Genomic DNA, 72,089 nt, shown 5'->3' on the forward strand with positions numbered 1-72,089 from the left:
TGTAAGAGGTGACCCTAATGCCAGTACTCTCTTAATTCAGATTCAGTTTTGGGATGAAACAAGGCACTCATAAGTCATTGAACAGCTGATAAAAAGGAAGTTTACTTTCCCCTAATATGGTACAGTTGTACAACAGAGATACAGGGGGTTTATTTTCTGTTTTGGTATGTCTAACAGAAATGGGTGTAGTCAGAAGGTCATCAGAGTACTGTGACTTAGCTGGTCTCAGGATCCCCTCAAGTCTGAGAGGTCAAGATTCTAGGTATCTGGAATTTTTAGGCCCTTAGGTAATCAGGAGTTGTTGTTTGTACTTCATTCTTCAAGAGGACCATGACATCAGGGAGTTGATGCCATGACATAGCAAGTGAATTGGATTTAAGTGAGGGAGGGCTGTGCAAAGTCACCAGCCTCACTTTCTCCGCCAGAGCCATCTGGGTCCAGTGTCCAGATATACATCAGGATGACTGGAGATGGCCTTCAGGAGAGAAGTAAGAGTGATTTGGACCCATATCATGATGAGGGAAACATTACAGACAACAGAATTGCAGGAGGGATGGACAGATTCAGTAGCCAAGGACAATAACAGTTGCAGAGTGATAGCAGAGACCAGCAAGAGATTTCTTTCTAACGGTACACAAAAAGATGGGGTGAAGGTGGAAGGCAAGCATAGGTAACACTGAAGAGACCAGTCTGGGCCTTTATGGATAAACAGAAATATGGAACTGAACAAATTGATGGAGTTAAAAGACTTATGGCATCTTCTAAGTGGGACTTTAAAAGAATATATAAATTTCACAGTACCACATGGAGCTTTTACAAAAATTGACCATGTATTAGGGCACAAAGATATTGTGAACAATTGTGAAAAGGAAGAACTGGTTAATATAGCCTTTATAAACCATAATGCAATAAAAGTAGTCATTGGTTCAAGAACCAAAACAAGAGACACACACCCTAATAGAAATTTAATAGTGAAATCTGAAATATCGAGTTAGTAAAAAAATAAATTATAGAAACAATTGATAATTAGGTGAAAGAAAATGATAATGATGAAATAACATATCATAACTTTTGGGATGTGGCTAAAGAAATCTTTAGAGGAAAAATCCTTTCTTTATAAACAAGTAAAATATAAAAAGAAAATTAATGAATTGACTATGCATTTTTAAAAATTGGAAAACCAATAAATAAATAAAAGTTAAAATAAGCACAAAAGGAGATATTAAAATTAGATAACAAATAGACAGATTGGACACACAAAACCATAGATATGATAAAATAAACTAAAAGCCAGTTTTTAAAAAAGACTAATAAAATTGAAAAGCCATTATCTAATCTGATTAAAAAGAAGAGGGCAGAAAAGTAATTAAATAAAATAGCAAATAACCAAGGAAGAATCACAACAAAACCAGAAGCAATAAAAATAATAATCGGAAGATAGTACGTGCAATTTTATATTAACAGAACTGAAAACACAAAAGAAATAGAGAATTACCTTCAAAAATATAAAATACCTAAACCATGAAAAGGAGAAAAAGAGATCTTAAATAGAAATAGAAAAGCAAAAAGATCTAGCTATAAAGGAACTACCAAAGAAAAAACTTTGGTCCTGACAGATTCAGAAGAGAATTCTACTAAACTTTAAAAAACAGGTACAATCCATATTTTTCAATTATTATTTTAATAATATTTTATTTTTTCTAATTACATGTAAAGACAATTTTTAATATTCATTTTTTAAAAATTGAGTTCCAATTTTTTTCCCTTCTTCCCTTCCTTCCTCTACCTTAAGATGGTAAGCAATTTGAAATAAGTTATATATGTGCAATCATGTAAAACATATTTCTATATTAATCATGTTGTGAAAGAGGAAACAGATCATAAGGGAAAAAAATAAAGTGAAAATAACATGCTTCAATCTGCTTTCAGAGTTCATCAGTTCTTTCTCTGGAAGTGGATAGCATTTTTCTTTAGTCCTTTGGAATTGTCTTGGATCATTGTATTGCTGAAAATGACTAAGTCATTCATAATTGATCATCATAGAATGTTGCTGTTACTGTGCCCAATGTTCTCCTGGCCCTGCTCACTTTACTCGCACAAGTTCATGTAAGTCTTTCCAGGCTCATCATTTCTTACAGCACAATAGTATTCTATTACATTCATATGCCACAACTTGTTCAGTCATTCCCCAATTGATGGGCATCCCTTTAATTTCAAATTCTTTGCCACCACAAAAAGAGCTGCTATAAATATCTTTGTACAAATAGGTCCTTTCTCCCTTCTTAAAAAATCTCTTTGAGTTACAGACCTAGAAGTCGTATTGCTGGATCAAAGAGTATGCATAGTTTGATTGCTCTTTGGGTATAGTTTCAAATTTCTCTCCAGAATGGTTGGATCAGTTCACAATTCCAACATTAGTGTCACAATTTTCCCACATCCTCTCCAATATTTATCATTTTTCTTCTCTGCCATATCAGTCAATCTGGTAGGTGTGAGGTAGTGCCTCAGAATTGTTTTAATTTGCATTTCTTTAATCAATAGTGATTAAGAGCATTTTTTCATATAACTATAGATAGTTTTGTCTGAAAACTGCCTGTTCCTCTACTTTGACAATTTATCAATTGGGGAATGACTTGTATCTTGTAAATTTGACTCAATTTTCTATATATTTGAGAAATGAAGCCTTTATCAGAGACACTTGGTGTAAAAGTTGTTTCCCAGCTTTCTATAAGCCAGAAATCAAAAGAAGTCAAAAAATGAGATCCATGGGCTATGCAGGAAAGTACCTCTGAGCTTATAAGTAGTGTATAATAGAGAACAAGGAATTGTAGGGAGTAGTAAAGTCAAAATAAAATATGTACAGAAAAACAACATGGAGCACAGTGCTCAGAGCTTCCATAATGATAATCAAAAGATCAGCTCAAGGCAGTATTATTTCATGGCAAGCAGAAGATTTGATACACTCATTCAATCCCCATACATCCTTCAAATGAAGGATACTAAAAGGATACTAAACTCAGATAAAAATGTATGAGAGAAAGATGAAAAATATGGCATTGGTGTACAGGTAAGACAATGAAACTACAAATGTAGATTTGAATGTTTGGATCATAGAAGTTATCCTTTCAATCATCACTTTGAACAACCTCTACTAAAGAATGAGAAAAACAGAGAGCTAAACACAAAGTCTTTAGAAACACCTGCATTTAGAGGATAAGTTAAGTCAGAAAGCATTTATTAAATACTTTCTATGTGCCAGTCACTGTGCAAAATGCTAGAAAAAAGGGGCGAGAAAAGAGCCAAGAAACTAGAGAAACAGTTTGAGAGGTAGAAAGCAACCAGGATAGTCTAGTCTTACACAAGTAAAGGAAGGAGTGTTATGAGAGTGGATGATCAACAGTGTCAAATATAAGGAGATTGAGGAAGGTGAAGAATGAAACAATGGAATAATATAATAGATGCCTCAAATAAAGAAGTCTTACTTCTTTGACAGTAGTGTCCAGCATCAGGGAAGTGATAACCCTCATTAGTGTACATTTGGAGTTTTGTGTTTAGTATTAGGTGCCACATTTAGAAAGAACTGGTAAAGTGGAACATGTTGCAAGACAGAGTGACTGGGATAGTCAGGAGACTAGAAACATTGACATTTGAGAATGTTTTAGGAGCTAAAAATGTTTAGACTTGGGGGAATAATGAAAATATTTAAAGGGCTATCACATGGAGGAGGAATAAGAATTTTTTATTTTGGCTTTAAAGAACAGAACTAGAACAAATGGGTAGAAGTTGCAGTTAGGTTTTGGATAGATATAAAAAACCTTCCTAACAGTTAATTGAATGGGCTTCCTAAAGAGGTGAGTTCTCCATCACCTGAAGATTTCAAGAGGTAGCTAGAAAACCACTTATCTGAGATGCTATAGAGGGGGGTCTTATTTAATTACAGGTTGGACTAGATGACTTAAGGTCCCTTATACTTTGAAATTCTGTGATTCATGGATGTGAGACATAGTGAGGGGATAGAATCAGTAGGAGTTTGAAATTGATTGGATGTGGAGATGGGGAAGAGGAGAAAAATCAAAGTGGACTTGGGTTAACAACCTTGGTGAATGGGTAAGTACATAGTAGTATTAACAACAGAAACAGGGGATTTGGAAAAACATGTAAGTTTCATGAATAAAAGAACAAGGAAAAGAATCTGCAAACAGGAAAAGATTGAATGTTTCAGAGAAAAATAGAAAAATTAAAAGATGAAGGTATTAGAGGAAGAAGAAAGGGAAGAGATCTGGATTATGAGGGGAGGGTTGAGAGATTGTCATTCCTTTGAGGATGAAGAGAAATATGAGAGGAGAGAGAACTGGAGAAAATCTGAGTGGGGATAGTTGCGAAAGCTGCCTTCAAATATTTGAAGGACTCTTAGAGAGAGCAGACTTGTTTTGCTTCCTTTCAGAGGGTAGAAATAGGACAAATGGGTAAAGGTTGTAGGCAGACATTTTATTTAATTTATTTAAAGAATTTTAAAGAATTTCCAGAAATGAAAGTTTACATCACAAAATTGTTAAGTCCCTTCTTTCTGGAAAGGTTCAAGCAGAGACTTGGATGCAGGAATGTTGTAGAAAGAATTCCTGCATCAGTTCAGAGATTAGAACAGATGATATCTGAGGTCTCTTTCAACCATAAGAGCCAATGCTATGCTCAGCGAGCTCATGTCACATGAACTAAGTCTTTTCCAAAGCCCTGGACATTTTTGAGGTCAGTCATTTTACCACTATTTCTAGGATTCAACCTGACAATAACTGTTACAATGATTCCTGTCTCCCTTACACTCAGGTAGCTGGACAGAGGTCTCTTAGAATTTCTCTATCAACCATGGTTCTTCTCCTTGCTTCAACTGTGAAATCACATCTGGTTTGGAAATTTGAAACCTTGTTCATGGGGAAAGACACAGGACTTAGGTGTTTTTGCTCAGCATAAATAATCATCCCAGGATTCAGGCCCAAACCTTTGTTCTTCAGGACTTCTGAAGGGAAAAAACCCTAAATGCACATAGTATTATGCACAGCAAAATGAAGTTACACATTTCCAACTTTATATGGAATGCAGACCTTTCATCTGGGAAGAATGAAAGTTTGTGTATCCCCAAAAGATTAAACATTAATGAGAGGAAACAGTGCAATGGAAAGAGCCCTGGACTTGGAGTCCCAGCTCTACTATCTGCTAGTAGTGTATTTAATCTTTGGCATGTCACCATCTTTCTGAGGTTTAATATATTAATTTGAAACATGGAGATAATAAAATCACATTTATATAGTGTTTTGAAGTTAGTAGTGCAAGTAACATTATGCCCATTTTGCAGATAAAGAGACTGAAGCTCAGAGAAGTCTGAAAGTTGGGATAATCAATCAATCATGATCCTAATTTTACAGATGAGGAAACTGAGGACCAGAACAGTATTAAAGCTAGGAACAACATTATGCTATGTACCTTAGGATTGTTGCAAGGAAAGCATTTTATAAACCTTTAAGTGCCATAATTGTGATTTTCATTCTTAATAAAATATAAATTGTTATAAAATGAGCTATAATTATTATCCCTGAACCCTAAGCCCAAATTCATCTTAGTACTTCAGAATATCCCCCTTCCCCATCCCCACAGACAAACCCCTTTGAACAACGAAGGAGACAAAGACACATCACTAGGTAGATTCTGGATCACAAGGGAAGCTTCCCTTACTTAAAGAGGCCAGGTTCCTAGAGTTCTTCTGCATCACATCTCTGTACAAGTACTTTTGAACAGGGCCCAGTGTCACCACTTCTCCTGGGTGAAGTTCACAGACACATCTTTGAACGTTAATGATTCCTGCAATGCCAAAAACAGTGTGGTTCCACCTGGGAAGAATCCAGTGTTGGCAGCATCAGTGAAGGTGAACAGGTTTTATATGAAGTAGTTCTGGTGGTCCTCAGAATCCTAAGTGTTTCAAGTACTGGCTAATTACTTTTTACCTAACAATTTCCTAGATTTCATGGGAAGAACAAAGGAAGCATGAGACATTTTTCAAGCCTTAGTTTTTCCTAGACAAGGAAATTTATACTCATGAAACTATTAGAGAACAATACAAAGCAATAAATATCGACCAGGTTTTATATTTTGTAGTATATACAGTAAGGACACAAGAATTTAAAAAGCTTAGGAAAGTTAGGTAAGACTTTTCAGAAGAATCACAGAAACTTAGAATTGGAAGGGATTTTAGAAGTCATTTATATCCTCTAAAACACCTTCTACAGCCTCTGAATGAACATGATCAGTGAACTTACTCCCTCATAAGAAAACTTTTAACAGCTATAATCATAAGAAAGTTCTTCATACTTATTGAGCTGAAATCTGTCTCTCTTTAAGTTTTACGCATTGGTTCCAGTTCTGATCTCTAGAGAGTGACAAAGAATATGTCTCATCTATTTTTTCATATAGGAATTCTTCAAATAGTTGAAGATACCAAATATACCAACATTGTTGGATTTTTTCCTTCCGAACTAGCCTGTTCATTGTTCCCCAAACTCAACTTCCCATTCCCTACCTCTACAACTTTGCACAAACTGTACCCCATTCCAGAAATGCATACTCTTTTTAGCTTCACATTATAGCATTGTTAGCTTCCTTCAAGGTTCAGCTCAGGTTTCATAGCCTATGCTATGTTTCTTGTTACAAGTGCTCTCTTTCTTTAAATTGAATTCTAGTAACTCATCATTTATTCATTTAACAAACACTTATTAAGTCCCACAAATGGCCAAGAATGCATCTCTATAGTTGTGTCCCTGCAGTGGAGTAAAGCTTCTTGAAGATAGCGATTATTTAGATTTTATCATTGCATCCTTAACATCGCGCACAGTGCCTTGAATATAGTTGTTGTTAAATTGTTTTTGGTTGTGTCCAACTCTTTGATACCTTTTGAGGTTTTTGTGGCAAAGATACTGGAGTGGTTTGCCATTTGCTTCTCCAGCTCATTTTACAGATGAGGAAACTGAGGTAAACAAAGTTAAGTGACTTGCCCAGGGTTATACAGCTAGTTAAGTATCTGAAGCTAGATTTGAACTCAGGTTTTCTGGCTCCCAGCTTAGCACACTACCCACTGCATCACCTACTTGACTTTGAATATAGTAGGTACTTAATATTTATTGAATCCTCTGATTTCATTACAGTTGTCATTCCTTATAGTATACCAATATTCCATTATACCAATATACCACAATTTATTTAGTTATTCCCCATCTACAGGGCACATATTTTGTTTCTAACTTTTGGCTCTTACAAATAGTGCTGTTACAAAGATTGTTACACGTAAGTTTATTTTCCTTGTTGTAATTAACCTTCATCTTGTAACTCTTCTTGCATAATCCCAAATTACTTTCCAAAATAATAGCAATAATTCATAGTTTCGCTAGTGGTGAATTAGCATGCCTGTCCCCACATATTATTATAACTTTTACCAATTTTTGAAAATTAAATAGATGCAAAGTGATACCTGTTTTAATTTATTTGATTATTAGTGATCTTGAAAAAAAAAACTTCAGATAATTATTGACAATTTGTAGGTTTTTTTTTTTTTTGGGGCGAGGTAATTGGGATTAAGTGATTTGCCCACAGTCACACAACTAGTAAGTGTTACGTGTCTGAGGCCAGATTTGAACTCAGGTCCTATTCACTCCAGGGCTGGTGCTCTATCCACTGCACCACCTAGCTGCCCCCTAATTTGTAGTTCTTTAAAAATGTAATTCCTTTAATTTCTCAAAGTATGGCTTGCTTACTTAAAATCTATTATTACTTGCTTACTGTAAAATTTCTTTATTGATCTTTTTGTTTCTCTACCACCACAATAGCCATTATATCTTTTATTTCTCTCCATTCCCCATTCCAGAATCATCCTTTAAAATGAAACATAAAAAAGTAAAATCAGTTCTGCAAAACACAGTAATCATGATGTTATGTATGATGTTTCACACCCATGGTCCTCTATCTCTGCAAAGAACGAAGGCAAGTACATTTTCATACATCTTTGGGGCTAAACTTGATATTTTTAATTTCACTGCATTCAATTTCAAATTCTAATTCTTCAAATTCTTGTTGTATTTCCATTTATATTAAGGTAGTCATATTTTCCTGGTTCGGTTGACTTCATTTTGTATGAAGGTCATATAGAGCTTCCTCTACTTTATGTTCATTATTTTTTATAGTACAATAACATTCATAAAACTACAATTTATTTAGTCATTCCACAACAGATGGACACCTAGTTTCCAGTTCTTTACTGCTAAAAAAAAAAATTCCCTCAGTATTTTGGGTATGGTAAACCTTTATTTTTTTTTATTTTTTTGTGGGACAATTGGGGTTAAGTGGCTTGCCCAGAGTCACACAACTAGGGAATGTTATGCGTCTGAGGCCAGATTTGAACTTAGGTACTCCTGACTTCAGGGCTGGTGCTCTATGTACTGCACCGCATAGCTGCTCCATGAACCTTTATTTTTATCACCGACCTTCCTTGGAAGAAAGGGAACAGGCATTTATGAAGTACCTACAATGTCCCAAGAATTGTGCTAAGTGCTTTACAAGTAGTGATTTGTTGATTCTCTCAACAACCCTGTAAGGTAGGTGCTATTATTATCCCCGTTTTACAATTAAAGAAACTGAGACGACAGAGGTTCAGTGACTTGTCCAAGGTAACAGAACTAGTGGGGAAGGGAATAAGCCCTTATTAAACACCTACTATGTGCCAGTCATTGCACTAAGTGCTTTACAAATCTTATTTGATTTTCACAACAACCCTGTGAGGTATGTGTTGTTATTATCCTCATGTTACAGTTGAGGAAACTGACACAAAGAGAGCTAAATTGACTTGCTCAAGGTCATGTAGCTAGTAAGTATCTGAGGTCACATTTGAACTCAAGACTCATCTTCATGAGTACAAATCCAGGCTCAGACACTTACTAGCTGTGTGACCCTGGAAAAGTCACATAACCCTGTTTGCTTCACTTTCCTCATCTGTAAAATGAACTGGAGAAGGAAATGGCAAACCACTCCAGAATCTTTGCCAGGGAAAACTCAAATGGGGTCAGGATGAGTCGGAGATGATTGAAATGATTGAAAAACCACCTCTGGACTCCAAGCCCAGAGCTTTACCTACTGCTGCCATCTAGCGGCCTCACTGGGAAGTGTCTGAAGCCACATTTGAACTCAGGCCATCCTGCCTCCAGGCCCAGAGCTCAATCCACTGCGCCACCTACTGCTTCTATATACCAATGTATTCCTAGCAATGGTATCTCTGAATCAAAGGGTCCTGTCACTTAAGTCACATATTTTGGAACAGCTCACAATTTCCCATAGATTTGGATATCAGGCTCTCTCCCACCCCACTTTTTCTTTCTTTTCTTCTTTCTCAATTACATGTAAAAACAATTTTTACCATTCGTTTTTTAAAATATTGAGTTCCAAATTCTCTCCCTCTCTTCCCTCTCCCCTGCTTGAGAAGGCAAGTAATTTGATACAGATTATACATATGCAGTCATTCCAAACATATTTCCATATTAGCTATGTTACAAAAGAAAACAGACCAGGAAACCCCCAAGAAAAATAAAGTTAAAAAAATGTTTTGATCTGCATGCAAACTCTTATCAGTTCTTTTGATATCAGATTTTTAATAGAGACATTTGATAAAAAGATTTTCTCTCAATCTGCATGTTTTCTTATTATTCCACTTAACTTATACCATCCATAAATTTATCAAGGTGGAACTCCAGAAAAAATAAGTCTTGGACACGTGGATAACATATTGATCTTGTAATTCTACCAAAAGAGAAACAAAACTAGTATGGTTGCATTCGTTCTTAGTGACCTTAGGTTGGCTCCAGGTAGATTACTTCTTCCTTTTCTAAGAGTCCATAAATCATCTGTTCAATCATCCACGGTGGAATTTTGTCTGGGAAGCACTTCAAGCTGAAAACCACTTTACTTTCTAAAATCTGTCTCTTCCCTTTTTCAAAAGAGGGTAAATGTTTGACCCTCTTCTGTCTTCTACCTCTCTGTTCTCAATGATTACTCAAAACTTATTGACAGTGGATGTTCATGCCTGCAAGGTTTTTTTTTAGGACTCAGGCTCTACAATTTGATTGGGCCTAGAGATTTTAATGTTTTCAAAATAGCTAACAGCAATCTTAGTATCTCCTCCCCTAATTTGGACATCTATTCCTTCTAAATTGTCCTTGTTCTAAATATCCCAATATGAAGTGCTTGTCATCTACCAAACTCTCTCCTTAATCTTATCTCATGGCATTCTTTACTTTTCTTATGGACTCAATAGTCTAAATTATTATAATTATATAATTTGTGTTATAGTTATGTGTAGTTATTATCCTTATTGTATTGTAAATTCTCCAAAGGCAAGTTCTGAATCTTAATTAACTTTGTATCTTCTTCAGCACTGAACACAGCAGATTCATGTTTATTGAATAAATGATTCTTTAGAGAAAAGATGGAAAAAAATAGAAGCTTAGTGGATTTGTTTTATTTCTGCCATCTGTTAACATTTCTGATTGCCTTTCTGTTCCCTACAGACCATGATGCTGGGACTGAATTTTGTGATGAGTACGTATCTTCAATACAAAGTGCCAAAATTCTCTTTCTCTTTTTGTAGAGTAGGCTTTCCAGGTTCCATACCAACTAACAGCTTCCAGATTGTCAGGAGATTAAGATCCAGCTGATCTGTGAAGGGTAGGGTCTCATAGGTGCTGACATTTTAAGAATGGAAAAGCTTTTTCTATAGCTGTTACTGTTGCTGATCAACTGGGAAGGTTATTGTTTACAACTCCTTTCTTTTTTTATTTAAATAGTATTTTATTTTTTACCCAATTACATATTAAGAAAAATGTTTAGCATTCATTTTTACAAGATTTTGAGTTCCAAAATTTTCACCCTTCTTCCCTTCTGCTCTTCTGAAAATGGTAGGCAGTTTGATATCTTTTATACATTTTCTATTATGTAAAACATATTTCCATATTCATCACAGTTGTGGAAGAAGAAATAGATCAAAAGGGAAAAAAGTGTGAAAAAGAATAAAGTAAGTGAAAAAAAAAAAGCTTCAATCTGCATTCAGAGTCCATCAGTTCTTTATCTGGATGTGGACAGCATTTTCTTTGGTGAGTCCTTTGTACTTATCTTGGATCATTGTGTTGCTGATACTGTGTACAATGTTTTTCTGATCTGCTCATTTCACTTTTCATCAGTTCATACATGTTTTTCCAGGTTTTTCTGAAATCTGCCTAGTCATCATTTCTTATTGCATAACAGCATTCTATTATATTCATATACCACAGCTTGTTCAACCATTCCCCAATTGGTAGGCATCCCCACAATTTCCAATATTTTGCCACAGCAAATAGGGTTGTTATAAATATTGTTGCACATGTAGATCCTTTTCCCTTTTTTATGATCTCTTTGGAATATAGACCTAGTAATAGTATTGCTGGATCAAAAGGTATGCACAGTGTGGTTGCTCTTTGGGTATAGTTGAACCCAAGTCTTCTGACTCTGGTGTTTTAGTCCAGTGTCCTACCAGATCATGCTATGTTAGTGTGACCCTCAGACTTCTTGAAAAGGAAGAAGGAAGTCAAAAGTAGCCTATTGTTTGTCATTTTCAGTTATGTTTGACTCTCTGTGACCCCATTTGGGGTTTTCTTGGCAAAGATACTGAAGTGGTTTGCCATTTCCTCCAACTCATTTTATAGATGAGGAAACTGAGGCAAATGGGGTTAAGTAGCTTGCCTAGGGTCACACAACTAGTAAGTATCTGAGGACAGATTTGAACTCACAAAGATGAGTCTTCCTGACTCCTGACCTGGTACTCTATTCTCTGTGCCACCTAGCTGTCCTAAAAATAGCATCTGATCAGTCCCAATTCTCCCTTTCAGGATTAGAGAAGAGAGCATTGGGCCAGTGTCCCTGGCTCTATCCACACAGAGTAAGTAGATTCCAGAGGAAACCACATTTTGGTAGTCAGGATACATTGCTTTACTTCATAGCTGTTTCCATGAAGTATGTAATATCTAGTATATAAGAACCTCTGAATTTAATATTAAGAATAATAAACAACAATGTTTTTCTTCCCAAGCTCAAAGAATATGTAAGAAGTCAATCTCTACAATTATCTTGAGGAAAACAAAGCCTCATAGAAGTCTTTACTATCAGAGAGGCAGTGTGGTATAGAGGAAAAAGCATATAACTAAAGTTAAAAGAACTTGATTCTAGCCCCAGTTATTCCAGTAAAACTGGATTTTGAATAATTCATTTGACTATTCTGAATCTAAGTTTTGACATTTTTAAGTGGAAAGGATAAAAATGTCTGTTCTACCCTGTTTTGGGGTTCTCTTATGAGGGTAAAATGAGAATAGATGGAAAAGATAGAATAGATGGGAAAGATTTTGAAATTTAAAAGGCCAAGTGCACAGATCCAATGATGTATGGCTACAGCTGTTGTTCAACTATTTTTCATTTGTGTCTACTCTTTGTGACCCCATTTGGGATTTTCTTGGCAAAAATATTAGAATGGTTTGCCTTTTACTTCTCCAGGTGAGGAAACTGTGGCAAACAAGGTTAAATGACTCACCCAGGGTCACAATGCTAGTATGTGTCTGCAGACAGATTTGAACTCAGGAAGATAAATCCTGATTCCAGGCCAACACTCTTATCTACTGTGCCATCCAGCTGCCCATGGCTAGGATGGCAGTAATCTTTGTGAGGAAGTATTTATAAGGGGTTGTAGTGATTGAATTATATTCTATCAAATAATTAATCAATTGTAAATGGTCTCCATCACATCCTGAAAAAAGGAGAATTTCCTCTTACCTCTCTTACTTCAGATAGGGGTATTCTTCCTGGATGTCCCATAGATATTTCAAATTTGATATATCCAGGACAAAACTTATTCTTTCCCCGAAAACCCACTTCTTTTCTTACTTTCTGTATGTCTTGTAGGGGATGACCTCATCTTTTTAGTCACCCAAATTAGCTACCTCTGATTCATCCTTAATCATTCACTTTCCCTCATTCAACAATTAGTTGTCAAGACTTGCTAATTCTACCTCCCCCACATCTCTTACATCCATTACTTTCTCTCCACTCACATGGCCACAGCCCTAGTTTGGGCCCTTACAACTTCTTACCTGGATAACTGCAAACACTCCTTTTGAAAAACTTCAACCTTGTCTTGACTGAACTAAGAAGAAAATGGGTTCCCCCACACTTTGTGGGAGGGAAATCAATGTGTCAGAAGAAACCATGTGTAGTGGTGGTCTCCTCCTGTGGGACACCAGATTGTGGAAGCCTCTGTTCAGTTCCACATTGCTCTCACCCCTACCCTACCTCTGCTGCTGTGAAACCACCATGCAAGACAAAAGGAACTCCTCATTCATGGAAGGTTAGCTTGGAAGAACTGTCACCAACATTAAAAATGGAATCTTGGGGCTGTTAAACTCTACAAGCTTTCTCATTAACCGTCTTTATTTGCTTATTACTCCCCCTTCTCTAATAGGTGACTTAACCATCCAATTCTCCCAATGTCCTACTCCCCTAATACCTGTCATCCAGCCTACTGCTTTTTGCATAGGCCCTAGGTGCTATTACTTCTGCTCATCTCTTCATCCTTATCTTCATCCTTATTCACCTCAGTTGTCTCCTCCCTGGACAGTTACTTCTATTGTCTTTCTTTTAAAATTCCTATTGTATTATTAATACACTTCCCCAGTGGAATGTAAATTCCTTAAGAGCAGGGTTTGGTTCATATCTTGTCCATTTCTCCACTTGTTAGAATCCATGGCATCATCTATTTCTTTTCACATTCCATATGGAACTGGCAGAGGGGAATTGAGATTTCCCCTCTGGTTCAGAGAAACAGGAGAGTTTACACTTTCTCTATATGTCAATTGAGAAAACCTTTTCTTTTCCTCTTTTGTACCCTAGGACAGAGCCTTGCACATAGGAGACACTTGGTAATTTTTAAAAAATTTTTTTTAGCTAAACGGGGTTAAGTGACATGCCTAGGGTCACACAGCTAGTGTCAAGTGTTTGGTCTGAGGCTGGATTTGAACTCAATTCCTTCTAACTTCAGGACTGGTGCTCTATCCACTGAGCCACCTAGCTGCCCCTATTTTTTCTTTTAAAACTAAATAGAATCATACCTCTTTCTCTTTTATTTACTAAATCACTTCACATTAGCTGAAACCTATTTTTTCCCCTTTAGGCTATGTATTTAGCAGTCTCTCCAAAGTTTGGTGTAGCTTTTAGTGCTCCTTTCATTTCACTTGATTCCTACTGCAATTTGATATAGGCATACTGATTCCTTGATCCCTACTGCCATTTTCAAACCTTCACCCTGAAATCCTCACTTAATAACTTCTCTTTTGAAGATGATGGCAGCTGATTTTACCACCCTCTCATTAGCCTTTCACTAGCATCTGTCAAATTCCTGAACATTCACCTTTCTCTGTGACTTTGGGACCTGGTTTATTCTTTCTTCATTCTTCCCTTTGCTATTATTCTATATGGTTTTCATATGATGATCATTCTAATACTTTCTCATCTTTGTTATTTAAACCATTCAAGTCCTATGACCTCTCCCTCTACTCTGCTTCACTATCACTTGAAATTATTCTACCTGCAAAAACCAGAATCCTGAAATTCCCCTCCTTAACCATAAATGTCTCTTTCCACCTCTCTTAATTTCCACCCTTAATTCCGCCTTTGAATATAGTTCTCTACCAACTCCTCCCTGCTCATCAACCTTACACTTTTAACTTTATTCAATATAAATTCTATACAATTACTTCAATAATGTCCCTACTCCAGATCCTTCTTGGTTTTATACCCTTCCTATATTGTGAACACTCAATCATAGTTAATTTCTATCATCCAACTTCCTCACTTTTTATCCCTGAACTACAAAATACTGGTGTCTGCTGCAAATTCTAGTGACAATATTACCAAATTTAATTTGCAGTTTTCATGCTGTACTAACCAAACTATCAAAAGGATGCTTTATATAACTCAATAAATTAATAACAAAATTAATTTTGGAGAAGCAAAATATCTAGAATATCAAGAAAAAGAATGAAAAAAGGTAGGATAAGGAATAGTGCTTCCACACCTCAAATTACATTATAAAGTTGCAATCATCAAAACTAATAAAAAGACAAAGAAGAGAATCAACTAGACAAGCAGGAATCATTAATAATGGCATTAAATAACCAGTATTTGATAAATCTGAAAATGTAAAATACTTAGGAAAAAAAATTCTAGTAGGTAAAAAAAATGCTGGGAAAATTGGAAAACAATCTGGCAGAAATTAGTCTTAAACCAATATATTACACCATATACCACAATAAATTTAGGACACATGACCTTAATATTGAAGCTCATATCACAGAAATTAGAAGAGAAACAGATCACAGACCTTTCACAGCCATGGATAAGAGATGTATCTTTAATTAAACACGGGATAGAGGCAATTACAAAAGATAAAAGAGACGTGGAACTGAAAAGCTTATTCACAAACAAACTGCAACTAGTGTAAGAAGGGAAGGAGTTGAACTGGGAAAAAATTTTTGTATCACATTTCTCAGATAATGGGTTGATATCCAAAATATGCAGACAATGAATAGATCTCTGACTTTCTCTGTCTCTCTCTCTCTGTCTCTCGCCCTGACCTTGCCCTTGCCCTATCCCTACTCCTACCTTTACCTGTCTCTGCTCCTTACACTTACTGCTACCTCTGTCTCTCTCTTTTTCTCTGTCTTTGTCTCTGTCTTTGTCTTTCTCTATTTCTCTATCTCTCTCCTTGCCCTCAACTAAAAGTCATTCTTTGATAGGTAAGTGGTCAAGAAATATGAACAACTAGTTCTCAAAAGAACAGCAAACTATTAACAAACAAACTATGCAAGAATCTTCAAAATCACTAATAGTGAGGAGCAAACATAAAAATAATTCTAAGGTTTCATTTCATACCCAGAAAATTGGCCAAGATGACAAAAGATGGGAATAATCGGTGTTGTAGGGATTGTAGAAAGAGAGGCACATTTGTGAATTATTGGTGAATCTGTGAATCCATACAATGATTTTGGAAAGTAATTTGGAATTATGCAAATAAAGTTGACTAAAATGTCCATACCCTCTGATTCAAAGATTCAACTACCAAGTTTACACTCCAAGGAAATTACAAATAAGAATAAAGACTCATGCGTACCAAAATATTTATAACAGCGCCTTTTGTGGTAACAAAGAATTGGACTAAGTAGATGCCCACCAATTAGGGGAATGATTAAACAAACTGTGGTACATGAATGTAATGGAATGATACAATGCTATAAAAAATGATGAGTATAATGAATACAGAGAAGTATGGGAAAAATTAAACAATTTGATGCAGAGTGAAGTAAGCAGAGACAGTAAAACAGTAGACACAATGACTACAACAATGTTAATAAAAAGAACCACTACAGAACAATCAAAACTTCCAAGCAAGCCCTTCTCCTCAAAGGCATTCAAATACCAAGGAATCACAAGTATTATACATAAGACTTAGTTGTTGCCAGTATAAGGAAAAGAAGAGCTTAGAATGTGATATCCAAAAGGCAAGAGATAAAGGTTTATAACTAATGATAACCTAAATGGCACAACTAACAATAGCCCTACATAGAAAAATAAATGGACCTTTCATGAAACAAAAGTTGCAAGAATTTCAGATGAAAAGATTAGAAATGAGTACATGTTTGGAATGAAAATTACAGAATCAATAGAAACATAAAATGGTACACATATTTTTATAATTAAAAGGAGATATGTATGGATGAATTGTTCCATGTTAATAGAGGAATGAGAAACAAAGGTGAATGGTGAATTTTTTCTTTTTGGACTTTCTATAGTTCAGATAATATGAACAACACAACTTAACTCTTAATAATATATTTTCATATCTTGTATGGTTCCCTATTTCTTTCACATCTTGGCTCCTCAGTGAAGCTGTAAGTACTTCAAGGAAAGGGGTACAAGAAGCTTTATTTGAACATAACTTTTCTTTCCCCCTCAAGGTGAAAGTGATCTTTTCCACTAATTTTTTATGGCACTTTTCTGGAACTTCTTCAAAATTATCCCCATCTCTCATATAATAATTATATTATATAACAGATCTATAGAAATAGATCTGTTCCTCTTAGTAGACTGTAAGCCTTTTGATTGCATTTTTCATCTTTCAGAGACTGTATTGGAACTAAAAAGGCTTCAAAGAAGAATTAAATTAACCAGTCAATGATGGAAGCAATAGGCCCTTTGATTTTATTTGTTTAAAGAAAATCTTCAATGGGAAGGTCATGTGTTTCAACCGATGACAACCAAAGAAACAGAAGGTAGGACAACGAGGGAAGATTACTAAGGGAACCCACTGAACATCCCCCTTCTCTTTACAATGGGGCCAGGACTGACACCTCCAAACCAGGGTAGGCTCTCAAACCCCTTTTCACAATGGGACTAGGAGAAATACCTCCAAAGCAAGAGTGGGATCTAAGAATGTCACCAGGGAGCCTTGGAAATGATGGTCTCTAGGCCATGGCTGGGAGAACAAGTCCACTAGGGTCAAGGACACCTGGGTCCATGATTCATGGCCTTCCCTGGGTCATCTCTGTTGTCATGGCCAAATAAGGCTCAGAGTCCCATAGGGGTTTTTGACATTTTGCTCAGAAGAGTTTGTTTGGTTTTCCTATCCCTTAGGTCAGGAAAGGAGCTTCCAATAACTTGGAAATCATAAGTTTTTCTGTCTAGAATGTTCCAAGGATATAGGGGTTTCCACAGAAGAGACGAGATATCATTGTAGGGGTACCAGGTGAGAAGAGAAGACTTGACTCAAGGTGTAGGTAGCCAGTTGACCAGAGAAATACTAGGTCAGAAAAACCCCAAGTTTTTTTCAGACAGCAATATCATCTTTGTATCCCTGGTCCCTAGCAGAAATGTTCATAGAATATGGTTAATATGTTTGTGAAATTGAATAAAATTCTTGTTTTGCTTCCCTTGTAGTATATTATCTTATCCTGAGTCTACAGTAGATGCTCACTTTGATTCCTATATTTGTGTAGTTTCCTATTTCTCTTTCAATGTTTTACTGTACAAATTTCCTTGTAAACTCTCATCTGGTTCACTCCTGAGACTTCTCCATGACCCTGAAGGGAAGCTGAAGGAAGGTCAATTCTCACTGAGGGATGAAGGGGGCCTGGGGGAGTCTGTACCCTCTAGGGAGGGAGCTGTTTCTTACCTGGCCCTGAGGACACAGGGAAGGGATTCACTGCTAGGGATAAACACCCTGGTATTTCTGGAAAAGGAAGAGTTCAGGGTTGGTCCCCAAGTTGGCCAGCTCCCAGTCTTGCTACCTCATTCTGTTTTTCTGAGGCTGGGACAAGGTAGGCTTGTATTTCTAGTTCCCAGTCACCTCAGGCCAACTCTATCATTGAGAGTGTGCCTTCTTCGACAATACTCCTACTGTCACTTAGGACATCGAAAAAATGCAATAAAATCACTTTACAGTCAAACAAGGTAGGTCTTCCTCCTGCAGAAAGGTAAGGGTTTGAACAAAGCCTGGACCATACTCCTCCCCAAATCCAGTAAGGTCTAAGTGGGTGCTCAGTAAAATGGAGAACACATAGCTCCTTTTTTCTAATTGCCATTTTCATCCAGCTGGGCAGACCTCAATAGTTTCTCCCTCTGTCTCAGTTTGTCCCACCTGTGTCAGGAGGATAATTGATGTCTGACACATGGAGGTCACTAAGATGGCTCAGATTTCCTTCAAAATATAAACCTTCAGGAAGTCACCAGGTCAGGAGGGCCCTCCTGAATCCCAAGGCAGGACTTAGTCTCCAGTGCCTCATTTTTCCTTCATTTAAAGAAACGATCTACCCTATATTATTTTTGTGAGGCTCTAATTAGATTTTATTACATATATATGTATATGTATATATAATATAATATATATATAAACACATGGAACAGTACTTTGTAAATGGTGTATTATAAAAATGCCAGTCATCATTGTCACCTTCATTATTTTGAGCAAACTTGTGATTTCACTGGCATAAGAAACTTCTGGAGTAGAAACTCATTTTACCTGTGCAAATCAACAACTGCTCTACAACATTGTTTTCTTTTTTTTTCTTTTTTAAAATGATATTTTATTTTTTCCACAATTACATGTAAAGACAATTTTTAACATTCATTTTTAAAAATTTTCAAATTCCAAATTTTCTTCCTCTCCTTTCCTCCCCCCTCCTTTAGACAGTAAGCAATTTGATATGTTATACATGTTCAATCATGTAATACATATTACAGTATTAGTCATGTATAGCATAGTTTTCTAGCCTGGAATACTGAGACATCAAGTGCCTTGCTTAGGGTCACGTAAACAGTATATGTCAGAAGTGGAACTTGAATATAGGTCTCCTTTATTTGGATGCTAGCTCTTTCTCCAGTATATTATGCTTCCTCTCATTATTATTTGGATCTTTAGTGATGTCAGCAGAAGGGAATCAATTTGTGGGGTGGATGGGGCTAACAATTAGAGCTTCCACAACTTACAAGTTGGGTGGAAGGATGAGATGGGGTGAGGAATTGACTAAAAGAAGATTTGATTACTGGAGAGAGGCAGAACACCTGCAGGCAATGGAAATCTCAGCAAATTAAAGAAGGCTTAATTATCTATACTTTCTCTCATTTCTCTCTCTCTTTCTCTCTCTCTCTCTCTCCACACACACACACACACACACACACACACACACACACACACACACACACACACACACATTAGAATAACTTGCAAGCATTTTGGTTTATACTAGTAGGGTTCCATCAGGAAGGTCTGGAGGAAGTGATTGAAAAAAATGTATTTATGTTTTTCTTCTACTGTCTGTCCTATCTTTTTTGTTAAGTATATGAGATTGTCAAATACACTTATAGATCATAGAATATTCCAAATAAAATGAACCTTAGAAATTAACTAGTTCAATTCCTTAATTTTGTAAATGAGTAAACTGAGGCCCAGGAAATAACTTGGTTACAGGCACATAGTGAATTAACCAAAGTGCCAAGTCTAAAATCCTGATCACTTATCTCTCAGTCCAGGGTGCTTTCCATTATGCTCCCCCAAACTTATGTCCAAGTACTTAGCGTAGAGATACTATTAAAAGAAGCCTGTAGATGAAATTTAACATCATCATTTATTATTTACTACATACAGAGCAATGCCCATGGCATTGATAAGGAGACATAAAAATAAATAAAACATAGTCCTTGTCCTCAAGGAATTTACAGTCTAGTTGGGGAGAAGAAATACATATGCACATGCATCTACAGATATAATACAGCACGATACAGGGTGACCTCTACTTTCGTCTTTGAATGATTTATAGAATGGTAGGACAGAGCTGAGATTTGAAGAGAAGTCATTTGTTTCATCTGACTGACAGTGATGCTGGGACGATCAATCGGGTGATCTTTAGATACCGGAGCTATAGAAGGCACAGAGCAAACTAATTTGTCCATGATAGGCATGAAGTACTTATTTGTTGGGTGAATTATTGAGATAGTGTTATATGTCATAGGTAGAAAAAATACTGTGCTATGAATTGAGTAGATATGGTTTATAATCCTGGATCTATCACTAATGGTATGATCTTGAGAAAATTTTTATCCTCCTTCTGAATTAGTTGTGTTTCCCCTTTTTCCTTTCTCTCTCCTCTCTCTGGGTTCCACAGCTAGAATGTGTTAGAGGTATATCTTGAATCTCCCTGATTCTAAGACCATCCCTCTATCCACTATGGCATGGGGTTTCAGAGATTACTTTCTCATTTTAAAAGTGGGAATAATATCAATTTTACCAATCTCACCGGGCAGTTGTAACATAAAATGAGATAACCTATGTGAAAGTGCTATAAAAAAATAAGAAGAGCTACGCAAAAATAATCTATCACAATCCAGCAAACATTTCTTAATCATTGACTATAAACATGGAACTCTTCTAAGCATAAGACACAGAAAGTTGAGGACAGAGTCACTGCCTTCAAGGATTTTACAATATATTAGCTATGAAGAATATGTCATATGATACAAGGCAGAATGCAACAGGGGCAAAGGAGAGTCATGAAAATATGAAGAAAAAATTTAAGAAGCCGTGTTGTGCTTGGAGAGCTGGTAGAGATCATTTTCACCTGATGAGATCAGGAAATCCTTGAATAAAACCGGGAAAGAGGATCAATTAGTGGGGTTGGTATGGCTTGCAGTGGGAGCTTCCAACCCATAAGATTTGAGGAAAAAGATAAGAGAGAGAGACAAAAACACAGAGACAGAAATAGACAGACAAAGACAGAGAGTAACTGATAGAAGGATTATTTGATTATTAGGAAGAGGTAGACAATGGAAACCTCAACAAAGTAGGAATGTTGCTTTATTCCCTCATCTCACAAGGGGATTTCAGGGCAACAGTAGAACGAATGGTCAGGGAGTTGAGGAATACTCTCCAGGATGTACTTCTACAATGAGATGTGAAAGATAAGAAAAATAGCCTGGCAGTTTAACGTTATTCCCAGCCTGGTTTGAAGGCAGTGGTTTGGTTTGGAAGGGCTGCTTCTCCTGTCAGGGAGCTGATCCATCTTGAACCTGACTTGGAAGAGTGTAGTTAACAGAACAGTCTGGAGGATGTGAGTGAGGGGCTGATCAGCCTGGAGGGGAAGGGGTATTCCTGTCATGTCTAGAGTAAAGAGACTGAGATCCTAAAGGAAAGAAAAATACACTAATCCCTGAGCACTGAGTGAGTAATAACTAGCCAGCACACCAACAATGATCATAACACAGTTATGATGTTTTTTCTTTCCCAAAATATTCTATTAAAATTTTCTAAAAGTGAGTGAGTTAGGCTATCAATCAACAAGTATTCGTTAAGCACTTACCATGTGCCTAGCATTGTACTAAACTTTATGAAAGATGCTGAAAAAATAAAGGACATGATTCCTGCCCTAAGGGAGCTTGCAATCTATTAGTGCAGACAAGACATACCAGAAACAGTAGGCTAACCAGTAAAGACGGAGGGTGGAGATGGAGGCCTACAGGAATTCCAAGTGGGAAGAACAAGAATAGCAAAAGCATAAAATTGTGAACAAATATGTTTGTTGCAGAGACTATCAAAATGATTGTCCTGATCTGAACAGAGAGTTTGTGTTGGGGAATGATGGAAAATAAAGTCAAAGAGCTAGGATGATTGAATTACGAAGACTTAAAAAGCAGGGGAAGGACTGTGGATTTTTTGTAGATTCTTGAGCAGGAAACTAATAGGATGCAAATGATGCTTTTAAGAAGATAAGAGTGACTGGCAGAGTGCAGGAAGGATTTGGCGGGATGGGGGAGGGAGTATATGTGCATAAATGAATTGGTGTTGAAACAAAAGTAGAAGAGAAAGCTCTGAAGGGACCTCATAATAATTTAAACAATCTTTAAAATTCACTATTATCTCATTTGAACCTCAATGACTCTGTGAGTAGGCACCAAAGGTATTATTACCCTTATTCACAAATGAGAAAGCTGAAATCACTTCAGGGAAGTGAAATGATGTGCCAGGGTCACCCATGGCACAGAAGGGATTTGGTTCAGCACTCTAATCACTATGCCACACTTTGTAACCTTCTAGTGAGTGTGCGTGAAGGTACACGACAGCAAGCAGCTGTTGATAAAATTCAGGCAATAACTAGAAAAATTTTAAAAAGTAAATGAGCCACAGGAAGGCTGGAGACCAAAAGTATTGTATTAGAAGCCCTGGATAAAGATGTTCAAGGACTACAGATTTGGGAGAAAATTGTTATGTGGCCAACTGATCAAGTCAAAGAGCCTATTATGTGGAAACTTAGAACAATTGTCCAACTGACAGAATCAAAGCCCATGGAGAGTTTGGTAAGAACTAGAAACTACCAGTCAGAACAGAATCTGAGAGGTACTTTGCAAAGGAATACAAAACTAGCAAGGAAGGAATCAGGGAAATAAAAAATCTGTGCACATGAATGAGAAGGCAATAACAAAAGCATTAAAAAATTTTTTGTCTCAGCTGTTCCCAAGAAATAAGTTGCATAAATACCAAGTCAAAACTATCTTTCCTGAAGAATTAGCTACTAAGGAAAGAATAGTGTTTTTGTATTTAAGAGGATAAAGAAAAAAGACAACAAAGTTATTTCAGATTGCCAAAATATAAGTTATTTATAGATTCCTTTAAGTTTTACAAAGCATTTTACTGAAAACAACTTCATAAAATATGTAGTGTGTGTATCATTGTTCCCATTTTACAGATGAGTGAACTGAGGAACAAAGTCAAGTGACTTAACCATGGTCACACAGCTAGAGCCAGAATTCAAACCCAGGTCTTCTAGTTCTAAGCCAGTATCCTCCCCATTAGGGCAGCAGGCCTGGAGTCAGGAAGAACTGATTTCAAATCTGGCCTCAGACACTTATTAGCTATGTAACGCTGGGGAAGTCACTTAACCCTGTTTGCCTCAGTTTCCTCATCTGTAAAATGAGCTGGAGAAGGAAATGGCAAACCACTCCAGTATCTCTGCCAAGAAAATCCCAAATTTGGTCATGAAGAGGTGGGCGTGACTGAAACAACTGAACAACAAGAAGAAAATCTTTACCGCTACACTAGAAGTACATGCTAACCCATTACTTTTAATTCTAATTTAATTAGTATTCTAATATGAATACTATCCTTCCAGTGACCAAAATATTTATATCCACTTTTCAGGACACCTTCTTCCTTGAGTTCAAGATAATGTTTCATAACATTGAATTTATAATCAGAAGGTTCCTTGCTACATATGCTGTCAGAGCAAAGGGAATGGGCTGTTTTTTGGTTTTTTTTTAACTAGCCTTGCATCTCAAACATACAGGCAGTAGCAGGACTTGATGAAATAGCCAATAATGCTCCCCTACAAAACACACTTTTCTAATTCCTGAAACTATGTCTACCAGACATAGTCTTATATCTGAGGAAAATGCCTAAGCCCTGATTGCATCTTTACCATTTAATCTTTAAGTATTCCTTATGAGTCACCCAAAGCTTCAGTCTCTTAAAACATTTCCTTATCACAGAAAGAGTGGGTAGTCTGTTAGATTGCAATTTGTTTGTATGAGTCGCATTTTTAGATAAGATTAGGTGACACCCTCGCTTCGTCTGCAATATTTACAAATCACATCATGGGAGAAGTTATTTTCTGGGAAGATTTCCACAAGTGGCTAACATCATTTGTTTTGTCTAGATCCTTGTTAGCTTCCATTGCTGGGGGCACTCCATGACCTTTTCCCTAAATTCTTAGAGGGTTCCTTATTTGAGTCTAGGTCAGAGATTTAGTGCTGAAAAGGACCTTAGAGGTCATCTAGTCCAACCCCCTCATTTTAAAGACAATGAAAATGTGGTCTAAAGATGTTGAGTAACTTGACCCAAATCACACATGTAGTATTAATAAGTAGCAAAGCTGGGACTTAAACACCAGGACCTCTGACTCCAAATCCAGCACACTTTCCATTTTGTTTCAAATTTAATTACACACACACACACACACACACACACACACACACACACACACGTCACCAAATTGGTATAGATTTAATGCAATCTAATAATGGAAGGGGCTACATTAGGAAGGTCAAAAACCCATGATAAAGTCTCCAGAGGCTCTCACCCTAATAGACTAATTACATATATCTCAACCAGTGACCCACATGCAACTCAGTTCAATTCAGGACACTGTTCTAGGGACTGGTGATACCCAAAGATACATGCACAGGTAATTAAATACAAAACATGCACAAAGTATTGATGTTCAGGTGTTCAGGAGAAACTCAGAAGCAGCATTGTGGGAGAACATTTGCATTGCCACTGTCATTTCTCATAAGGAGATCCTAGAAACCAAAAGTCAGTGAATTTTATTTCCATATTAGGCAAACTAGTGGAATCTCTAGTAAATAACAAGATAACTGTTCACAAAAGCGAGCAATTTTTTTCAGTGGCACCATCATTCCCTCACCTGTGCTCAAAATTTTGTAATTGTCTTTGACTCACCCCATTCTCCTTTCCCTTATTTCTCTGTTTATTCTGACTTCACAGTATGTCTCATAAATATTCCACCTCTCTATTCTAACAGGACAGAGACTGTTTTATCTAGACTTTATATCATTCCCTAGCCCCAAGCACTTTGCAATATCCTGCAGATTAGATCCTAAATGTTTGCTGAATTGAAATGTTTGCTGAATAATTTATTGAGGCAAAGGTAACACAGTTTCTGTAAAGGAAGATTATGCCCCACCAATCTCTGAGACTTTTTTGGTTGAATATGAACACGTGGAAAAAGAGATATTGTAATTATTATTTATGTAGACTTTCAAAAATCATGTTTTTAAAACATTTTAAAATATTATTAATGTCTTTTGTTTTTATACCACCTGCATTTCTCATTGTGTTCGTCTCTCTCAAGTCCTTCCAGAGAGTCATCTCTTATTAAAATAATAATTAAAAAGAGGAAGAAAACAGTTAACACAATACCAAAAACATCTGACATCATAAAAAGGAAGAAAGGAAGGAGGAAAGGAGGAAAGAAGGAAGAAAAAAAGAAACAAGCTTTTATTAAGCACCTACTATGAGTTGGCACTTTGTTAAGAACTTTACAAATACTATCTCATTTAATCCTAACAAGCTTGGGAGATAGGTGCTATTACTATCCCCATTTTACCAATTTTACCAAAAAAACTGAAGCAGACTGTTAGAAGTACGCTTGACGCCTAAAATTTAGTATCAAGAAAGTTTATTACAGAGAAAGTCCAGAGGATTAGACGTTTCTGGCCAGAAGCAGGCTCCACGCCTCTTAGAAAGGGATGGGCCCTGAGTGCAAGGGCAAGCATGCTTTTATACATTCAAATTCGGCGTGAAACCTCCCAGGCCTGGATTGGTCCATCCCTTCCCGGGTTACACCCCTCCTTACATGTTTCCCCTTGATATGCTCAAGTATGTTCTCCCTCCCTTGGTCATACATTCCATGACTCGTTAATGAGGCTCTAATTTTATGTGGGGTGTGTCAGATAATAGTAATGAAGTTCATTAAGCAGGCGCACTAACATTTTTCAGGTGTCCTCAGGTTGACCCTAACTGGTCTGAGCTGGCTCGACCTTATCGTGAATTTGGAGTCTTTTTAGAGTCATCAACTTACTTCTTATCAGTTAAGCCCTTGCCTACCTACAGTGTACTACTTCCTGGAACTGTTCTTTAAATCTCTGCATTATTCTCTTTCCCTGTGGAAATACAACCTTTACCTGACTCTCACACAGACACAGGTTAAATGCCACTTCAAGAGGCCTGTCTTGATTCTCCCAGTTGTTAGTGCTACCTCTCATAACTGAATATCCTGTATTTACCTACTTGTGAATATTTTGTATCTCCTCCCTCCCCACCCCACTCCACTCTGCTAGGTTTTCTGAGTCTTGAGGGAAAGGAATGTTGCAGTTTTGTATTGTTTTCTCAGTTTCAGGCTAGTTTTGGCATAGCGTACACATTTAATCAGTGTTTGCTGATTGGTTTTCCTAGGCTCTCACCTTTCCTTACTCCACCCCCCATTTCCAGCCCTGATTATATTAATCTACAGGCTTTGTCACTTGAGTTGCCCGGATATGACAAATAAATTTTCCACAACCCTATGACAAATTTACTTTTAAACACAATCTTTGGCATTAAAAGTGTCATTTATAAATTTATTATGAGTAGCTTATGTCTGACTTTTGGGAGGAGGCCAATGACAAGGTTAGGTATGGTAGTGTGGCTGGGTTACTATCGAGCATTCCTTAGCCAACTACACATACTCAATCCCTCTTGTTCAGCTACTGGACAGAAAATATCTAATCTTTAAATCAAGGAAATTCTTTTCTCTTCTCTTCTCTTCAGTTCTCTTTGAGCATTAAGTAAAATGCAACAAACAGATTAGGTTTTCTGTTGGCCAATAAGTTTTTAATCAGATTTATTTAAAACTTAGGAATGAAAGTGAACACTTAAAAGAAAGACTGAACCAACTTGAAGCTCTGTGGAAGCTTGTCAAGTGGGCTGACAGGGATGGAAAGGGAACAAGGAGTTAAAGTGAATAGATAGCCCATGGGAACTTTTGGTTCCTTGGGGAGAAAAAGAGAGGGAGGTAAAGAGCATGTCACTATTTCTCTTCCCAACTCACTTTTGATCATCAGCATAGATTTTGCCCAGTTCATACTCAGATTTCCTCCCATCCCTCTGGCCCAGGAATCATTGTCCTGCTTACATCAACATTCTAAGAGCTTGCTATTGTTCTGCATCCACATCCTCTTCTTGCTTCTGATAGTTACCCCCTGGATACCTCTTAATCTCAAAATCAGGATCAGGAGTACAATTTAGGAATCTGGGTGACCATTCTAATAGGTTTGTCCCCTCCAAGTCTCTTTTTTGTCCCCATACTCTCCAACTCCCCATTGTGGGCATAGCCAAAGGCAGGATATACATGATTTAACAACTTTAAAACTATCCCCAGGGCTATTAAGAAGGTATTGATTTTTTAAATTAAAATATTAACTTTATATATTTGTAATCATTTTCTTCTTAAAGTGAATGAATTTTAAAAAGCAAATGTAAAAACAATCTCAGAATTCTTTGCTGTTTTTCTTTAACATTAAAATAATTTGTATTATTTTCATTGATTATCCTTGAGTTGGTTTTTTAAAAAATTTCTTCTAAATCAAGGGTATATTTGATTTCTTTTTTCCATTGGAAAGTATATATTTGTAGTTTAATACATTTATTAAATGATTTATAATATTGTTTAATAAATGCTATAAAAGCTGCACACAGAGAGAAAAGAAGCAAGGTTAGATGCGTGTGTGTGTATATGAGGGGAGGAGATGATGTGGCTTGTGAGAAGATGGACCTTATGCTGATATTCAACGAGAGAACAATTGACAAGCATCTATGTGCTAGGCACTGGGAATAAAATGACGAAATCAAAACAGATGCTACCCTTAAGGAGTTTATATTCCAACATGGAGATAATATGCAAATATAAGTATATACAAAGCACATACAAGGTAATCTGGTATGGCAGGCACTAGCATCTGGGTAAATGCACTAATACTCTTGTCCTCAACTTAGAGGAAATTCCAGAGGTCATGAGTTTGAAATTTAGCCAGGGGTCATATTTCCACAGACCAAGTGCACAGGTTTAGCCTTCAAGTCAATAAGGAAAATCCCATTCCACAACCAATTAAGAAACAAATTATTACAGGGAAATTTCTAAATGAAGTAATTTGTTACTGGAAAGGCAATCTGGTGTAGCATAGAAGAGCTGGTATTTAGATTTGGATTTGCTAATTAGCTGTGAAAACTTTGGTAAGTCATAACCTCTCTGTACCTTAGTAATTTCATATATAGATTGTTAAATTTTAGAAGTTTAGCAAATTTACAGCTATAAATTGTTATGGAAGTGAAGAATTAGTTTAGAGTTAAGGATTAGGTTAAGGATTGTGATGGTCTAACTAATCTTTTATCAACAAAAACTCTGACCTCTTTTATAACACATTCTTAAGTTATATACAATCAGAGACCAATTTTCAGACTGGATAGACCATAGGTCTGACCCAGAATGTCAATTCTTACCTACTCGTATTTGTAGGAAGAGATCTATACCATTTCTAAAACTGACCCACATCTCCCTTCCCTGAGTACAAGCTCTGAGTTTCTGCATTGTATCCTTAGTATTATGCCATATTAGGAACCCTCCTTCTCCCACCAATATTTTTCGGTGTACATGTTTCCACTCTGGGATAAAGAGAAATCTAAACTGAGAAATTAGAATCTGTCCCTCCTAGTCAAAAGCATCTCTCTGTCTCTGCAGCTGGGGACCAATTTCTGTGCTCATGGCTGGGGGAAATTGTACAATAGTGAATGAGTTTGTCCTCCTTAGCTTCTCTGCCCTGCAACCCAAGCTTCAGGCATTGCTCTTTCTTCTGTTTCTGACTACTGAACTTACCACCTTAATGGGCAATGCCCTTATTATACTGGTCACTACAGTTGATTGTGGCTTGCACAGTCCAATGTACTTCTTCCTCAGGAACCTGTCTCTCCTAGAGATTGGCTTCAACTTGGTCATTGTTCCTAAAATGCTGGGAACCCTGCTTGCCCATGATACAAACATCTCTTTCCTCAACTGTGCTGTTCAGATGTATTTCTTCTTCTTCTTTGGTGCTTCAGAGTGCTTTCTTCTGGCAACTATGGCATACGACCGTTATTTGGCCATCTGTGACCCCCTACGCTATCCAGTCATCATGAGTCACAAGGCTTGTGTACAGCTGGCTGCTGTCTCATGGTTATCAGGACTTCCTGTGGCCACAGTACAGACGACGTGGCTCTTCAGTTTCCCATTCTGTGGCTCTAACCAAGTGAACCACTTTTTCTGTGATAGTCCACCTGTGCTGAAATTGGTCTGTGCAGACACAGCACTTTTTGAGATCTATGCCATTGTAGGAACTATTCTGGTTGTTATGGCCCCCTGCTTATTGATCTTGGGCTCTTATGTTTGCATTGGTTTTACCATCATCAGGATGCCTTCAGCTGAGGGAAAACGTAAGGCCTTTTCCACCTGCTCTTCCCATCTCCTTGTTGTTTCCCTTTTCTACGGGTCTGGGAGCCTTACCTATTTCCGACCCAAGTCCAATAACTCTCCAGAGAGCAAGAAGTTGCTGTCACTGTCTTACACAGTGGTAACCCCAATGTTGAACCCTATTATCTATAGCCTGAGGAATAAAGAGGTGAAAACCACATTCCGTCATATTCTCCACAGAGCCCTGGGATCTTGGAAATTTTGATCTGAAGCTCCAAGAGTTACTCTACCTTTGACATTACAATTATAGGATCATAGATTTAGGGGCTGGGAAGGACCTTAGGGGCCTAGTTGAGAAGATAGGAAAGTTTGATGAAAGGAGAATAACTCTGGGTTGGGGGATTCCTTTCCTCGCTGTCCCACTTAGTGGGAGGACCAAGGAAGACAAAATACTACTGAGATCTCCCTACAACATATACAGTGGAAAGAAGAAAGCAAAGGGATGAATGAACTGTCAGGAGGTAATTCTACCTAGCAGCCAAGGAGTTGATGGTGAAACTACCTTTCCCCTGACATCTTGAATCCATAGTTCTCACCAAGGCCAGTGGAATTATAGCACAACTCTATTCAAATACTCCACGTATACACATTTCTATATTTGCCAGAATGACATGCATTATGGCCAAGTTATAATCTCTTTGTAATATGAATTTATGGAAGTGGAAGGACAACCAGACTCTCTGAAGTTCAACTTATTACTTTTGCTGCCTCCAAAAATCACTGTTTTTTCTGTAGCAGAGGCAGGCAATTCCTTTCTAATTCAACAAATATTTGAACCCTTGCTAAGCAATGGAAATACAAAGATAAAAACAAAATAATCCCTGCCCTCAAGGAGTTTATATTCCATTTGGGAGAACTGCCAGCACTCTGGCAGGCTGCTAATTGATATATTTACAGAGAAGTAAATACAATATAATGAGAAGAGAACTCTGGGTGAGATCCATGGTGTGCACCAGGAAAGGTAAGATCAATTTAGAAGGAATCTAAGGATTCTAAGAGATGGAAGTGAGGAGAGAGTGAACTCTAAGCATAAAAGACAGTTTGTACAAAAGCATAGGTAAGAAAGGGAGAACACCAAGTTTGGGGAATAGCTGATAGTCCAGTTTGACAGAAGGGGAATAACTCTTCTTATTCCTTGGCATCCACTTTAACATCCCAGAATCAATGTTGGCTTTTTTGCTGATTGTCTTTTTTTCAGTATGGTTAGAAAAAAATAAGTGTCTAACACCAATATACCAAATCCAAATCTAACGTCTTTCACTGAGTAATTTTCTAGGATTTCTACTCCTTATGATGAAAGATTCCAGCTCTCTTTAGATCCTGTCTTTCAATTCTCACATTTTATGAAATCTTTCCTCCTAAATCATGCAGAGCAAATTAAATAGTAACGTCATTTCAAATTAAGAAGATGAAGTGGGGAAGAGTTGTTATATTTGATCAAATAAAAACTAAAAAAATCATGTTAAAGGCAACATTTTACAGTCACTAGAGGACTGATTGTCAAGATATATTAAAGAGTAAAAATTCCATAGAATAGATTGGAAACTATTTAAGATGAAAAAGTAAGAAGATGTTACTACCACTAACACATATACCTTATTTCTCATATCTATAAAATCTTTACAAGAATGATCTATGCACACAAGAGTATGGCTGATGATTTTCCATAAGAGACCATTTTAAATTTAAATATTTATTATTTACTTATTTTAACATTCTTTTCTTTTTAAATTTTGATGTCCAGATTCTTTTTCTCTCTCTCATCCCTCCCCCATCCACTGAGAAGGCAAATAATGTGATACCAATTATACATGTGAAATCATGCAAAACATATTTTCATATTAGCCATATTGCAAGAAAAAAATAAAGTGAGAAAATTATACTTCAATTTGCACTGTACATCATTTCTCTCCCTAGAGGAGGGTAGCATCTTTTCATCATGAGTCCTTTGGAACTGTCTTAGATCACTGTATCAATCAGAGGAATCAAATCTTTTACAATTGATCATTACAACATTGCTATCACTATGCACAATAATCTGGTTTTTCTCACTTTGCTTTGTATTAGTTTACATAGGTCTTGCCATGTTTTTTTTTTCTGAAACACCCCCCCATCATTTCTTATAACCATCACACTCATATATCACAACTTGTTCAGTTGTTCTTCAAATGATGAGCAACCCCTCAATGTCCAATTCTTTGCCACCTCCAAAGAGCTGCTATAAATGTTTTTGTACATACAGTCTTTTTCTTTTTTCTTTGATCTCTTAGGGTACAGACCTAGTAGTGGTATTCCTAGGTCAAAGGGTATGCACAGTTGATAAGTCCTTTGAGCATAGTTCCTGATTGTTCTCCAGAATGGTTAGACCACTACTCCACTAATATTTCATAACGTACCTATTTTCCCTCATCTCTCTCTAGCATTCGTGATTCTTTCAGAGTTGTTTTACTTTGCCTTTCTCTAATCAACAGTGATTTAGAGTATTTTAAAAAATCTAACTATAGATAGATTTGATTTCTTCTTCTGAAAATGTCCTGTTCACATCCTTTGACTATTTATCATTGGGGAATGACTCTTATTTTCATAAATTTGATCCAGTTCTTTATATATCTGAGAAATGAGGCCTTTACCAGAGAAATTTGCTATAAAATTTGATATTCTTTCATTGTCTATAGTATTTTTTTTGCAAAATGTAGTTTTCTTGATTCTTTCAATTATGTCTAATTTTGCTTTTGCTTTGTCTGAGATCATGATTGCCCCCCCGCCCACTTCACTTCAGCAGAAGCATAATAAACTCTGCTCTAGCCCTTCATTTCAACTGTTTGTCTTTCTGTCCTGAGTGTCTCTTGTACTAACATATTGTTGGATTCTGGTTTCCAATCCATTCTGTTACTGCTTTCATTCTGTGGATTAGCTTATCACATTCACATTCACATTCACAATTATGATCATTCACTGTGCATTTCTCTCTATCCCATTTTCTTCTGTTTATCTTTCTCTCTCTCTTTTTATCCTATCTCTCCTCAAAAGTTTGTTTTGCTTCTGACCACTGCCCCATATTTCATATCCCCTTCCCTTCCTATCTGCCCATTGGATACGATAGATTTCTGTACCCAACTGAGTACATACATACATATGTGTGTATATATGTATGTATGTGTATGTGTATAAGTACACACACACAAGTGTGTGTGTCCTTCCCTCTTTGAACCAATTCTGATGACAGTGAGGCTCAAGCATTGCCTGCCACCCTTACTCCCTTTTTCCTACAAATAATTCTACTAATAAAAGTTCTTTCTTATGCACCTCCTTTATGTGAGAAAATTTACTCCACTCTACCTCTGCCTTCCCTCTTCTCTTCCTTGCATCCCTCTTCCTCACCCCGACATTCTTTTTTTGGAGATCCACTTTGTCTCCAGATATCTTAAGTTCCTTATAATATCATTATCATCCTCACAACCCTCATGAAACCACTCTCTTAAAGGTCACCAATCTATTTTCATTTTTGCTTTTTGCCAGGCAGTGGGGTTAAGTGACTTGCCCAGGGTCACACAGCTAGTGTCAAGTGTCTGAGAGTGGATTTGAACTCAGGTCCTCCTGACTCCCGGGCCAGTGCTCTATCCACTGCACCACCTAGCTGCCTCACCAATGTATTCTTAATAGCCAAATACAAAAGATTTTTTTCAGTCTTCATCATCTTTCAATTCTCTATAGCACTTAATTAATATGATTAGTCATCTTCTTTTCTGAATATCCTCTCTTCCCTTGGCTTCCCTTCTCTACATCCCACTGATTCTCCTATTGCCCCCTAATTATTATTTCTCTGTTTCCTTATTGCCTTCCTGATCATTTAAAGTGAGTGTTCCCTAAGCAAAGTTTTATCCTTGGTTTCTTTGACTGCTACATTCTACTTGGATATTAAGGAGTGATGGAAAAAGTACTGGACTTGGAGTCAAAAGACACTTGGTTAGAATCATGCCTCTGATACTTACTAGATATATAAACCATGAATAAATCACTCTCTGAGCTTCAGTTTCCTCAGTTGGACAATTAGAATAACAATAACTTTTGTACCTACCTCATGAGATCAGTGGTTTTTTTTTCCATTTAAAAAATAAAGATAGACTTAAATGAGTGGAAAGATATTGGGTTATGCCAACATAATAAAATAATAGTATTACCTAAAATAACTTATTATTCAGTGCCACATCGTTCAATTTACCAAATGATTACTTTATAGAGCTAGAAAAAAATGACAAAATTCATCTGGAGAAACCAAGGGTCAAGATTCCCAAAAGAAATAAATAAAAAAAAGGTAAAGTAACCTAGCAACACCAGATCTCAAACTATACTACAAAATAGTAATTTCAAAACTATGTGGTATAGGTTAAAAAAATGATAAGTTGATAAATAGATTAGATTAGGTATATAGGACTCAGATGTAAATGAACATGATGGCATAGAGTTCAATAAATTCAAAGACCTCAACTACTGGGGTAATTCAACAAAAATTGCTGGGGAAACTGAAAGGTAGTCCAGGAGAAATTAGGTCGAGAACAAGATTTCACATCATAAGCACTAAATGGATACCTCATCTCATTATATAAGGTCAAATAATAAACAAATTAGAGGAACAAGAAAATACCTTTCACAACTATAAATAAGGAAAGAGTTCATGAACAGACAAGGCATAGAGAGGATCATAGAAGATAAAATGGAAAATTTTTATTATATGAAGTTAAAACATATTTGTACAAACAATATCAATAGTTAAAATGAGAAGAGAAATAGTTAACTGTGAAAAATCTCTGCAGTAAGTTTCTCTGATAAAGGCTTAATATCTAAGATATATAAGGAATTGACTCAAAAATATAAAAAAAGGCAATCCTTCCTCAAAAGGTAAAAGATCAAATAATATGAACAGGGAGTTCTCAAAGGAAGAAATCTAAGCTATCCATATTCACATTTTTAAAAAATGATCTAAATTATTAAGAGAAATGCAAATTAAAACAACCCTGAAGTTTTACTTTACACCTGATTGGTAAAAAAAAAAAATGAAAAAAATGAAAATGACAATTATTGGAGGGGATGAGGGAAGAGAGGCAAACCAAGATGCTATTGATAGAACTGTGGAATGGAGCCATTCTAGAAAGCAAGTTGGAACAATACCCATAAATTCTCTGAACTGTGCATACTCCCTTACCTAGTTACACAATTACTACATCTATACTCCAAAGAGATCAAAGAAAGAGTAAAAGAGTAAAAGGACCTATATATAAAAAATATTTATGAGAACATATTTTGTTCTAGTAAAATACTAGAAAATGGGGTGTCTATCAATTGGGAAATGATTGAACAAATTATAACATATGAACATAATGGAATATCATTTTTTGATGTAAGAAATGATTAAAGAGTTTCAGAAACTTGGGAAGAGTTGTGTGAACTGATGTAGAACAATATAAGCAGGACTAGGAGAACTATTTATATAATAACATAACAAGGAAAAATGATTTTGAAAGAGAAGACCTCTGATCAAGGACTGACCATAACCCCAGAGGATAAAAATGAAGCATGCTTTCCATGAGGTAATGGCCTCAATATGCAAAATGAGACATAGATTTTTGGATATGGTCAAGGTATAGATTTGTTTTGCTTGACATACACAAAATAAATCAGAGTTAATCAATAGAGAGAAGGCATTAAGCATCAGGTAAGACTTTTCATAGAAAGTAAGATTTTAGCTGGGACTTGAAAGAAGCCAAGAAAGGCAGAAGAGGGAGAAAATTCCAGGCAAGGAGACTAGTCAATGAAAATGCCTGGAGTCAAGAGATGGAGTATAGCAAAGAGGCCAGTGTCCCTGGATCATAGAATATGTGGCGGGGAATAAGATGTATGAAGACTAGAAAAGTATGAGGGAGCCAAGTTGTGAAGGGCTTTGAATGCCAAAAAGAATTCCTATTTGATCCAGGAGGTAATAGGGAGCCAGTGGAGTTTACTGAATAGGAGGGTGACATTATCAGACCTGCGCTTTAGGAAGCCCATTTTGATAGTAGAGTTGAGGGCCATTAAAGCATTTTTTTAAAAAATGCACATAAAAGAACAGAACAAACTTCAGAAGGAAACAGACAAGCAAGATAGATTTAAAAGTAAATGTTGAATTTATTATACACTTTAAAAATTAAAATATATGTTAAGAGATATGTGGTTTTACATATAATTCTGTTCTACTTTATGTATAGAAATGTTCTTTGCTGTTAAGTTCAGAATAAAAAGGTTTTTTTTTTTAATGCATCGATGCATTTTATTTTGAACCCAAACAAACACTCCTACAGAATACATCACTTCAAAAAGTGATTACTTTCTTGATAGCTAACAGAAAAGGATATGTCTTTTAATTTTAACAATAAAGAATTAACATTGATCATTGTATTTGGCCAGTTTTGTTCCCTCTCAATATTGATTTTTATTCACCTTAAAGACATCATTTATATTATCCTATTTGTTCTGTTTTCAGTTTCAGGATCCTTTTAAAGATTAAATGTGATAATATATGTAAAGTTCTTTCGAAATTTTACACAGGCAAAGCTATCCCCCACATGTAGCATGAGGATATCATTGTGTGGCTCTAAGGTAGGCAGAATAGACATCTCTAACTTCTTATCCTCCCACCCTTCTCCAGTGGCCCCAAGCAGCACCAAGAGCAACTGGCCACTTTGCTCTCTTCAGAGAGAGGTGGTATGAGGCTAGAATTATATCTTTCTGCTCCCTTTAAAATTATTAATCCAGGGGATGTAGTTTTCAGGTTCAAGCTAAACTCTGGATTACTATTCCCAAAGGGAAAAGGAGGACCTCAAGATCTATATCCAAGGCTTGACTCACCATCAAACATTAGTTTCATATTGAACACATATATAACAAATAACAAAGAAAACCATTCATCCAAGTTGATAGCAAATGAGAAATCAGACAATACGTTGTAAAGAAGCTCTCCCTTTGGTAGCTCAAGGCCAAGAGAGTGCCAAGGGGAAATCCCTCAAAATCTTTAGGATATAATAAAATTATTCAAGAGTTCCATTGATTAGGTATTGCTGCCAATCACCAAATCAATGACAGAGAGTTATGTGCAGTTTTTATTTATGGTTAAGTACAGGCTCATCTATATGAAAAAAAAAAGGCAAAGATCCTACTAGGGTGAGGAACTTGTGGCCTTGAGGCCACATGTGGCCCTCTAGGTCTTCAATTGCAGCCCTTTGACTGAATCCAAACTTCACAGAACAAATCCCCTTAACAAAAGGATTTGTTCTGTAAACCTTGGAGTCGGTCAAAAGATTGCACCCAAGGACCTAGAAGGCCACATGTAGCCTCGAGGCCACAGGTTCCTCACCCCTGGCCTGGACCATCTAGGTCTAGCTCTACTCCAGCGTTAGATTTAGCAGCTTTATATAGAATGTGAATACATAAACAGGATGGGTGCAATGGAATTTTATTGGAAGATGGAGGGGAAAATAATGGAATACACATCAGAAGGGGAAGATAAGGATTTTTTTCTGCCTCAGGAAGGTCAGAACAGGAGCTGCAGTTTGTTTCTCAACCTTGATTGCCCAGTTGGTGTAACAGAGTTAGTGTGTTCTTATTATTGTAGTGAAGACAAGAACTCTGAGCTATAGTTTCTTTCCCATCACAGTTTTTCTCTTATTACGGTGGCAGCAAGAAGCCTGAGCCAGAAAATCTCTTGCCATAGTCTCCCCTTTGGTCAAAACCACCTATGTGCATCTCTAATCACATTCTCATGCATCCTATAATTTTCTTCTCAGGATATTTTTATGTAAGTTTTCTGGCAGGTGTTCCCACAGGTAGAGACAAGTACTGGGAAGTATTGAACACCACAATAAAGCAAAATTAGTACAACAGTCATTATTATTATTTTATATTTTCAGTCAGTTAATAAACATTTATTAAGCACTTACTAATTTTTTTCTATTTTTCAGGCTTTTGACTTTTTGTTTTCTGTTTCTTAATGTCTCATGGAGTCATTAGCTTCCACTTGATCAATTCTAATTTCTAAGGAATTCTTTTCTCCAGTGTTTTGTACCCTTTTATTAACTAGTCAACTGTCTTCCAAGGAGTTCTTCTCTTGAGTATTTTTTGGTACACATTTTATCATTTGACTAATTCTAATAGAATAATTTCTTCAGTATTTTTGTGCCTTTTTTTTGCTAATCTGTTAATTCTCTTCATAATTTTTTTGCAATGCTTTTATTTTCCAAATTTTTCCTCTACCACTCTGATTTTTAAAATGTTTTTGCCTTAAAAAAACAAAAAAATTCTTTTCCTCTTCTAGGAATTCCTATTGAGTCCAATCTGCAATTTTCTGTGAGGCTTTACTTATAGATGATGTAAAGTCATTGTCTTCTTCTGAGTTTGTTTCTTGAGCTTCCCTGTCACTATAGTGGCTTTTTATATTTAGGTTCTTTCTTTTTTTTGGTGGTGGTGGTGGTGGTAGGGTTGCTCATTCTCCAGCCTATTTCGTGACTTTTGACCTTATGTTTGAGTTGGGCTCTGCTTTCTTCTGGCAAAAAGGGGGCTACTAACATGAGCTTCAGGCTTTTGTGTCCTGCTGTTCAGCCAAGTCTGGGGACTTTTAAGTTTTCAATGCTTCCAATATGATATGATCTGGGCTTTGGTCTAGTCACTGCCCTTCTGGTCTGCACTCTGGCCCTTACAGGTTCCCTGTTCCCTTGTGATCACAGCCTCTCTTCTCTGCCCTGGAACTGTGACCCATATCCAAAGAAGGTCTCTGCTCCCTTGTGACTACAACTGCTCCTTTTCACCTTGGAACTGTAACCTGGGAACAGGGCACTGGACAGTGGAACTGCCAATGGTACCCAATCCTGAGCTCAGTGGTAACACAGAATTCCCCCCTTTTTTTTTTCTGACCAACATTTCAGTCTCCTTACCAACTCTGAGCATTGGGTGCTCCAGGTGCTGCCACTGCCATCACCACCTCCATTGGTCCATAGCCAATGATATTTCTGCCCTGCCATGCTCTAGGCAAGCTCCATTTCAATGCCTGCACACCTGTCTTTCTGTCCTCCTCCTAAGGTACCCGGTGCTGAAAAAATGACTCACTTTTTGTTGGTTATTCTGTTCAGAATTGTTTGATGTGCTTTAAGGTAAAAAAGAAAAAAAAAGTGTTCAGAAGGGTGGGTTGGGAGAGCTTGGAAAAATTGTTTAGTTTACTGTCTTGGCTCTGCCCTTCTTCTATTTTCCTTTTTTGTCATGCTTGCCAATCTGGTACATGTGAGGTAGAACCTCAGAGATGTTTTAATTTTCATTTCTTTATATTAGTGCTTTGAAACACTTTTTTTCATGTAGACGATGGTAGCACGATTTCTTTCTTTGAAAATTGACTGGCCTTATCTATTGACTATTTAAAAAACCTGGCTCTTACTCCACCTTTATCAGAGAAACTTGCTAGTGATTCCTTCCTCTCTCCTGGAAAAAAAAAATTGTTTATTTTCTGTGATTCTATTCCTTGTGTGATCAAAACTCTTTCCCTATTTATAGTCGAGAAAGGCATTTCCTTCTTTGCTCCTCAAATTTATGATATCGTAACTTTTATATCTAGGTCATGTGTCCATTTGGAACTCCTCTTGCATATGGTGAGATGCTGGTTTAAATGTAATTTCTGCCAGACCGAATTCAGTTTTCCCAGCAGTTTTTGTCAAATAGCAATTCCTTTACCCTAGTAATTGGGAATTTTTGGATTTACTGAATATTATGCCACTATGCTCATTTGCATCTGTATAATTGTGTACCTATTATGTTTTAATGATCAACTCTTCTACTTTTTAATGAATAATAAATAATTCTGATGACTTTACAGCAGTTTCAGATCTGGTACTACAAGGCTCCCTTCCTTCCTACTTCTTTTATTATTGCCCTTGAAATTCTTGACCTTTTGTTTCTCCAGATGTCATTACTTTTTTCTAGGTCTATAACAATCCTTAGTTTGGTACAGCATTACATAAATGTTAATAGCATTATTACCTAACAGAATTATTTTAAAATTTACGCACTCCAAACATGAACAATTAATATCTCCAATTTTTTTTCCTGTAATTTTGTAGTTAGATTCATATAGTGCCTATGTGTTTTGAGGGGTGGACTCCCAAATAACTTATATAATCTATTAATTTTGAATAGAATTTTAAAAAATATCTTGTGGCTACATTTTGTTAATTTACAAAAAAGATGGGAGTCATGTGGTTTCATTTTATATCCTATTTTGCTAAAGTTTCAATTATTTTTAGGTGAATATCTAGGATTATTTAGGTGGACTTGCTATCTACAACTCTGCCCCCTTCCAATTTTGTTTCCTCTAAATACATTTATACCAACCCATTCCAGCTCTATTTGTTGTCTTCTTTCAGTTGTATCCTTCAACGCCCACTGGATGCCTTTGTTTAGTCGGGCCTCTTGCCAAGCATTCTTTATCCTTCTTTCGCTTGTTTTGAGTTGATGCTGCTCATAATGCCCCATTAGCCTTCTCTCAAGAATCTTAGTGAATTCTACATCAGTGTTGCCCTGGCTATCATATCTCTCTGTTTGGCAAGTCATGGGTTTGCTGATTAAAATGGTTTTCAGGCTCTTTGGTCCAATTATGACATTTGATTTGCATTAAATATCTACATTAAATTCCATAATTGGTGTCAATGTCTTTTCCTCCATCCTATTTTTTTGGACATAAATTAATGTATTTAAACTGAGCAGGTTTAATAGGATTTTTTTTTATTCTTTCCTCTAGTTTCTACTAATTTTGATCTTTGCTCTAATAACCCAATAATTTGAGTATACAGATAATTTAGAAATGACTCCCATATCAATAAGTCATTTCCTGCCAAAACATAATTCCATTAAAAGTTATTTGGTGTTCATCAAATCTATTACTTTCAGATTGTTTTTCTCAAAACATTCATAATATATGCAAGGCTTCAATTCAATGTCTTTGACCTCTTTACTGCTGCACCATATGTGCCAACATTTTTTTGTTCATCCTCACTTCTATCCATTCATATTGATGTATCAAAGTATATTTTTACTTAATTTAGAGCCAGGGATTCTTACCCAGGTCCATGAATTTAAATATATATGTAAATGCATATACACATACTATATATGAGTAATTCTATGTATTTTATTTTATGCACTTAAAAACAATATTCTGTGGCCAAAGTAGAGTTCAGCTAACAATCAAAAGAGTCCATCACTCTCTCACACACACACACACACAAATTAGGAACTCTTGATTTAGAGGATCCAGTGTGTATATATACCTATATATCTTCTCTACCTCTTTATCCTCTGCAATAGATGTTGGTGCATAATGGTCTCCTGGCACTTACCATGAACACTACTACATGAAATGACCAAATATTCCAGGAAACATCTTGCTGCCTTTAGAAACACAGTAAAACCAACTCTGCATCAATTTCTTTAATTGCCTCTCCAAGAAAAACTTGAAAAATCATCCTTTTATTTCACTGAAACTTTTTATATTGAGAATGTCAACAACAGAATTCAGTTCCTTCTGTAGTACGTCCACTCAGTCATTACGTACCAATGGCCAAGTTAAATTTTATTGATGGTTTAAAATTTGTGATTTTTATTACCTTCTTTCCTCCTTTTTTACACTCTTCCATCACCACTGTAGATATGCAAGAATGTCAAAGAAGACCAGGGGCCATTTTGCATTTTTGTTGCATGTGTTGCCATGGCCAGATAATGCATTATCAAGTAGCCAATTAGAAATGACTGCTGCATGTTTGGCTAGGCTAGCCCTTGGAAAGCACTGTTGCTGTGACTGTTCCATGTTAAAACAAATTCAATTTATCCTGCCAGTTAAAACTTTCTTTTCGCTGTTACTATCATCCAAAGGGAATGAAACCTATCATGTTCTGCAATACCTATTTCCACTACTAAAATTAAACTAAATTCCTGAGCATATTGAAAAGATGGCATGTATCTCAACCCTTTCATACCACCATCTTTTCAGTGTTTTGTGTTTGCCAAGACATGGATACATATGTTTGGAAAGACAATGCAAAAATAATGTTATTTATGAAAGAGAACCTTAGTCGCACAAGACTTGCTTTGCTAGGTGCTAGATAATCTAAACTTTAAATAAAGGGTTTCTATGCCTAGCTCAGCCCATGATCTCTTTAGGCCTGCATATTTCCTCTCTAAGAAATCACTTCCTTCATAGTTTACAGAAGAGAACAAAGTCTATCATTCAAGAAAGCTACCAGTTAATTTGAGTTTCACCAATATGAACCAAGTGACTCAAGCTTCATTCACTGGCTTACAATTTGCAATTCATTCTCAGCCATCAAAGCATGCCTAATTGATAGTAAACTTTAGTGATCCACTCAACTCTTTTGTAATAACTTTGCTAAAAAAAAGTTGTGCCTACCTCAAATAAAAGAGATTATTAAAAAAATCAAGCTTTTCCTTTCACTTCAAAAGAGGGATACTTTGACTTAATATTCAATTCACTCCCCAAATTCATAATTTTCTTTACAATTTGTTAATATGTTATTATCATGATTTACATACAGTTTAGCTTGGGTTTGTAAAGATCTACCACATATAGCTAATTAAATAAAACGTTGCTTCTATGAAAATTTCAGCATCAGTTCTGTCAGGAATGTAGCTTCCAATTATAATTATGCATATGTGAACAAAAAATTTGGCTTATATTCCTGTTTATATCAGTTTTCCATTAACATGACTTATGTATGACAATTATATCTGTTCATTTCCATTGTTCCAAAAGGCTCCTATTAAGTTACATGGTTTCCTTTAAGGAATGAGGTTTGTTTTAATAAGGTTTTCTTTATAATGCCTCAAGTAAATGTTGATCATTTTCCCCTTTGGAACAGCACGCTTCCCAAACAGATGTACTCAACTTGGCAGCTTCTGGGTAACAGCCAAATGCATAAGGTAGAGAGAAATGAAACACGAAAAGGGATTTTCTGTCTTTCAACTCCAGATAAAATCACAGGAATTAAAAGCAGTTTTCCTCTTGTTCACGTGGCTATTCTCCACTGTGAAGTTTCTGATGTCTAACGTAGGCCGCACTGTAACTGAAAGTTTTCCCACAATCAGTACATTCAAAAGATTTCTTTCTAGTACTTCTCTGATGTTGGGTAAGGTATGAAATTTGATGACAAGTTTTCCCAGATTCATAGGGTTTCTCTCTATTATGTATTCTTTCATGTCGAGTAAGGCATGTTCTATAGGCAAAGGCTTTCCCACACTCAATACATTTGTAAGGTTTCACTTTCGAATGGATTCTCTGATGTTGCACAAGATTTTCTTCCAGTCTATAAGTCTTTTCACATTTATCACATTTATAAGGTCTCTCTCCAGTATGAAGTTTCTGATGTCTTTTGAGGAATGGAGTCCCACTGAAGGCTTTCCCACATTCATTACATTTATAGGGTCTCTCCCCAGTATGCCTTCTGTAATGCTGCTTAAATTGGGTCCGGCCAGTGAAGGCTCTTCCACAGACATTACATTTGTAGGGTCTCTCTCCAGTATGGATTCTCCGATGTTGGTTAAGGGATGATCTCTGTTTGAAGGCCTTCCCACATTCTTTACAGACATAGGGATTCTCTCCAGTATGAATTCTTTGATGTCCAGTGAGGAATGAAATTCGACTGAAGGCTTTTCCACATTCATTACATTTATGGGGTTTTTCTCCAGTATGAATTTTCTGATGTTGATTGAGGATTGAACGCAATCTGAATGTTCTCCCACATTCATTACATTTATAGGGTTTTTCTCCAGTATGGATTCTCTGGTGGAGAGTAAGATATACATATAGCCTGAAAGTTAGTCCACATTCGTAACATTTATAAGGTCTCTCTCCAGTATGAATTCTCTGATGTTGAACAAGAGATGAAGGGTGACGGAAAGTTTTCTTACACTCACTACATGTATAGGGATCACCTCTAATATGAACTTTCCGATGTTGAGTAAGGTGTGCATTCTGGTTGAAGGTCTTCCCACATTCATTACACTGATAGGGTTTTTCTCCAGTATGAATTCTCTGATGTAACTTAAGGTGTGCAGTTCTGTTAAAGGCTTTCCCACATTCATTACATTTATGAGGTTTCTCTCCAGTACAAATGTTCTGATTTTGAGCTTGATGGGTCTGCTGTAAAAATGATTTTTCATAGTCATTAAGTTCAGAGTATTTCTTCTCTGTACAAATTCTCTGATGTTTAACTAGACGTGAAATATGTTTGAAATTCTTCTCACATGTATCACATTTATGATATCTCTCTCCTGTAAGAATAAGGAATGAATTCAGATTAAATTTTTTCAAACTCCAGTTACATTCAGGGCCCTTGTTCCCACTGCATATTTTCTTGTGGGTTAATGCCATTGGCCTCAAATTTCTCTCTCATATATTCTATTTGTTCCTTACCTAGTCATGACATTTTCCAGTTTCTCCTAATTTAGAATACCAGAAACCCACTTTGGTGGGTACACGTATGCTCAACCTAAGTAAATTATTCCTAAAAAATAGAGATGTTCAAAAATAGAATGGCCACCTCAGAATAAATCATCTATCACTGGTGGTCTCAAGATGTTGAATGAGCATTTATTGGGAATGTTATAAATAAGACATATGCTTCAGGAAGGCGCTGGCAAGATGACCCCTGAGATATCATCCAACTCTTGAGAGTCTATGATTTTATTTTTATCAAAACACATATGATAGACAGTACTATAAAGTATTTTCCTTACAATGCTGTGAGACAGATTGGAGGGTAGAACAATGAACTCCAAAACCTCCATCTAAGGAGGCAGTTCATTTCTCACTTGGCTACATTACTTTAAGACTTTTGACTCTTCCACCATGCCCTCATGTTAGGTATCTTTCGCACTCATGCCCTCCCTGCTTTCAGCTTCCTTTTGTGTACAGTCTTCCCCCATTAGATTATAAATTCCCTGAAGGCAGAAGCTATCTTTCTTCTTTAAACTTTTTATCCCAAGCACTCAGCACAGTGTCTGGTACATACATATGCTTAATAAATGTTGACTGATTGAGACAGATAGTGAAATTATTCTTTCTTACCATATTTTTCTTTTAAAAAAAAAAATTTTTTTTAAGGGCAATTGGGATTAAGTGACTTGCCCAGGGTCACAAAGCTAGTAAGTGTCTGAGGCCAGATTCGAACTCATGTCCTCCTGACTCCAGAGCTGGTGCTCCATCCACTGCGCCACCTAGCTGCCCCTCATATTTTTCTTTTAACAGATGAGGAAAGTAAGGTTCAAACAGGTGAGCTGACCATGACACATGGCTAGAAGATGTTGAATTGCAAATCAGATTGTAAAGATTACATGAATACAAAATTAGGCAATTCAAGTAACCTTTTGGGAGAGAAATTTGGCAACAAAAGGAATAAAAGAAAATGGGAGGAACCAATGAATAAGGAGAAACTGAAGATGAGAAAGAATAATCAGAAGATCAAGGTCCTTAGAAAAACAGTAAAGGATAAAAACCCAGAATACAGGGAAGGAGTCAGATTTAGAAGGAAGGGACACTTCTGAAACTGCAGAGATGCACTGAAAGACAAAGGAAAAAACATTTAAGAGGAACATGATAGTGGTCTTCAAATACTAGAAAGGCAGTTTTATGGAAGGGGGATTTAGTCTCATTCTGCTTTATTCCAAAGGGGAAAATTAGGATCAGTTCAATATAAGAAAAAAACTCTAACAAAGCTGTCCAAAAATGAGGATATTCTACTTCACAAATGAATTAAGTACTATATCAATACTCAATATAATCAATATTCAAGCAATGGCTGGATAAGTATCTGCTAAATATTTAGAGAAGAAATTCCTACATGTGTGGCAAATTGAACTGGATAACATCTAAGTTCCCTTCTGAGAGTTTATGCAATTAAAGTATATAAGGATACATATCAAAAGGCTTAGATCTTTAATACAACTGGAGAGCTCTGAGAGTTACCCAACTAACACTAACAAGATACTACTCTCTCATGAATTTTAGTGATTCCTTTTCTACCTAATTCTCACTCACTCACCTGGACAGATGACTCTTGGGATTTCTCTCTTTACCATCCAGGGCTCTTTTCCTTGTTCCAACAAGAAGATCACCTCTGGTTTAGAAACCTGAGTCCCTATTCACAGGGAAAAGACAGAGAACTTGGATATTTTGTCATAGGACACAGAACTATCCCAGGATGAAATCTCACTGATTAGTCTTCAGTACTTCTGAAGGATGAAAAAAACTGCAGCATCATGGAATCAATGAAGCTTTCTATTTTAACTGTAACACATAACATTTTCACATGGGAATAGATAGTAGGAATAATCTATTTTGGGGACTACAAGGTGTTAAGGAATTTCAGATCTCTAAGATTCAGGTTCAATTCAAACATTTCATAAGGTCCCATTACTTTTTAAAAACTGAGAAAAGGGGATCTTACAAGTCACACAAAAATATGGATACTTTCCTTACCTAGTGAGATTATATTCCTATAGTTTTCCAACATCACATCCCGGTAGAGGTCTCTTTGAGCAACATCTAGTTCCTCCCATTCCTCCCAGGTGAAGTCCACAGCCACATCCTTGAATGTCACTGATTCCTGAAATAGAATACAGTTATTCAGCCTGAGATCACTTCCTCCCCCCACTCCTGAACAGTGAGGAAAGTTGGAAGCATCACAGGATGTAGATAAGATTTACAGGAAATAGGGGCAACTAGGTGGTGCAGTGGATAGAGCATCGGCCTTGGAGTCAGGAGGACCTGAGTTCAAATCTGGTCTCAGACACATAATACTCACTAGCTGTGTGACTATGGGCAAGTCACTTAACCCCATTGCCTAGCTTAAAAAAAAAAAAAAAAGATTTACAGGAAATAGTTCTGATTATGTTTAGAATTCTGAATCTTTCAAATCAAGTATTCATTTATTATTATTGTATGTGCAGTACGGTACAAGACTGGCACACTAAAAAAAGAAAGAAAGAAGGAAAAAAAGAAAGCCAAGTATGCAGCTCCTGTTCTTAAGGAACACAGAGCTTACAATAAAGAAAATTTAGCAACAAAGCATAATTTTAAAGAATATAGGCAAGTGCTTAAAAATTCTAAATTAAGTGCATAAGAGTTCAGAAAAGAGACTGACATTGACTGACATAGTATAAAACGTCATAGAAGAATCCTATATCCTTAGAGTCTAAATTAGTTTAAGGTCATAATTCCTAACTCCCACTCAATGTCTCTGTGTAGCTGACAGCTAGCTGTCCAGCATTTTTTTAAACTCTCTTGATGACGGGATAACTCACTCCAGAAGGCAGCCCATTCCAATTATTAAGTTGTGATTTAAAAAAAAAAAATTCTTCCATTGATCTGAGTTGTGTATCCATATAACTTACACCTATCAATCCAAGTTCTATCCTTTGGTACCCACAGAATAACCAATTTTTTATCTACTTTTGTTAATATCCATCTTAAAATGTGTACATGAAAACTTAACACCTTATCTGAGATATGGTCTGATCAGGGCAGAGTGAAATACAACTATCATTTCTTTCACTAAGTAATGTAAACTAAGATTGCATTAGTTTTTTCGATGCCATGTCACTGGTACATCTATATTTTGCTTGGTCATGTCAAATTTTAGACAATTGAGTTTGTTGTCATGTCTACTCTCCTGTGATGTTACTTGGGATAGCTAATTTTTTGAATCTATGCAGAATTGTTCATTTGTCCCCTAAATATTGCTCTATCATTCTAGCCTGTCAAATTTTGTGAATCTGGATTCCATGGTATAGTAAAAAATACACTGATTTTGAGAAGACTTAAGTTTGAATTCCTGTTTTGTTATTTACTGTATAACACACTTCACCTCTCTGGGCTTCAATTTCCTTATATTTAAAATAAAAAGACTGGACTAGATAATCTCCAAGGCCCCTTTACAGTTCTAAATCCTATGATCTAATGTTATCTGCTCTATTCTCACTGTATAATCTGATATTTAATAAGCAGGTTTACAATGCTTTAACCAAAATTGTAGGAACAGAATCCTCCAGTATATGACTAAAGAGTTATCACAAAGCTCATTGTGAAGGAAATCTATGAAAACGAAAATATACTGAAAACACTTAACAAAAAAGATACAACATTTGGACACAAAAATCCTAATGCTGGTGAAACATACCAAGTTAAAATGAATGTGATCAAGATTTTAAAATATGTACTTATAACTGTTTGGGTAAATTTAATTAAAAATTAAAATAATAAAATAATAACAATGTACAGTATAATATAACACTATTATTCTGTTTTTTACTACATATTTCCTAGATGTTGGTGATATGATAAGAGGGCTATGGATTGAAGAGTTAAACTGGTTCACTAAGGGGTCAAGATGGGGAAAAGAATGATGAACAGGCAGACTTCAGAAAAACCTGGAAAGACTTATATAGTCTAATGCTGAGTGAAGTGAGCAGAACCAGGAGAACGTTGTACACAATAACAGCTTCATTGTGCGATGACGAATACTGATAGACTTAACCCTTCTCAGCAATACAAGGATCTAAGACATCTCCAAAGGCCTCATGATGGAAAATGCTATCTACATCCCAAGAACGAACTATGGAATTTGAATGCAGATTGAAGCGTACTATTTGCTAATTTTTTTCTTCTGTTGTGTTTTGTTTCCTTTTTCTGGTAGTTCCTTCTATTGGTTCTAATTTTTCCTTACAATATCACTAATGTGAAAATATGTTTAATAGGCATGTATATGTATAGCCTATATCAGATTGTGTGCTGTCTTGGGGAGGGAGGGGAAGAAAAATTTAAAACTCAAAAGCTTATGGAAGTGATTGTTGATAAATCAAAATAAATTAACTGAAAGAAAAAAAGATGGGGAAAAGAAGAGAGTGATTAGTGGAAGGATGACGGCCTGGGAGAGAACAGAGGAGTCAAGGGACTGAAGGACATGGTTTGGGTGAAAAACAGGTTTTGGTTACTAAGGGAGGGAAGAGGGAAAAGTGGAAAGAAAATAGATTATGGTCCAGTGTGGGATTTCAGAATTCTTGAACATGGAGGTGGTGCGTTTGTGAGTGATATTAAGATCAAGGGTATGACCATGCTTGTGTGTGGCTGAGGTGGGGTACAGAAAAAGGCTATAGTACATGAGTAAGTAGAGGAGCTGAGTGGTTAGGGTGTTTAAGGGAAAGTCAATATACATGCTGAAGTCTGTAATTATGAGGGCAGGAGTTGGGGAGGAAAGAAAAACTGTCAGCCAGGTATAGAACTCACTGTGGAAGGTAGGAAGTGACCTGGAGGTCTATAGATAAATGCTACCAGGATTTCAATTGGGTGGTAGACATGAACCTCAAAGAAGGGCAAGTTACTGAATGAGGAGGTAGGGGAAAACCTGGAAGTGGCAACGAGGAACAAAGTATTCTGACTCCCTTGCCCTGACCAGTGAGTTGAAAGGAATGAGAGAGAGTGCAGCCAGTAGTGGAAAGAATGTTCAGTTCTGGAATATTATCCCAGATGGTTTTTTTTTCTTTTCTTGTTCAAGATTCTTCTGTCACCCAAAATCTTAGGGCAGTCATATCTGATTACTCTCATTAGAGAGCATGGAGGAGTTCTGCCATTTTAGACATCTCAGTCTCCAAGCTAGAAATGGCTCAGCCAGAGATTAAAGTTATACCAAACTGTTTCTGGAAGACTGGTGCCTAAATGCAGAGTACAGTACTAGTAACAATATTTTTTCTTTAATACAATATTGTGAAAGGTCAGTTGAAGACACCAGGAATGCTTAGAAAAGAGAATGCTAGAAAAGAGAAGCCTTAATTGGGGAGGAGAATATTATAGTTGTTTTCAAGTATTTGAATAATTGCCATATGGTACAAAGATTAGATTTGCTTTGGGTGCCACAAGAGGCAGAACTAGGAAAAATGAGAGAAAGTTGTTGATTTTTATACCAACGTAAAGAAAAAACTGTGCATAAGTGGAATAGGCTGTATTTCAGGAGTTACTGAGTTCACCTTCAAAGGAGGTCTTCCAGCAGAGGTTTTATGATCATGGGTTGGAGGACATTAAAAAGATGTTTACCATTCAGATATCAATCAGATTTGACCTCTGAAGGCCCTCCTTCCAATTGTGAGAAAATGTGATCAACTGTGAATCCTATTTCACATCAAAGCCCTGAAAACTTGGGTCCTTTTAAGCAGTGACACTTCAATGCAAAAGCAAATAAATAAGTACCATCATATATGTTTTACTGTGTAAGACTGTAAAATAAACTATGTATTTTAACTATCATTGGGAGGAGATACCCTAGAATCTGGTTTCCTTGTCAGGGATTCGTAAATATCCAGCTTTCAGAAAAATAGTGACAAATTCTCACCTCAGGTTTCCAGAACAATTTTGGTAAGGCCATGGCATAATCATGGACCATCAGACACATCACTGTGACAGGAATCATAGTCACCTCAAGGCACTCCAAAGACAGGATAGCATTTAGACATTTTAAAGTATGCAAACCTTTTTACAATGCACATAGTATTATTTAGAGACAGTATGGTATGGTAAAAGGAACACTGGTCTTAGAACAGGAAGATATGAGCTCAAGTCCCAACACAACTAGGTATGTGGCCCTGGCTAACTCACTTAAGCTCTTATCTACAAATGCTAATATAATCTATGCTTCATCAGGTTGTTGTGGGGAAATAAATAATAAACTTTAAAGGGCTATATTTTTTTTTTCCTGCTATGGTTTCCATTACTTTTATATACTTTGGGACTCACTTTAGACAGTCACATCAATGTTTGCCACTGAGAGCACTCTCTTTTGTCTCTTCTTCCCAAGCAGTTTCTTCCTCAAACACAGCTTAATCATATCACTTGACTGCCTTCCTTCTCAAAAACACCAAATGGCTTTTAATTTTTTTGCAGGATGAATTCTAAACTAGCTGCTATGCGAGGCTGTTAAAAAGCTGGTCTTACTCAACATAGTCAACTTGTCACTACTTCCTAACATGACTTCTTCCGCAGATATAGGTCCATTTCTTCCACAAGCCTATTAATGAAGTTCAATCACCTGAAGGAAAACACTCAGTCCTGAGATAGGTTGTTGTTTAAAAAAAAAAAAATTCAAGTACAAAAGAAGGAAATTTTTCACTCCCTCAAGACCTGAAGTGGCATTTTAGAAAGAGAAATGAAATTCTAACTCACCTGGGGTCCAGCTGTCAGGAACACAGAGGACATTCCTTCCTCTTTAACGCTCCCCTTTTGGGAGAGAGAGAGTCCTGAAGAGGGAGAATTGGAGACAAGAAAGGAACATATGGGAGACTATCCTGACTTATAGCACTCAGATTCACCAGTCTAGAAACTTTCATGTACTAGTTGGGGGTGATTTCAATGCTCTGCATTAACAAGGAAGTCAAAGCAAGTTCGAGAAATAACCCACTCTACTGAAAGTGCTCTCTCCACGGTTACTAGAGCCCTTTTCTCAGTCTATTTTCTACATGACATCTCTCAACCATCTCATCTTAGATGCTCTTAACTTTCTTGACTTGTGTCATTGCTCTCTCATTTTGTTTTTCCTGTCTGATTGCTCCTTCTTATTCTTCTTTGCTGGATCATCATCCATCTCTTACCCAAGATTCTATACTGGGCTCTCTTCTCTCTAATACACTCTATCCTCTGGTGATCTGATATTCACCCCTATCAGTTCAATTACCACTGCTACATAGATAACAGAAGTCTCATAAAAACTGTCTTTGCCTTTAACATTTCTATTTTGTTAATGGCACTACCAACCTTCTGGTTATCTAAGGTTCAAATTTTGGAGTCATCTTTGACTCTTTCCTTTCACCAACCTGTTGCCAAGTTTTATTATTTCTATTTCAATGATGTCTCTCAAATGTGTCTTGCCCTTCTATTCTTAACGTTTAACTATCCCGCCCTCCACCCCCTTTTTCAAAGATTCACATCACCTCTTGCCTAGACTACTATAACAGACTCTTCACTGGTTTTCCTGGGTCTAGTACCTCCCCTACTCCTACCCATTCTTTACAAAGCCGACGAAAAACCTAATGCAAAGAACTGATTTGCTACTTTATTCCAAAACTTTCAGAGGCTTCCTATTAGGATAAGGATAAAATAGAAACGTTTTTGTCTGGCATCTACATCAAGAGACATACAGAGAAGTGGAAAAGCATATTTTGTTAGAAGAGACCTGGGTTCAAATCCCAGTCCTGGCAGATTTGAGTTATTGTCTCTGGGTAAGTAATCGTTCTCTGAGCCTCAAATGTTTCCATAAAGCGCTTACAATAATAGCAACTTCACAGGATTCTTGTAAAAATGCTCTGTCAGCTATACAGTGCTAGAGAAATGTGATTATCTTGGCTTCAACTTACCTTCTCAGCCTGATTTCATTTTATTCTCTTTCACTTATTCTAAATTTCAGCCAAATTAGATATCCAGCTCTTCCCTGTTCTTATCCAAGCCATCCACCACGCACGTCCCTTATCTCTAACTACTGAAGAACTGTTTTTTCCCCCTCCAAGGTCCAGCTCATGTGTTACCTTTACAGTACCTAGCAAATAGCAAACATTTAATAAAAGCTTGTTGACCGTTTCTCCGTGAAGCTTTCCCCGGTTTCCCTAAGAATACTCTCTCAAATTTTCCTAGGTCATTCTGTCTAAATCCCTCATAGAACCAAATGTAGAGTGGGAAGGAATCTCAATCTCTGACCAAGATTCATTCCTGTAACATCACCAACAACCATCAATCTGTCCTCATATGGCAAGCTCTCTAGTCACCACCTCATCTTGATTGCCTCTACAAAAGCTTGAGATTTTTAATGCCTTTCATTAAATGTGGTGTCTAGAATTAAGCACAACAATCCAGATGTGACCTGACCAGGCCAGAGAATAGCAGTACTATCATAATCTCTCAAATTCTTGACATTACATTTCTCAATAGAGCCCAGTACTGAAGTAGGTTTTAGGTTGCCATATTGTATTGTAGACTCATTTGGTGCTCATTATTCAGTAAAACCATCCAGGTCTTTTCCTCCAGGACTTGCATTTAGCAAACCACATGCCCAACATGTTTAAAGCTACCTGTGATGTTTTTAAACTCATGTGTGTTACTTTACATTTATTCCTATTAATCTTTCTATAACATTTTTGTCATAGAGCCATTTCCCACTGATCCCCAATTTGCCCCCATCATATACTACCTCATATTGTAATTATTTGAGCATATGTCACATCCCCCTTTAGGACAATCTATTTACCGGTTATCTAGTCAAACCCTGTCATTTTCAAGATGAGGAAAAAGGTCAGTGAGGCTAAGCAACTTTCTTAGGATCAAAGGTAAAAATAAGTGACAAAAAGTTGAGATTTAAACCCATCATCTGACTCTAAATCTTTCTTCCTATTTTACCACATTGCAATTAGATTTGCCTAATGCCTAGACCATTTTTCATTTTTTTTCTATGCCAAGTACACACTGTCCTTTGCGTGTAATACTTTTTACAGCTTCCTATCTGTCCTCAATATATTGTGAGGTTTGAAGTACCTCTTATTTTTTGCATCTTGGTAACTTCTTTATTTAATGGTAATACTCCAATTCCCCAAGGCTGACTCCCAAAATTTACATGCAGGTTAATTAGTTCTTTGGAGGAAACAGCTTTATAACGAATAAAAATGTTTATGTCAGATCATCAGTATGGCCCAGCTTGATGAGAAGATAACTTGATTTGATATTTGATATTCCTAGATTCTAGTTTTGGTTTTGCTATTAACAAAGAAGATTTTTTTTTTTAGCAATTTACCTCTGATCCTATTTTTCATCCCTTTAAGATGAGAAGGATAATGTTTATCTAAAGGTCTCTCATTAGGAAGCAAATTAAATCACTAATGTGAAAGAATGGAGGCAGGGAAACCAATTAGGAAATAATAGTGTGTATGTGGATAATAAAGGACACTAGGCCGTTAAAGAAAGGAAATAGTCTGGATTAGCTAATCACCAGGCCAATTTTCCATAAACCTCACCTGAGGTCTCAGCCCTTAGACCAAAGGTTCCCAGTCCTCCATGCTCCTTTGTAATTTTAATTTCTTTCCTTAAGAATCTGTGTCAGATCCTTCAGTTACCCCCTCCCAAATATTTTCTGAATGTTGCAACATTCACATTTAGTTGTGAAAACTCCTGATCTTCCCAGGCAGCATACTCAGGAAATTGTTCAACAGAAGTAAGGGCTTCCTTTCAGTCTCTAGGCTAAGGCTAAACATCAGAGATCTCCTAGGATGGAGTCTTCCTCCATCTTCATATAGAGTTAAGTGCCCTGGGGCAAGGTCCCTCTAGTCCAGACTGGCATACTAATACTCAGGTCTCTGTCTCCCCAGCAGACAACCCTCCCTTTGGTACCTCAGGCTGAGTCCTGATTTTCCCCAGGCTGTGCTGTGGGTAGAGACAAGAAGAATCAACAACAGGGGACTCAGTAGCTTCAATTCCAGTCTGATTCCAGAGTCCTGCAGAGATGGCGAGTGGTCCTGCACATACAAATGGCACAAGATGCATTTCATTCATTGAACATCGTGAACAGTCAACAAATTCAGGTTCTTTTCTGACAAAGATCCACAGGAAGAAGCCCTTAGGCTTATCAACTGAAATCAAATCAAGTACTCCAAACTGCAGTTAAGTGCGCATATCTGATGGACTGAAACTTAAAAAAAAAAATACTTCCCCAAATAAGTAATTTTTAAATTATATATTTTACCAGAGACCGGGGTGGGGGTGGGGAGGTCTGAAGTTGTATTCGATCACCTGAGAGAACCATTAGCTCCCACGAAGCATTTCTCCTCTAAAAGGGCGGAACTACAACGAGGAAAATGGGTCAGCCGCACGTTTAGGGCAGATCTACACTAGTCCTTCCTACTAACTACATCGAGAAAAAGACAATGTCTTCGGTTGGGAGAGGAGCGATTCAAGTTCTTTCCCTCCTCATGCCCTCAGCGCGGAGCTTCAAACGACCTGCCCCCTCGGCCCCCACCCCGAGGACCTGGCAAGCAAGCAGCCCCAGCAGCCTCTGGCACACCGAGGTCCTGACACGCTCCGTTTGGGGAGAGAGAACGGAAGCCCGGGGACGGCCCCAAGCCGAAAGTCAGGGTTCCGCACATGCGCAAAAGGGAAGACCCCCCCATCCCCAACCTGCTACTGTCCCGCGCTCCTGCCAGTCACATCACCATCCCCCACCACCTCCGCCCGGGCTCCGGCGGCTCCAGCCACAGAGACTCAAAGGCAAAACGCCAAGGTTCCTGAATACCTGGGCTTTGGGCCCTGGGTCCACACAGGCCTTACACAAAAAACGTGCCTTGAAGCCGACAATCCCTTTCCACGATGGCGGAGGGACTGCGCGCGCATTAAACGGGAGTCGAGGCTGCGCACGCGCGTTAACAAGCCTCGGCTTTACAATTACTGGAACTCGTTGTAAGCATTGCACTTTCGGTAGGGCTCATTTCTTATAGGTCTGTGCGGAGAGTCCTGTATCCCGCAGTGATGGGCGGGACGGCAAAGGGCGAGGGGTCCCTCGAAGTGGTGGCTGTTTGGTTGTACTGTGTATTAGAGGGGAGTGACCTGGGGCTGAGGAGGCGCTGGTTTCGGGGCTTAGCCGGGGGTCTAGAGGGGCAATCATTATTGAAAGCTACTTTTTTAAAAAATTAATTTATTTTGAATTATCAACAATCACTTCCATGAGCTTTTGAGTTTTAAATTTTTCTCCCCCTCCCTACTCACCTCCCTCCCCAAGACAGTGCGCAATCTGATATAGGCTATACATATACATTCCTATTAAACATTTTCACATTAGTGATGTTGTAAGGAAATAAAACACAACAGAAGAAAAAAAAGTAAATAGTATGCTTCGATCTGCATTCAAACTCCATAGTTCTTTCTTTGGATGTGGACAGTATTTTTCATCACGAGGCCTTTGGAGATGTCTTAGATCCTTGTATTGCCGAGAAGAGTTAAGTTTATCAATATTAGTCATAGCACAACATGGCTGTTACTGTGTACGACGTTCTCTTGGTTCTGCTCACTTCACTCAGCATCAGACCATACAAATCTGAAAGCTACTTTTTAAAGAACATTGGGGTGACAAGGCAAAAAATGCATGTAAATAATAAAGAAGGGATAAATAGCCTAGCATCTTTAGCAAAGCAGTAATTGTATACCATCTGCACATGAGGATCATTTCCTTCCTCCCTCCCAATTAGTGCCTCGAAAAAAATTTACAATCTTGACAGGTGAAGTCTTAGCCCCGAGAGTAGGGTTTTGGACTTAAAGTGTTACTATTGCCTTCTTCTCTACTGAGTCTTAGCTCCCCCTTGTGTTCCTGGGCCTGTCCTGCAGCACTGTAAAACTGGCGCTACTATAACAATGCTCCTGGCACTTCAGCTGGCTGAGAAACTCCTATTTCCTTGCTTAAATGCCCATGGCTTTCATTTCTCATTGCTGCCAAGCCCTGGAAATCAATAGCAAATCAACAAACATTTGTTAACGGCTTACTACGTGAAAGACGCTGTGCTAAGGGCTAGAAACTCCTCTTTCTCAGCAAACTTCATCTCTCTTGCAGTTGGGTTTCAGGGTCTATGACCCTCTTCCAATCAGTACATCTGGAAAAGGTGCATAGGCCCTATTCCACTCAGTGCAAGAAGTTATTGCCACACTATTTTGGTTATTGTCCGTGAATACAGATAGCTAGTGGAATTGGGGTAAATTTGCATCTCCACTTTGCCAAAGATATCTCAGATCTGCTGATACCAGAAGAAAAGATCTACTTGCCTCTGACAGGAAGTGATAACTGGTGGAAGCAGACTCTGTCTGCAACATGGAGAAGAAAAGGCAATTATCTCTAAGCCTCATGCAATTTCCAGATTATGTCTAATTAGCCACTTGAAACAGGTTGGGATAGAATAGTGAGGGTCAACTGATATACTGGGTAAGGAATTTGCAATATTTCCAATACTTGAACGTGTTATAGTTTGGGTTCATTTCCTGTAGACTATCCCATCAAAAGAAGGAAACTGTGGTTTCTATCACTACTGATGCTTTTTGCCATCATAAGGAGATTCGTTCCTACTTATTTATAATCTTTCCAGGAGACCTCTAGTCTTCTAAGGTCTTAACCTAAGGCACCTGGCAGTCTGTGAGCTCAAGTCTGAGGGTGAAGCTAAATGATCCAAGGGTTACTTTAGTCTTGGAGCTTCTGGTCTCAAGGCAATCACTTCTGGTAAGAACCTCTTTATATAACTCAGTCATTTCCCTCAGTCTATTGGCTGCTTCTCAGTATGGACAAATACCTGCACACTGACCAATAAAACTACCAGACAGGGCACTACCATCACTATTCTAAATGAGCCATCTGGGGTTGTACCTCCCCATTTCCAACCTCTTTCAGTTCCCCAGGTAATGATCTTAGTAACCTGATGGAATATTGCCAGTGAGGCAGCTAGGTGGTACAATGGATAGAGTGCTGGCCTTGGAGTCAGAAGGAGCTGAGTTCAAATATTATCTCAGACACATATTGACTGTGTGACCCTGGACAGGCCACTTAACCTTGTTTGCCTCAAATGTAAAATGAGCTGAAGAAGAAAATGTCTAAACCACTCCAGTATCTTTGTCAAGAAAACCCCAAAATGGGGTCACGAAGAATCAGACAGACTGAACAACAAATAGTGCCAGTGCTTCTTTTGTCTCCCCCCTCCTCACTTGAGTGGCTTTTCACTGTTATTCTTCCCACAAAATTGATTACTTGTAGGAAAGTGTGGAATTTAATTAATGGAATGTCAGTTTAGCTTCTCCTTCTTCCCTTCTCTTGCCTCTTTAATATTTCCTTAAGTTTCTAGTTCTATCTATTTAGTTTCTATCCATCTCTGGCATAAAATTACTTTGGACAAGCAATAATTTAGATATTATGTCAAAAATTATCTGAGGGTTCATTGATTAGATACTGATGTCAATCACTGACTCAACAGCAACACAGAGACAATTATCTGAGGATTTTTATTATGCTTAGAGCAGACTTATCTGTATAAAAAAGGTCAGAGTCCAGAGCATCAGCTTCAGTAACTTTTATATAGACTACAAATTTATAAGTAGTATAGAAAAATGGAATTTTACAGAAATCAACAGGGGAAGGTAAGAGTAAACATTTCAGAAAGTAAAGGGACCCTTGCCAGCTGGCCAGTATAGGAGCTATGGTTTGTTTCCCAACCTTGCATATATAATTGGTATGATTGAGGCAGTGTCCTCTTTTTATCATAGTGACAGCAAGAAGACTGAGCCAGGGTTTATTTTCCATTATAGTCTTTCTTTTATTCCAGTGGCAGCAGAAGATCTGAGTCAGAAATTAGCTTTCATGCCCCTATAGATGTATTTCCACTTACACAAAACTAGCTACTCACAGTGATGATATTTTTCTTTTTTAAAAATTTTATTATTTATTAAAAATTTTTTTTTTGAAAAAAATTGACTTCTGAATTCTCTTCCTACCATCCCTCCCCACCCACTGAGAAGGCAAAGGGCAAGAAATGTGATGTCAATTACACAAGTGAAATCATGCAAAACATATTTCCATATTAGCTATTATGCAAAAAAGCAAGAAAAATAAAGAAAAATTTTAAAAAATATGCTTCAATCTGCATTCAGACTCCATTTGTTCTTTCTCTGGAAGTAGATAATTTTTTTTTATCATAAGTCCTTTGGAATTGTCTTGTATCATTGTATCACTCAGAATAACTAAGTCATTTGTAATTGATCATTGTAAAATATTGCTGTTAATGTGTACAATGTTCTCCTGGTTCTGCTCACTTCAGTTTGCATCAGTTCACATGTCTTCCTAGGTTTTTCTGGGAAACCATCCTCCTTGTCATTTCTTATAGAACAATAGAATTCCATTACAGGGATGTATAGGTATTCAAGGAGCATTAGCACCTCTGGTGTAAGAGCTTGCCAAGTCCTTTTCAGGGCTGTTTGTTTTTTTTTTTTCAGGATACCAAAGGTATCCTGAGTTGGCACTCAACTCTCATCTGTGCTCCAAGAAACTGTAGCATGCCCATCAGCCACATCCTGGTAAATTGTTTCAGCAGATGGCTAAACCAGGCTAAGGGTAACCTATGGACCAGAAACCCATCAATGAGTTAGATGGGTATCTATCCCAAGTATGTGAAGATTTCCCCTGATGGAACAGGCAGATGAGAACAATTTGTTCCAATGGCTATGAAGGCAGCTGAAGCAGGCACTGTGGAGCACTTAAGAGTTTGGTCAGATATTGAAGATGCCACTCCATCCTGGGTCATTGCCAGTCTTTATGACTTTTGTCTTGTCACTAGACTTCAATGACCCTGGAAAAGAGTGAGGTCGATAACTTTGTGTAACTCTGCCTCTTTTAAATTCAAGTCATGATCTGAGTCAAGATATCACCCTGTGTTGTCATTAGTACTCTTTGAAAACAAAGGACAAACAACAAAAATTCCATCACAATCACATACCACACTTCGTTCAGCCATTCCTCAATTGATGAACATCCCCTCAATTTCCAATTCTTTGCCACCACAAAGAGAGCTGCTATAAATATGTGAGAAATAATTCATTTGGATACTTACCGTATTCTAATTAGTATTAATCAGTTTGATTAATCATAGAGGAATGATTAGATAAGATAGGTTTTTATAATAGGTCTCCAACTTTAATACAATCTTCATGACTTGTTTACCAGTTATGAAGCTCACTTGCACAACCTTAAGAATGCTGACAAGGATATCTCCATCCTGTTTTGCTCAAATTCCATGTCCAAACCCAGAATGGGTGGAATGCCTTAATTCTTTGGAAAATCCCCTAATAGTGGGGATATCCCATTCTTCACCCAACCCATGAACCCCCCTGATGCTATGTCATTTTTGGTCCTTAAAAGCAATGTCTGTCAACCAATTAGATTCTGTATTTTACCATGCTTCTTTTGCATATTTGGGTATCAAACTCTATAAAAACAAGGTCCTGTGGACCAGGGGAATCTCAGATTGTGAGGAAGATCTGAGGTCCACTTCATTAGAGGGGACCATGGACCTTTAATAAAGTGTCATTGGCTCAGAGCTCTGCCTCAGTGGTTTTTCTTGTAGGTTGGGTAATTATAATCCCCTTATTATTAAGGTAGTTAGAAGGAATATATATAGACAGAGGGCATAGGTGTGAGTTGAATATGAAGGGATGATATCTAAAAAATAAAATTAAGGTGTGAGAAAGGAATGTACTGGGAGAAAGAAAAAGGGAGAGGTAGAATGGGGTAAATTATCTCACATAAAAGAGGCAAGAAAAAGCTTTTACAGTGGAGGAGAAGCGGGGGAGGTAAGGGAGAGTGAGTTGACCTTACTCTCATTAGAACTGGCTCAAAGAGGGAATAACATACACACTTAATTGGGTATAGAAATCTATCTTACCCTACAGGAAAGTAGGAGGGGAAGGGGAAAGGGGGGTGATAGAAGGGACGGCAGATTTGGGGAGGTGGTAGTCAGAAGCAAAACACTTTTGAGGAGGGACAGGGTGAAAGGAGAGAGAGAATAGAATAAATGGGGGGGATAGGATGGAGGGAAATACAGTTAGCAATAGTAACTGTAAAAATTTTTTTGAAGCAAGTTTCTCCGATAAAGGCCTCATTTCTCATACATATAGAGAACTGAGTCAAATTAATAACAATAGCCATTCCCCAATTGATAAATGATCAAAAGATATGATCAGTTTTCAGATGAAGGAATCAAAGCTATCTATAGCCATATGAAAAAATATTCTCATTATTGATTGGAGCAATGCAAATTAAAACAATTCTGAGGTACTACCTCATACCTATTGGATTGGCTAATAGGACAGAAAAGGTAAATGACAAATGTTTGAGAGGATGTAGGAAAAATGAGACTTTAGTGAACTGTTGTAGAGTTATAAACTCATTCAACCATTCTGTAGAGCAATTTGGAACTATGCCCAAAGGGCTATAAAACCATGTATACCCTTTGACCTAGCAATAGCACTACTAGGTCTGTATCCCAAAAGAGATAAAAAACAAAAAGGAAAGGACCTAATGTACAAAAATATTTATAGCAGCTCTTTTCTGGGGGTAAAGAAAGAGAAGTTGAGGTGAAGCCCATCAATTGAGGAATGGCTGAATAAGTTATGGTATGTGATTATGATGGAATACTATTGTACTATAAGAAATGATGAGCAGGAAGCTCTCAGAAAAACCTGGAAAAGCTTGCATGGGCTGGTGCAAAGTGAAATGTACTGTGTACAAAGTAACAGCAATATTGTAAGATGATCATCTGTGAATGACTTAGTCTCAGCAATACAACGATCCAAGCCAACTCTGAAGGACTTATGATGAAAAATGCTATCCATCCCCAGAGAAAGAAATGATGGTGTCTCAATACAGATTGAAGCATACTTTTAAAAAAATTTCTTGAGGTTTTTTTTTGTTGCTATGCTTTTTTTCACAACATGACTATTATGGATATGTTTTGCATGACTACATAACCTGTATCTAATTGCTTGCCTTCTTAGTGAAGGGTGGTGGGGAGGAAGGAAGGGAGAGAATTCAGAATTCAAAGTTTTAAAAACAAATGTTAAAAATTGTTTTTACATTGTATTCCTGAGAAGAGCTAAGTCAATCACAGTTGATCATCACACAATGTTGCTGTTACTATGTACAATGTTCTCCTGGTTCTGCTTATTTTACTCAGCATCAGTTCATGTAAGTCTTTCCAGGTTTTTTTGAAATCGTCTGCTCATCATTTCTTATAGCACAATAGTATTCCATTACATTCGTACACTACAATTTGTTTAGCCATTCTCCAATTGATGGGCATCCCCTCAATTTCCAATTCTCTGCCACCTCAAAAAGTGCTGCTATAAATAATTTTGTACATGAAGGTCCTTTTCCCTTTTTTTATGATCTCTTTGGAATATAGACCTAGTAGTGGTATTGCTAGATCAAAAGGTATGCAGAGTTTTATAGACTTTTGGGCATAGTTCCAAATTGCTCTAATCTAGAATGATTGGATTAGTTCACAACTCCATCAACAATATGCAAAAACTTTTAAACTTAATGTAGTCAAAATTATCCATTTTATTTCCCATGATCCTCTATCTTTTGTTTAGTCATAAATTCTTCCCTTATCCATAGATATGACTGGTAAAAATTTCCATGCTCCCCTAATTTGCTTATGTCACCCTTTGTCTAAATCATGTACCCATTTTGACTTTATCTTGGTATAAAGTATGAGCTGTTGGTCTATACTTACTTTTTGCCAAACTGTTTTCCAGTTTTCCTGGCAATTTTGTCAAATAATGAGTTCTTGTCCCAAAAGTTTGGATCTTTGGGTTTATTAAATACTAGCTAGCATTTTTTTTTTTTTTTTTTGCTTTTTGGTGAGGCGATTGGGGTTAAGTAACTTGCCCAGGGTTACACAGCTAGTAAGTGTTAAGTGTCTGAGGCTAGATTTGAACTCAGGTCCTCCTGACTCCAAGGCCAGAGCTCTATTCATTGTGCCACCTAGCTGTCCCCAGTTAGCATTTTAAATACAATATTGAATAACAGTAGTGATAATGGACATCCTGGCTTCACTCCTTCAAAGGTCTCTTCTCTTCAGGCAGTTAAATATGGTCTTACCAATCTCAACCTTAACCTTGTCCATTAATTCATTTCACCATTCATCATTCCTCCCTATATAAATTCTCCCTAGACCAATTTATGTGACATATCCATCAATTGCATTAATGGCATCTAATACTTAGTAGCATTTACTATTCAAGTAGATTATCATTCACAAATATGATATATTACATAAGTTCATTTAGAAGTTAGTCATCGGTAATTCATATCTCACTGTACAATATGCATAATATATTTGGTATTTAGTAATATTTATAATAATACAATTATTGTATTATAATGTCATTATAAAGTATAGTACTATTATATATACACAATAATTGTTATAGTACTATAATATTATACTTAGTACCAAGTATAATATAATGTTTTGTTACTTACAAAAGCCTATTTAAATGACACATGATGAGATACAGTAGAAACCTCTGTTACAACTCATAAATCTATACAACATATTACAATCACACAACAAATTCTCCTTTCCCTTGAATGCTAGTGCTGGAGAAAAGGAGATATTTCAACCAGTATAGTAATGTCTAATCACTTGAATGGAACATAGTAATCTATGTCACAAATATTAGGGCAGAATATTTCAGAAATTTAGAGATATTTACTGGATTATTTTGAATAAAAAGATTCTTTAAAAGCTAGCTCCAAACCAAGATTGCAATTCAAGTAGCAATATTGTAAGGTCAATGTATTATGTAGCTTTCCTTCCCTCCCCTGCCCCATATAGAAAATTAATTAAATTGAGTCAAAAGTAAAAGAAAAAAATTCAGATTGGCTTGTAAATGGTATCCTGTATCCCTGATGAAACTGTAATCTGCTTTAAGGCAGGAACTATTTCACTTTTGTATTTGATGTAATAGGTGCTTAATAAATGCTTGTTAACTGACATATGTCATTAAGCTACTGCCAACAAATAGTTTTGCTAATAAAATAAGACAACTTTGAAAGATATTCCATCTCTTTAGAACCATTTTATAATGTTAGAAAATAGGGCAGCTAGGTGGTGCAGTGGATAGCGCTCTCGGAGTCAGGAGGACTTGAGTTCAAATCTGGCTTCAGACAATGGACACTTGCTAGTTGTGTGACCCTGGGCAAGTCACTTAACCCCAAATGCCTCACAAAAAAGGAAAAAAAAAGTCTATTTTCGCAGTGGATAGAGCACCAGTCTTGGAGTCAGGAGGACCTGAGTTCAAATCCGGTCTCAGACATAACATTTACTAGCTGTGTGACTCTGGGCAAGTCACTTAACTCTAATTGCCTTACCCAGAAACAAAAGAAACAGAAAAAAAAAAGAAAATAGTTACACTTACTTGCTACATGAACTATGACAATGACATTATTTTTATGATCATATATTTTTTTTTCTTTCTTGACTTTGCACAAGGCCAGGAGATAGAGGTGGTGGTGTTCACAGCCTTAAAGAGACTTCCAGGAATATCATCAATGGCTTGATGTTTATAAACAAATCTAGCAACCAAAACTTCACTGCCCTCAACTTCATCGTCCAAGGTTCCCAACCTGGGATTTTCTCGGGGGAGCCCTCCTTCAGTGCCTCTGAACACAGGACTTTGTAGACTATGTCTCTGGTCCTTTTCTACCCAGACTACAAAGCTACTCTGTACTTGTGCTGGTGTTAACTTTGCTGACAGCTCCCTTTCCTACCGCCCACAGGCTTCTTGCTGACCTACTGTACAGTTTTGGAGCAGAAGTCATTTAGTTTGTCATTGAATTTCTTGATCATTATGTAGTCTTGTAAGACCTTCGGTTTTGCTGTAGTAATGATAGCTTATTATTTCTATAATAACTATTGAGCAATATTTATATATAGTTTTAAAGTTTCCAAAGTACTTTACATTTATTATCTCATTTGAGACTCACAACAACCTTAGAAGGTAGATGCTATTATTACCCCCATTTTACAAATGAGAAAATTGAAGCACACAAATATTAAGTGACTTCTCCAGGGTCACACAGCTAAAGTATCTGAAGCAGGATTCAAACTCAGTTCTCCCATACAGCAAGTTCAGAGTTCTAGGTACCATACCACCTAGCTGCTTAGCTGAGTAGGTATGTGGGAGCTGGTTGATCTTCCTGTCATTTCTGAAGCAGTCTTCCTTTTCTGGTCATAAATTTTCTGAATATCATATTTTGTATTTAGTTTTGATTTTTTAGAGATTGTGATGTTCCATGATTCCCAACCATACACTATCACCAGGAGAATATTGGTGTTAAAAAAGGGGGGATTGAGAGATGTTGGTGTGGTAGGACTCAGAGAAGCCAAGATCTTCCCCAAACACTCCAGTTGGTCTTAGAATTATACTACCTTGGAAACAAAGTTTTAAAATATTACCTTTAGAATTACACCCACCCCCTAACTCAATAACCTACAAAGTGCCCCCTTGGGTCCTGCAGAAATCTTGGGATAGACAATCCAGGATATGTCAAGTATGGAGCACAGTGGTATACATAGTACATAGTCTCTGGAGGCTTCAGGAGGGTCCAGTACTCCCTGTCCAAACTCAGCACAAGCCTTCCCAAAAATCCTAGCAAGAAAGACAGACCAGCAGGGAGATTTATCAGGGAATCCAGTACTACACTCCTGACCAAAACTGAGCAGTACTAGAGCCTAGCCCTAGCCTTCCTTCATCATGGTAGCAAGAGCACAGCCAAAGAGAGCAACCTTGGGGCATTAAGGGTGGGTCCACTGAGACACTAGTGGCCTGAGCCTAGTTGCAGGAGAAAGGCCTTAGGCAAAATCTAGCTCAAGCAAGCTCTGCATTTTATGGTTGAATCCTAAGAAGGGAGTAGCTCTGGAACCCAGAAGCACAGGGGAAGGACCCTTGGTACAGCCTTGGGTAGGAGGAGATCCCGTGTAAGAGAGAGCCCCTTGGCAGAGCCCATCACCAGAGCTGCATCAGAAGCCCTTGAGGAAGGGGCCTAGTCTGGGTCACTATTCTCAGGGCAAAGCAGATGCTCGCCATACCATTCAGTTGTAGAACTTGAACAAGGTCAGACCTTTCTTTTCCCCCTTGTCCTAAGTTTCATTTGTACAGAAGAAATTTTGCCACAAATGTGGAAATAAGTTTTTGTTTTGATTAAATTCAGCTCATCACCTTGTAACTGTAGATTTATTTCATTAAATTTATTAAACAAATCTGTTAAATAAGCTATGTCATTTTTGGAATCAATCAAGTCGGCTCAGAAAGTATCATCTTTTCTAGGAACTCTAGCACCGAGTCAGAGTTTATAAAACCAATCCAAACAGGCACCTTTTGATAGCCAATGGACTTCTGTATGAAGCAGCAAGTGATTGAATCATTCTTCATTTTCAATACAAAGTTGACCAAACAATTTGTCATTCGATGAATTGTTTCTGATTTTGTTGATTGCTTTAATAACATAATGTAATGACCTATGTAGGCATTCACTCAGATTTTTGACAATTAAATGTTGACAATGAATGACACCATGCAGTGAATGCATTCATAACCACTTTTTTTAAATATGCAAGAAAACCCCTGGAGTAGTAACTGACAAGATATTACTCATGGGGATTTCTTTTTCTCTAAAAAAGAAAAGAAACCCAAAAAAACAAACTCTTCCAATGCATGAAATATTTTGGCTTTTTTTTTGACAATGCATGAAATATTGTTATCCTTTAGTATCAATCTGCAAATTTTTAGCAAATGATAATTCTTGACAAATTTTTTCTTTCATGAATAGCATGTATGCTAAAAATAAGGTTTCATTTCCTAGCAAAGTTGACTCATCAAGCTGTATAGAGAACTGGGATGTTTTTAAATACTCGCATAATAAATCTTCAACATCAATTCTTCTTTGCACTGTATTATTGCTTGAAGAAATTTTCTTGGTAATATCAGACACCATCTTGTGTAGCATAGTGTGTATTACCTCACTTATAGTCTATAGAATTAGTTTTTCACCAATAGTATGAGGTTTTCCCGATTTAGCAATCAGTAACAGAATGTTGTAAGAAGCATGCCAACCCACAGTCATCTTGTTTGGCAAAATTAACTTTAATAGTATCCAATGTCAGCTGTCTTAAAATTTTTTCTTTGAGTGCTTGAAAATAAGATAAATCTTTCTTATCAGTATGAACTTCTGTTAAATGTTCTTGTAGTCTTGAAGGCTTCAATAGCTTCATTTGATAAAACTTTTTGTCAAATCAAGCACATCGATAAAGAATTGTTTGTAGGTGACTAAATAAAGGCATAGTTCAAATATGCAATACTGTATTGCCTACATTTTTTCTTAGTTTCAGCCATGATAGCCCCATGGCTGGCCACAGCCACGATAGTCTCTGCCAATGCACTGCTTTCTGGCCTGGTGTAAAAGTAACACCCCCAAGGTCAGACCTTTCAACCTTAGATATTAAGGAGGATGAGATGAGCAAACCAAGGACTCCAAACACCATGATGATATACCTTGGTTTGAGAGACTCTTGGGGGGTCAATCCCAAGGAGAATAGTAGCTTAACTATAGATACAAATAAAAGTTCAGAGAAAAAAAAGTCCTGGCCACAGGGATTTCAGGAATACCCAAGAGAAATGAAGATATAATGAACAGAAAATCTAAGGAATAAAGAATACCAAAAAAAAAAAGTTGACACTTTAAAATAACTGCTGGAAAACTTCACCCAAGAATTTAATGCCTCCCAAATTAGAATGGGCTAAACAGAAGAAAATGTAAGAAAGATCTATATCTAAATATCTGTATATATTCATACACATTAATGTATAGTGAATTAATTCTTGATCCTGTATTTTATATTTGATTTTACTTTGTAATTTGATTTTATTCTGCAATCTTTTTCTGTATTCAGTATAACAAACCTAAAGCCTCTTCTCTGTCTCTGAGTGAAGAAGCTTACATGCAAAGGTTCAGTCTCCTTTCTCCTTGAAGATAGATACCAAAGGCTTGAACTTTCCTACAATCACTGTTAAAGAAAAACTCTGTTCTCAATATTTTTATAAAACATTATCTCAGCATTTCCTGTAGGGTTTGTGTGTTACACTTGAGAAGTTGGACTGACTGACCTTGTCCCATCTTTAGCAATTATGTTAGTCTTATCTAATCCTCAGGTTCCAGTGAGTCTGTACACCTGGGTCCCTATCAGTAACTTCAAGATGCAGCTGGGACCCATAAAATTCACAAAAGCATTGCTCAGAAATACAGAGAGATGGTCTCCATCCTACTTGTGGTCTGTGCTCACTTTCTTTGATGTAACCAATAATGATTCCTCACCCCTGTGATGCTGGCTAATAATATGATTTCTGTTCTGTTCTTTGTTCTAGGCTTATAAAAATAAGTTGTATCTTTAATTTAGTGTCTTTTGGCAAGAGGCAGTGCTATCTGGCCCATCCTTTATTATCAGGTTGTATGACCCTGTTAATAAATATCTTGCTCATAGAACTGCTTCAGTTCCCCCTTCTGTTAAATTTCACACACAACAATAGATATATGTGTACACACAAACATACAAACACACACACCCAAAACTTACCTGGAAAACAGAGTAAGGAGAGAGAATCTAAGAATTACTACACTATCTGAAAACCATGACCAGAGATAAAAAAAGAAACCCTAAAATATAAAAATAGAATATAAATAAAAAGTGTAATATAAATATAATATATAATTACATATAATAAAACATCAAAATAATAAAAATAAAATAAACATAACATATTTTAGGAAATTATAAATGAAAGCAGTCTAGAACTCAGCATCCGAGGACAAAAAGAAAAGAGGAAGAACCCAGTGGTTGCCTCCCAAAATTCCAAAATGAAGCTCCTAGGAACAGCATAGCCAAAATCAAGAATTTCCAAGTAAAAGAAAATATAAAAGCAGCCAAAAAGAAGTTCAAGTACCAAGGTGGCACAATAAGGATCACTCAAGGCTTGGGAGCTGCCATATTAAAGAAAAGGAAAATCAATACCATATTCCAAAAGACGAAAGGATACTAAACTAAGTTTAGTACTACTGGTGGGGAGGAGAGGAGGAAGGAGGGATTGGATCTTTAATAGAATAAGAATTCTTGATGAAAAGGCTAGAACTGGAAAGATATATTGAAATTGAAATATAGACACCAACAGAGATACAGAAAGGTACATATATTTAATTAAAAGAGTTTAATTAAAAGTGAGGATTATTTACATATTAATGGGTGATAAGAAACAAATGTCTTCTCAAAATTCTAATATCTTTAAGGGTCATAGAGAAAGGATAAAACAATAGAGGGTTTGTTCCCTTTATCGGTGGTTTTGTTGCATTATATTAGGCTCAGAAGACAAAAATGGGAGGTACGGGGGACTATACTTGGAAAAAAGAGGAGAAGAAGAGGAAGGAAATCACTGTTGCATAATTGAGGCACATAAGATGAAGAATGCAGGGCATTCTACGAACCTCATTTTCAACTAGATAAGATCACAAGTTATCAGATAAACTCCCTCTTTTACCAACTCATTTTTAAAAAAAGTGAGGTGGGAGCAGATGAAAAAGTATTAGAGAACAGGATGGAGGGAAATACAATTAGGAATCATAACTGTAAATGTGGATGGGATGAATTCATGCATAAAATTGAAGATGACAGAATGGACCTGAAAGTAGAACCTGAGAATATATTGTTTACTTGAAACACATAGATTCACATCCAGGTAAAATGAAAGACTGGAGCAAACCCTTTTATGCTTTAGCTGAACTGAGAAATCAATGGAAGCAATTATGATTTCAGATAGGGCTACCAGTAAATATAGGCATGATAAAGAGATAAGCAGCTAGTCAGTCAATAAAAACTTATTAAGCTTCTATTATGTGCTAGGCAGTGGGGATATAGAAAGAGGCAAAAGACAGTCCTTGCTCTGAGGAAGCTCACAATCTAATGGAGGAGATAAAAGCAAACAAATATGTACAAACAAGCTATATATAGGATAAATTAGAATAATTGAAAGGGAAAGCACTAGGATTAAGAAGGATTGGGAAGGGGCAGCTAGGTGGCACTGTGGATAAAACTTTGGCCTTGGAGTCAGGAAGACCTGAGTTCAAATGCAGCCTCAGGCACTTGACACTTACTAGCTGTGTGACCTTGGGCAAGTCACTTAATCCCAATTACCTCACCAAAAAAAAAGAAAAAAAAAAGGATTGGGAAAGGCTTCCTGTAGAAGATGGGATTTCAGTTGAGACTTGATGGAAACCAGGAACACTAGGAGGTAGAGACAAAGGAGGAAGAGCTTTCCAGACATGGTGGACAATCAGAGAAAATGCCTGGAGCTAATGCTTAAAGGTACTATAGATAATGAATCAATATCAATACTTTATGCACCCAAGAGGATATCACATCTAAGTACTTAAAGGAAAAATTAGGTGAAATGGAGAAATAGATAACAAAATTATAATGGTTGGGGGACCTTAGGTACCCTTTTCAGACCTAGACAAACCTAACTACAAATATACAAGGAGCAACTGTTTTCATAGCAGTCAACAATGCAATGCTAAGAGGTGATATTCTATTCGAGAAAGGCTAAACAAATTTTGGCATCTGAATTTTAATGGACTATTATTATGTAATAAGAAAATATATAATATACATTTTCAGAGGAAATTAGGAAGATCTTTGTGAATTTATAAAGAGAAAAGTGAGAAGAACTGGAATAGTTTATACAGTGGTAACAATTAAAGAGAAAAAACAATGTGAAAGAATTATGATCAGTACAATGATAAACCACAAATCCAAAAGAATGATGATAAAATATGCCACTCACCTCCTGTCAGAGAGGTAATGAACTTGAAATGTAGAACGTTATACATTTTTGGACATGGCCAATGCAGGAATTTGTTTTGTTGGCCTATGCATATAAAGTATTGAGAGCTTTATTGGGGATTGGGTATTTTTCCCTCATTTGTTCAATATAGGTTGTGAGGTAATGAAAAGATTATTTTTTTTAGGAAAGGAAAAGAATCAAAGGATATTTATGCCATTGCACTTTTATTTTAATATCATTTGTTGTTGCACAGTGGTGCTGTTCTGGATCAGAACAATAGAATCCAGATTCGAGATTAAAAAAAAAATTATGCCAAAAACTCAAGATGACATGAAGAAGATAGAGAACAAGCTTTTACTTAGTAGCCTACTATGCCTCCAGGCCTCTTAAAAGGACTATAGGGCAGCTAGGTGGCGCAATGGATAGAGCACCGGCCCTGAAGTCAGGAGGACCGGAGTTCAAATCTGGCCTCAGACTAAACACTTGATCCTAGCTGTGTGACCCTGGGCAAGTCACTTAACCCCAATTGCCTAAAAAAACAAAAACAAAAACAAAAAGGACTATATTATTTGTGAATATATTATATGTTTATGAATATATGGTTGGACATGTTTTAATACAGTATTGTCATTAAAAGGACAGTATTGCCATGGTTTAGAGAGCTGATACTTTGGGTTTCTCTCCTGTGTGAGTTCTCCAATGTTTAATGTTTGATGAGGTGTCACTGAAGACTCTACCACATTTGTTGTTTATAGGATTTTTTCCCCCTAGTGTGGATTCATTAATATCAAATAAAGTATGTATTGTGGCTAAAGGTTTTGTCGTATTCATATAGTTTCACTCCTCTTTGGACCCTCTGATTATAGGGAATGCATAAGTTTGTACTAAAAGCTTTGGCTTTATTTTATATTCATAAGGCTTTTCTCTAGCATGAATTCTCTAATGTTGAATGAGATGATCTGTCACTGGAAACTTTCCTACATTCATTACATTCTTGTAGTTTCACTCTAGTATTATCTAGAGATTGAATAAAAGATTAATTTGTTCTTACATAAATATATTACATATACAGATTCCTCTCCAGTATGAATTGTCTGCTATATAATGTGAGTTACTGTTGTCAGCCTTCTCACATACTTTATATTCATAGTGTCTAAAATATGAATTTTCTGGTGGGCAAGAAAATATAGAGGAATATTGAAGGCTTTCCCACATTGGTTGCATTTATAAGATTTTTCTCCAGTATATATTCTATGATGCTAAACAAGGGATGATCTGTCATTAAAGGCACATATTCCTTCTGAAAGCCTTCTCATATTCATTGCATTCATAGGGTTTCTCTCTCAAATGAATTTTTTGATGTTCAATGTTTTTATTTGAAGGCATTTCCATATTCATTACATTTTGTTAAATAAGAAACGAGCTATTGTTGATGGCTTTGCCACATTAATTACATTCATAAGGCTTCTTTCCAGTGTGGATTCTCTAACAAGTACTGAGCTGTTATTGAAAGATTTGCTACACATATTCCATTTATGAGAATTCCTCCTTCTTTTTTTTGGCGAGGCAAGCGGGGTTGTTACTTGCCCAGGGTCACACAGGAAGTGTCAAGTGTCTGAGGCTGGATTTGAACTCAGGTCCTCCTGACTCCAAGGTCAGTGCTCTATCTATTGCACAACCTAGCTGCCCCAATGAGAATTCTCTTTTTAAAAAATAATTTATTAATTTTTAGTTTTCAACATTCACTTCCA

At 36.9% G+C, this 72,089-nt stretch overlaps 2 protein-coding genes across 4 annotated transcripts; one reads left to right on the forward strand and one right to left on the reverse strand.

Annotated features, from left to right (window-relative positions):
* Positions 1 to 29,019: 29,019 nt before the first annotated feature.
* LOC114047015 (olfactory receptor 10A2-like) lies at positions 29,020 to 29,967 on the forward strand. The gene has a single exon (XM_027867659.1). The coding sequence runs from the start codon at positions 29,020 to 29,022 to the stop codon at positions 29,965 to 29,967; it is 948 nt and encodes a 315-aa protein (XP_027723460.1).
* A 10,998-nt stretch (positions 29,968 to 40,965) lies between these two features.
* On the reverse strand, positions 40,966 to 54,936 carry LOC114046887 (zinc finger protein 501-like). Of its 3 annotated transcripts, none has more exons than XM_027867492.1 (6): positions 54,893 to 54,936; positions 54,259 to 54,383; positions 51,055 to 51,128; positions 46,324 to 46,450; positions 45,887 to 45,982; positions 40,966 to 44,117 (listed from the first exon to the last, which is right to left on the reverse strand). In XM_027867492.1, the coding sequence occupies exons 3-6, from the start codon at positions 51,085 to 51,087 to the stop codon at positions 42,862 to 42,864; spliced, it is 1,512 nt and encodes a 503-aa protein (XP_027723293.1). In that variant the 5' UTR covers positions 51,088 to 51,128; positions 54,259 to 54,383; positions 54,893 to 54,936; the 3' UTR covers positions 40,966 to 42,861. The 3 variants fall into 3 exon arrangements, with proteins under 3 accessions (XP_027723293.1, XP_027723291.1, XP_027723292.1); XM_027867490.1 differs by lacking the exon at positions 54,893 to 54,936 and adding an exon at positions 54,658 to 54,881; XM_027867491.1 differs by lacking the exon at positions 54,893 to 54,936 and adding an exon at positions 54,611 to 54,881.
* Between the last annotated feature and the right edge of the window lie 17,153 nt (positions 54,937 to 72,089).

Source organism: Vombatus ursinus, unplaced genomic scaffold, assembly GCF_900497805.2.
Source record: "Vombatus ursinus unplaced genomic scaffold, bare-nosed wombat genome assembly UNPS02014786.1, whole genome shotgun sequence".
NCBI lineage: Eukaryota > Metazoa > Chordata > Mammalia > Diprotodontia > Vombatidae > Vombatus > Vombatus ursinus.

What these genes read in the sequence shown, in the direction of transcription:
- LOC114047015 (XM_027867659.1), top strand. Translation starts at nt 29,020, where the DNA reads ATGGCTGGGGGAAATTGTACAATAGTGAATGAGTTTGTCCTCCTTAGC.
- LOC114046887 (XM_027867492.1), bottom strand. Translation starts at nt 51,087, where the DNA reads ATGTCCTCTGTGTTCCTGACAGCTGGACCCCAG. An exon ending in TCCTGACAGCTGGACCCCAG is followed by an intron (nt 46,451 to 51,054) that starts GTGAGTTAGAAT and finishes ATTCTATTTCAG; the next exon opens with GAATCAGTGACATTCAAGGA. An exon ending in TAGGAATATAATCTCACTAG is followed by an intron (nt 45,983 to 46,323) that starts GTAAGGAAAGTA and finishes CCCTGTGAATAG; the next exon opens with GGACTCAGGTTTCTAAACCA.